At 38.2% G+C, this 72,089-nt stretch overlaps 3 protein-coding genes across 13 annotated transcripts; 2 read left to right on the top strand and 1 right to left on the bottom strand.

Moving 5' to 3' along the window:
• Nucleotides 1–3,513: 3,513 nt before the first annotated feature.
• Nucleotides 3,514–36,601, bottom strand: BIVM (basic, immunoglobulin-like variable motif containing). Of its 6 annotated transcripts, none has more exons than XM_045567572.1 (11): nt 36,237–36,601; nt 31,594–31,677; nt 29,858–30,457; nt 23,889–24,015; nt 21,612–21,707; nt 21,217–21,321; nt 20,904–20,998; nt 10,748–10,880; nt 8,485–8,568; nt 6,051–6,147; nt 3,514–5,188 (listed from the first exon to the last, which is right to left on the bottom strand). In XM_045567572.1, the coding sequence occupies exons 3-11, from the start codon at nt 30,333–30,335 to the stop codon at nt 4,895–4,897; spliced, it is 1,509 nt and encodes a 502-aa protein (XP_045423528.1). In that variant the 5' UTR covers nt 30,336–30,457; nt 31,594–31,677; nt 36,237–36,601; the 3' UTR covers nt 3,514–4,894. The 6 variants fall into 6 exon arrangements, with proteins under 6 accessions (XP_045423528.1, XP_045423525.1, XP_045423522.1 ...); XM_045567569.1 differs by having other exon boundaries at nt 8,485–8,571; nt 36,320–36,600; XM_045567566.1 differs by having other exon boundaries at nt 8,485–8,571; nt 36,237–36,600.
• A 126-nt stretch (nt 36,602–36,727) lies between these two features.
• Nucleotides 36,728–48,850, top strand: POGLUT2 (protein O-glucosyltransferase 2). Of its 2 annotated transcripts, XM_045567573.1 has the most exons (10): nt 36,729–37,238; nt 38,484–38,689; nt 40,081–40,286; nt 40,478–40,555; nt 42,202–42,374; nt 42,496–42,733; nt 44,111–44,320; nt 45,404–45,493; nt 46,656–46,763; nt 48,613–48,850. In XM_045567573.1, the coding sequence occupies exons 1-10, from the start codon at nt 37,057–37,059 to the stop codon at nt 48,628–48,630; spliced, it is 1,509 nt and encodes a 502-aa protein (XP_045423529.1). In that variant the 5' UTR covers nt 36,729–37,056; the 3' UTR covers nt 48,631–48,850. The 2 variants fall into 2 exon arrangements, 1 of the variants encoding a protein (XP_045423529.1); XR_006739008.1 differs by lacking the exon at nt 48,613–48,850 and having other exon boundaries at nt 36,728–37,238; nt 44,111–44,325; nt 46,656–46,742.
• Nucleotides 48,851–57,705: 8,855 nt separating this feature from the next.
• TEX30 (testis expressed 30) lies at nt 57,706–64,817 on the top strand. 5 transcript variants are annotated; one of them, XM_045566910.1, is made up of 6 exons: nt 57,706–57,842; nt 61,350–61,423; nt 61,871–62,101; nt 62,923–62,974; nt 63,470–63,675; nt 64,347–64,817. In XM_045566910.1, the coding sequence occupies exons 2-6, from the start codon at nt 61,409–61,411 to the stop codon at nt 64,518–64,520; spliced, it is 678 nt and encodes a 225-aa protein (XP_045422866.1). In that variant the 5' UTR covers nt 57,706–57,842; nt 61,350–61,408; the 3' UTR covers nt 64,521–64,817. The 5 variants fall into 5 exon arrangements, with proteins under 5 accessions (XP_045422866.1, XP_045422867.1, XP_045422869.1 ...); XM_045566911.1 differs by having other exon boundaries at nt 57,736–57,874; XM_045566912.1 differs by lacking the exon at nt 57,706–57,842 and adding an exon at nt 60,131–60,946.
• The last annotated feature ends 7,272 nt before the right edge of the window (nt 64,818–72,089 follow it).

Genomic DNA, 72,089 nt, shown 5'->3' on the forward strand with positions numbered 1-72,089 from the left:
ACTGTTGGAGATTGGCAGAGTTGGAACCTAAACTACCTGTCTTCTAATCCGTTGCTTTAACTTGGATTCAAACCAGCTTGTGGAGGGAAACAGACAGTGGAGAGACATTTAGACTGTCTGAAAACCTTTGATATCCTGGGAAAACTCTGAAAAGCAGGAACTGGAAGAGAAGACAGTAAGAGGAGAAGTAAAGGAGGAAACTGAAGAAGACCAACACTTAATGGTAAAGGGAGAAAACTGAGAATGGAAACCTGAAAAGAAATGTATAGCAAAAGATATTTATCAAAGTTAAGAAACAAATGTTTGACTAGGAGAAACATGGACTCATAAGCAGATTAAAAGGGGGAAAATTTATTCATCTCAGTTTTCTTTTCTTTTTTTGTAAGACTGTGTCACTCTGTTGCCTCAGCATGAGGGCAGTGTCATCATCATAGCTCACTGCAACCTCAAACTCCTGAGCTCAAGGGATTCTCCCACCTCAGCCTCCCCAAGTGCTAGGATTACAGGTGTGAGCGACCATGCCCAGCCCTCTTCATTTGAATTGATGCAGAACACCCACTCAAAATATTCAAAATCCATTTATATTAAAGGGGGAAAAACATAATACAATAAAAAAAAAGAAGGAAAAATCTACTAGGCGTACTAGCATGCACAGGTAGTCCTACCTATTCTGGAGGCTGAGGCAGGAGGATCACTTCAGCCCAGGAGTTTGAGGTTGCAGTGAGCTATGATCTATGATTGTGCAACTGTACTCCAGCCTGGGCAGCAGGGCAAGGTCCAGTCTCAAAGAAAGAATTTCTGTGTCTGTGTGGCCATCTGTAATCAGGGCATCAAACCAATTTTGCAGACTAGTAAGGATTAGAGGTGTTGCATTTAGCACTAGTATAAATGATAGTGTTAACATATTTGTTCAAATTTAAACTAGATTCAAACTCAGTGAAAAGGCTGATTTAAAGGAGCAAGTAGTTGTTTTTTAAAGGAATCCTTTATAACAAAAGTATACGAGACATCAGTTTTTGGCAAAACCATTTCTGTGCCCAAACACATGGTTCACAGTAGCCATGTTTAGTTGACCTAGTCACAACTAAATTTTTACCATGAATAATCCTGACAAAGTGCTTTTTGCATTTCCTCCCTGTGTGATCCCCAGAAATTACTCCTAGTTGTGTTTTACTGAGGTTAATTGCCTGTTCGATTTTTGTCTTTTCCTCACAGTAAACTGTAAATTTGTTGAAACCAGGAACTATTTTGTTGACTGGTATATCCCCCACTCCCAACACTTACCAGGAGTTCCATAAATATTGCCTAAATGACCTCTTAAGCTTCCAGTCTAAAGCTCTTCAGTCCACCTTACACTCTGCTGAAAGAATTTTGTTGGAGGTAAAGATGTTTGTTCAGATCTCATTTGAGCCATATATTAATAATAGCCTTTTGTTATGAGCTGAATTGTGCCTTCCAAAATTCCTTTCTTGGAGCCCTAACTCCCAGTACTGAATGTGACTGTATTTGAAGACAGGACCTTTCAAAGTGATTAATTAAAATGAGGTCATTAGGATGGGCCCTAATCCAATCTGACTGATGTCCTTATAAGAGGAAATTTGGACATGCTAAAAGACTCCAGAGATGTCTGCACTGCCTGAGCACAGAAGAAAGGCCACATGAGGACACAGAAAAGTCGGCCACCTGCTAGTCAAGGAGAGAAACCTCAGAAAAAACCAAGCCTGACAACACCTTGACATTGGACTTCAGTCTCTAGAACTGTGAGGAAATAAATTTCTGTTGTTTAAGCCACTCAGTCTGTGGTATTTGGTTATGGTAGCACCCTAGCAAACCAAGATACCCTGTAATCATAGGAAGTTTCTTCAGAAATGAGAACCTCAGTTTCTACCAGTGAAATGGGCATGCCACCAATGTCTTAGAGTTGTCTGAGATCATCAATTTAACATGAAACACTTAGGAATGGTGCTCAACTTTGTTGAGTGAATGACTGGGCAGGGAGAATATGGGTAAAATTGAGATGCAGCATGTGATGGATCCCAGTGCAGCTGCCTGAGCCCTCCTGTTTCTGGGAGAAGGCAAGTTGGGAAGTATTATAGCTGCTGCACCAGGTTGGCCTAATGATGGGACATAACTCTTTCACAGTAATACTAGGGAAAGGAAGAGTTATAGGATTTGATCTCAATTAACTTTTTTTCTGCCTGGGAGCTAGCCACTGTAGATACTTGAGTACTGTAAGTATTTTTCAAAACCAGAACAGGCCCAGCGCAGTTGCTCACTCCTGTAATCCCAGCACTTTGGGAGGCTGAGTCAGGAAGATTGCTTGAGGCCAGGAGTGCTAGACCCCAGTTTACAAAATATTTTAAAGAAATTATCCAGGCATGTTGGCGCACACCTGTGGTCCCAGCCACTCAGGAGGCTGAGGTGGGAGGATTGCTTGAGCCCAGGAATTTGAGGTTGCAGTGAGCTATGGTGATGCCACTGCACTCTAGCTTGGGCAATAAAGAGAGACCCTGTCTCAAAAAACAACAACAAAACAGGACAACATTTCTTGAATATGAAATAGTGCTTTAAAGGAACAACTGCTAAGAGATGTATATTTGATTTACAAGGAATTAGCTCCTTTAGATGCTCTTTAAAGGGCTCTCTATAAAGAATTTGAATAGTATAAAATGTACATCTTTTGAAATAATAGCAAGCTCTTAATAGCACTTCCTATCTACAGGGCACTGTTCTAAACACTACATGTATTTGCTATTTATTCTTTAGAACCATTCTTAAGTAGGTATCCCCATTTTACTAATGAGGAAATAAGCACATAAAAATTAACTTTAACTCGCCCAAAGTAATACACCTAGTAAGTGCAGAGCCAGCATTTGAACCTTCATTGCATCTATGGAGACTCCTAAGAAGAGTTGACCAAGAAATCAAATATAACAGGAGTGTCATATTCAAAGAGAAGTATGTAGTAACTCTTGCTTACAGTTTCTGGAAAAACAGGCTCACTAGACCTAAACCTCAGTGTGCTCTTAATAACTGCCACCAAAGTTTTAAGCCAAGTTATTAAGTGATCATATGTATCAAGACTTTTGTAAAAATTGATTATGGTCAATAAAGAGTCTGAATAAACTCATCCTCTTTTCCTAAGTCTCACCCTATTCTTTAATTTGTTATGTTTCATTTTTCTCCTTTCCTCTTGGCTTTTCCTACCTACCACTTCTCCAAAATATTCCGTTGACTATATGAAATTGCTGATATTCAACTATGTATGACCTACAAAAATAACTTCCTTTGGTTCAACTAATATAAGAATTGAATTTTCTATTTCATATTATATTAAAAATCAAAATTATAGTCATCGTCATGTATATTGTTTCAACTATTACCAAAGTAAGATTCAAGACAGTTTCTTATGACACACTAGGTTAGGCAGAAATCACAAATTGTCATGTACTTCAAGCAAAGTTATAAAGGGTACTCCCCACGTAAAACAAAGGTTCAAAAACATTCACATGATTAAAAGTAGAAAACAAAACTTTATTTGATGAAAACTTTAAAAGTTCCAGTATGAAGTAACAAAATCAACAACCTACAAATTTCTTCCAGTCCCTGCATTTCAAGCAAAATATTCTCTTCAGAAAAATGACCATTTCATAATATATATTCCCTTCTGTAGGCTATGCATGTATGAGTGGATAAATGAATATAAAATTCAAGAGAAAAAAATGGAAATATTTTAAAAATAAAAATCTGAACCCCCTCCTTGAGGTGTATTGCGATATGGTTACCAACGTATTCAGCACCTTGTACTCACCAAGTTACTGATTTGAGTCCTGAAACAAGCCCCTGAATAAAAGAACAAGAGATCCTAGTCATATGAGTCACAGGTTGGCAGCAGAAGGAAAACTGACAGCAGCTAGAGAGGGGCTCAAATATATGAAATCCACACTTCCGAATTATTTAACACTCACTTCAAACAGTTAATTATCTCTATGGTTTAAAAAAGGAAACAGCTCGGAGTCTGGAATATGGATAGTTGTCCTCTGAGTAATGTGGACATTCCTAATGCGTCTTCAATGCTGTTGTCAACTCCATATTGAGGAACCAGTGAAATATCAGGAGATCTCATTTCACAGATAACTTTGGGTATAGAAACTTCCAATGCCACTTGTTCTTTTATGTTATCCCTAAAACAAGGTTCATTCTAGACTTACAGAAGTCATACCAAGTCAAGAAAGTCAAAAATATCTGGATCAATGCACTAAGTCACTCATTTGCACCAATAGAAAGGATCAGTTTCTTACGTCTTTTCTCTTTTGCCTCAGTAGTGAGAATCCTGAGAAAATTAACCAGGAAACAAATGAGGTGGGCAAGATACTGCTACAAGTAAAAGAATTATTAGACTCACAAAATAATTTTAAATGAGCTTTGACCATAAGTGAAAACTAGAAATGGACAGCCGCAATTTCTTTTAAGGGCAGATGGGACCTTACATCTTGATCTTAGGAATAAAACTATCTGTAACAAATGTCTAGGAATCAAGTCGTAAGTCGCTTCATGCTTAAGTATTTCAAATATTGATGCTGTTAAGTGAATTTGTGTTTGAGTTATTTAGACAGCAGCTGTAATTTTACTGGATTTCATGAAACTTTTTGTCCAAGTTATTTATATACTCTTAACTTTAAAAGGACAATAATCTGTGCTTATCTGTTTATATATCTGAAATCACCCATCATAATCATATACAATTTATTTACTGGAGAACTACAAGGTTATGTTTTGTACCACAAGATCTGTTCCTATTTAATGTAGACTTACTAAAATCTTCTACTGTCTTAATGCGGTCCTGTATACAACAGTTGTATGTATAATACCAATTTTTCAGTACCCAGCATAGTCAATCATTCCCATCATAATCACTATAACCCTGGTAGCCACTGTTCCTTCGTTCATGGATACTAGACATCTTTCTCCATGCCGAGTCCTGATGGAAACTAGCACTGAAAGACCGGCCCAGACGCCCATGCTGCTTCTTGGAAATATTGTCTTCACTCTCCGATTTGGCAATTCCCTGGGCATGTGTTGGAGGTTGCGATTCTTGTCTAATGTTTCCAAATGGAAAGTTCCAAAGGCCAAATCTTTGCCAATTAAGTCTCTGGAATGCTATGATGCAATGCAAATTTCCCCCAACCTAAAGAAGAAAAAAAAGTTGGATGAAGAAAATGAAGAGAAATTAATCATACTAATTTGTGGGCCTCTATGAACTGTTTTTTTTCCTCCTTCACCTGCCTCAAAACAGTATTTTTCCTTCCAGATATCATCAGAGAACCTTATCCTTCATCTCTCCTGATGGCTGCCTTTACAAAATATAACAATGACCACAGGAGCCCAAACACCTTCCCCACCCCCTGCCTCTCTACCACTCACACTATAACCATCTGCCTAATTCAAATACCAACATCATCCCTCTTCCTCTCCTATTCGTCATACCTTCTTATATGCATACTATTATATCAGTGGGACGTCTACTCAATCTACAGTATCTACCATTCCCTGAGAATCTTTCCCCAAAGCCTTGTTTGTACAAATCGCTCTACTCCATGGCCACAGTTAATCTGGCCCAAGCTGGGTTAAGACTGTGGAACTGGATCCAAGGCACATAAGTCTTGGTCTAGACTGTTCATCTAAAGGGGAGACATAAATTGAAAGATGATGATATTCAAGAAGTAAATAATCAGACAAAAGGAGAGCTAAATACAATAAATACCCCACCCTCCACCAAAAAATGAGAGAGACGCCTAGCTATTAATACTTGGCCCCTGCTATCATTCCAATATCTGGCTATCCCCATCCACTATCCCTTTATGACTTTAGGCTATACTCCTTGTCCTTGGGTTTTAAAGATACTCCTGTGTCCTTAAAATAATTTTCATTTTTCTGTCTAAGATGGTCCAAACTGGGTTTCTGTTATTTATAGCCTAAAGAGCATTGAGTACAATACTGCATTTTGGCCAGCTAGGAAATGTTTTCAAATAAAAGAGTGTTCTTCTTACCTTCTTTGTTTTTCGATACTGCAGCCCCCTCTCTAAGTGCCGGATATCTAGGTATTCTGGATTTTGAGTGTTCAGATCAGTAACAATATCTGCCCACCTATAGTTAAGAAGAAAGGATGAGCACAATTTTCCTTAGGTCCAAAGTATCATTGTAATGGAACATTTCACATGAGCAAGTTGCTGTAAGATTATCACAGCAATAATTGTCAACTCTCTTATCTCAGCATTGTTTAATCTCATAACTTTAATAACATCTTGCTTTTACGGCAGGTCTGTTTATCCAACCATTGCCAAGGTTCTCAGTTTAAAATTGGTAACTTTTCCTATAAAATAAATATATATCAACATGTTAGGTGATATCCTTCAGGCTAAAGCAGTAACATGTCATATTTCCCTTTTAATTACAGTCAAATCAATTTTTAAAAGAATTAGAAGTTATTATGTCTTTATTAAGAAATAACGATTGTACAGAAAATCCAAGGGAATTATTAATAAAAAACAATTACTAGAACTAATAAGTGAATTTAGTAAAGATGTAATATTCAAAGTCTACATAGAAAAATCAATTGTACTTTTTGTATTCAACCAGCAAAAATGTGAAAATGAACATTTTTAAAAAATCAATTTATAACAGCACCAAAAAATATAACACACTTAGGAAAAAAGCATTAAAAAATATAACAGAAATGACATAGAAGACTCCATCTTGAAAAATGTAAAATATAGCTGAGAGAAACTAAAGCTTTATTTAAGTGGAGATACAGTCCATGTTCATAGACTAGAAGACTCCATATTGTTATGATGTCAATTCTCCCCAAAATAAACTATAAATTTGATAGCTTCTATCCTAACCAAAATCTCAATAGGCTTTTTAGCAAAAAATGGCAAATTCTAAAATTTTTATACAAAATCAAAGGTCCTAGAAGAGCCAAAACAATCTTGAAGAAGAAAAATTCAGGATTTAGTATAAACGACTACAGGATTTAATATAAATGACAACAATTAAGAGTGTGGTATTGGTGAAAGGATAGACAAACAGATTAGTGAAACAGAGTCCAGAAAAAGACCACACATATATGGTCAGTTAGTTTTTATTAACAGCAGAGGTACACAAGAAATTAAACAAGGAAAGGAAAATCTTTGTAAACAAATTGTACTGGAATAACTGCATAAACATTGGGGGAAAAATCAAAGTAGACCTCTATTTCATACCACACACAAAAATTAATTGAAATGGATCATAAACCTAAACATAAAATCTATAAACCTTCTAGAAGAAAACAGGAGATTATCTTTGACGTCTTGGGGTAGGTAAAAATTTCTTAAAGAGGCACAAAAAAGCACATAAAAACAAAATTGATAAAATGCATTTAATCAAAATTAAGAACTTGTATTCATCAGAACTTTTGTTCATCAGAAGGGTATAATCACTTTGGAGAACTTTCTCAGTTTCTTAAATACACATATATCCTATGAATCAGTAATTTCACTTCTAGGTATCTACCAGGGAAAAACAAAACATACATCCTCAAAAAGACTTGTACAATAAAATGTGGTATATCCATACAAAGGAAAATGATTTGGCCATATAAAGGAATGAAGTTCTGATCCATGCTACAATATGGATGAACCTTCAAACCATTGTATTAAGTGAAAGAAGCCAGACATTAAATGCTACATATTGTTTAACTCCATTTATATGAAATGTCCAGAATAGGCAAATCCATAGAGCCAGAAAGTAGATTAGTGGTTGCCAGGGGTTGGGGGAATGGTGAGTGACTGTTAATAGGCGTGGAGTTTTTTGCAGGGTGATGAAAACATTCTGGAATTAGATAGTGATATTTGGTGCATAATTCTACATACTAAAATCCACTGAACTGTACGTTTTTAAAGGGTGAACTTTATGATACGTGAATTATATCTTAGTAAAATTGCTATAAAAATTCTTTTAAAAGACTTGTACATGAATGTTCCTAACAGCTTTATTCACAATAGACCAAAACTCAAAACAATCCAAATGCCCATCAACAGGAAAATGGATAACAAACTGTAGCATCCTCATACAACAGAGTACTCAGGAGTAATAAACTACTGATACACATGACATAACAGAGAAATCTCAAAAACGTTACTTAAACGAAGACATAGACACAAAAAAAATATTGTATGATTCCATTTACAAGGAATTCAAGAACCAGCAAAATAAATCTATGATGACAGAAATCGGAACAGAGCTTGTCCATGGACATTGATAAGGAATGGAGAATGAGTGTACTTTCTGTGGTAATGAAAATGTACCATATCTTGTTTGGGGTGGTGATTACGCAGGTGTATACATTTATCAAAACTCATTTAATTATACAGTTAAGATCTGTGCATTTCACTGAATCTAAATCTTATCTCAATTACAAGAAAAAAGGGGAAGTTAACATACTTTTTACAGTGAATGGCAGGGTGTTTTCTGCTTGATTCTCCAATTAAGATCCAATATTCGACTTCCTGTGGTGAGAGAGGGCCCCTGCTAAATATAAAATACATTCAGAGTAAGCTTAATAAAGGTCATTCACTCCTTTGAGTATATTGCTTTAACTATATATTAATAAAAGATATACTAATATTTATTCAAAGATGGCATTCTTCAATTAATAGAATAGACATTAGAGTTTAGGCTTGGGCAAATTTCTGAAGGTCATTAAAGAGAACTCATAAGTTAAATTTAAGCCTTAATCCACTATCCAAAATCTAGGGCTAAAAAATGTTTTATTAATAATATACTATCTCTCAAATCCTAGCAGGAAAAAAAAAAAAATCCTAGCATACTACCAGCATTCTTCAGCTACTCTCCTTTCACTATGTATTCAAGGAGTTTCAAAATGCATCCTAAAAATAAAACCTAAAATAGTGATTCACCTGGGAATTTTTAAACACTGATTCCCTAATCCCATCCCTGGAAATTCAAATTCAAATAGGCCTGGGATAGAGTCCAGGGATTTGCATAGTTTAAAAAATAAAAAATCTCAGGTGATTCTTAGGTACAGGCAGAGGTGAAGAACTCTCTTTTAAAAGGTACAAAGTAGGAATAAAATCATGTTTTACATTTGATAGATGTCTGAAATAAAGTGAAGATGCAGGATGAAATCATAAAAGAAACACACAATAAACCTCGCTTACAAGAAATTCCACCTTCAGAGAGATGAATAAAGCATTGCAGGATTTGGAAAAACCAGGTAGTTTCCCTCTTGCTACTCGTTCACAAGAACACAATGTCCAGCTTCCCGGTTCTCCAAGGCGACTCCTGCCTGTCTCAGGATCCCTCTCTCCCCCTACCCCCAGGGGCCTTTGAGTGGGACTCCAAGATCGGATGGCCTATACCCCAAAAAACCCATCTTATCCCGATGACCAAACCACATCCTCTCAGCACAACCTCCGGCCCCCTCTTTAGAGGCAGTTACTGAGAGCAGCACTGTCTCCCTGTCCTTCTTAGCCACCAACCCCTCAGTCCAGGTGTGAACAGACTAGACCCTCACTGGGTAAGGTGGCCACGCCCACCAATACCTTTACTCAAAGTATTCATGGCTTCTTCTGTTTTCACCAATCCTTAACTAGAACACTGCTCCCCTTGCTTTTTAACTATCCTGACATTATCTCAACCCATCATTAGGAAAACTTGTTAAGGAGAAAAAAAAGTATTTAAAATTCAGTCATCCTCTCTTTTTCAGGGACTGTCTCTTCCAAAAAGATGTAAGTTTACCAGTAAAGATATATAGTGGTGGTTTTTTAATTTAATTTTATTATTATTGTTTTATTTGGTTTTTTGTTTTTTGTTTCTGTTTTTGAAACAGGGTCTCACTCTGTTGCCAGGACTAGAGTACAGTGACGTCATCATAGCTCACCGCAGCCTCCAACTCCTGGGCTCAAATGATCCTCCTACCTCACCCTCCCAAGTAGCTGGGACTACAGGCACACGCCACGACACCTGGCTAATTTTTTTATAAATTTTTTGTAGAGACAAGGGTCTCACTATTGCCCAGGCTAGTCTCAAACTCCTGGGCTCAAGTGATCCTCCCATCTTGGCCTCCCAAAGCCGTAGATTACAGGCATGAGCCACCATGCCCAGCCAAGATATACAGTTAATAAAATATAATAGAAATGTTGGATAAAGAAAGAAACAAATATAACCATGAAGATAATAAAGTTCCTGACATTAGAAATAAAAATTGTCTCTGAGCTTCCTTGCAACCAGGGCAAAGTGGGGACCCAGATAAATTCCATGTTTTTTACTGTACGAAAAAAAGATGCTTTTTAATTTACTTGGTTGTAACAGTCTTCTTGACACTGGATTCTGTACTACATTGTTCATGGGGGACACTAGATGAGGCACTGAGACATAATCTGGAAAGTCTTTTCCAACTGTTTTATAATATAATAAATGTAACAGTGACTCTTCAAGTGGCTTTCTGTTGTAATGACTAAACAACAGTATCTAAGTGGCTATTTGTTAAAGCACAACTAAATAAATGAAATTCTGCAAAAGAATAAATTATAATGTTTACAGAATAGTCTAATGATGTCAGGACAGTAGATCACCAAGCCTTCCAATTTCAAAGAGACTTAGAATATCTCTTAATATTTCCTAAAATTCTGTCTACAGCATATTTTCCTGGTGAAGTATCCACATGCAACATGCAAATGCTTACCTGAATGCTTTGTTAGCTTTAACAGGGGTTGCTTCGAAGCCAATTGGACAAAAATAATGATTTTGACAATGATAGATAAAAGCCAGCGATTCATCTTTCAATCCACGTGTTAACTTTGACAAGGCCCCCGAAGCTACAAAGAACAGAACCACACAAACAAACTGAGGGCCAACAAAGCAATGTCCACGCTTCACACAAAGGACTAGTTAAAGACTGGAAGACAGAAAGACATTACTTGGAACACACTGACACTGCGGGGGGGGATGAGAAGCTATTGATAGGTACCAAAAATATTAATGAATTTATTTTCAGTTTTACCCTTTAAACTGAAAATCAGATAAGCTCATTAGCAAACTAAAAAAATGAAATATGTCCTTGCTCATCAAAACCTAATAATACACACAGTTGTCTATGAAATTTAATTACTGTATAAAGCCTAGTGCCTAGTGTATATAGCAAATGATCTCAACTTTTATGGTTGTGCACATCCGATGCAAGATACAAGTTTACCCAGTCACTAAAAATTTCTGAATAAGCATGCCCAACATAAGCACATTTGTTTATAAACTACATACATATATTACTGTACTAATATATCTTTATAAAAGATATAGGAAAAGTAGTAATTTTAAATTAGATTACAATATAAACATGCTAATATATATGTGCCATGTACATCCCAATTTAAAGACTACTGATGTATACGGATAAATATAAACTCCAGATAATAAACAAGTCCCAAAAATGCAAACTTTGCCACTAACACACACTTTAATCTTTCCACTAAAGTTACAGAGACTAGAGGAGCAGCTTTCACAAGCCAAATGATGAGATAACATCTCAACAGAGACAGGCCGGTGGTACCACCACAACCTCTTATAGCCACTCTTCCTTGTATATTTCCCATAACTATAATATCATTGTCAAGAATTGCAAAAGTATTACCAGAATAAAAAAGTTTTTATCAGCACTCCGTACTCAAAACCATTAACTGAGGTTTCATTAACTTGTATCTCCCAGAAGAAACTAAATTATTCATTAACAAATAGCCCATTAAAACTGAAAATCCTAAAAATAGTTGAAGTAGATAAAAGCCTGCAAGCCACAGTTTCAATGATCCACTTTGTGGCCACAAAGAACAGCAGGCCAATGCCTACAGCAGAGATGAGAGAGGTGGGCCCCTGCCCCGCAACAATTTGTGGTGTCCATGAAGACAGTAACGTTTCTAGCTTAAACTCCAAGGTTTCATCTAGACCTCCTGCACTGATTTGTACTTTACCGCATACCACCAGAGCATTCCTGAACAGCTAAGGATCTTTTCTACTAAAATCTCTATTTCATAATGACAAATGACAAATATGTCTTTCTGCAGTTTTTGGATGCGTTCCCCTGATAATTTAAAAACTGACACTCTAGGGTCAGCTCTACATAAAGACTTTTAAGAACTAAAATTCAGAAGAGAGTCAATTTTCATTTTCATAACTGAAATTGATTGCAGAGAAGTTTTGGGATAGCAAACAAATGTAAATGTGTGGATTTAGACTCCTCAGAAGTTCAATAATTATAAAAGATGTTTATACACACAACTGATTTTTTTAAAAACTCTTGAAAATCTTTTTAAAATTGTGAAAATGCCAAATAAAAAGTTGTCTCAGGCCGGGCACAGTGCCCACACCTATAATCCTAGCACTTTGGAAGGCCAAGGCTGGAGGATGGCTTGAGCTCAGGAGTTTGAGACCAGCCTGAACAAGAGCAAGAACTCATCTCTACTAAAAATAGAAAAAACTAGCCAGGTGTGGTGGCGCACGCCTGTAGTCCCAGCTACTTTGGAGGCTGAGGCAGGAGGATAGCTTGAGCCCAGGAGTTTGAGGTAGCTGTGAGCTAGGCTGATGCCATGGCACTCTAGCCTGGGCAACAGAGTGAGACTCTGTCTCAAAAAAAAAAAGAAAAGAAAGAAAGAAAGAAAGTTGTTCCAAATAATTGGAACTTTTAATAAGAGAACTTTTATTATGAATTTTTAATGGAAATCATTAGATATTGCATGCTTTCCTCCTAAGTCAAATGTAATACAAAACTTCTTTAGTTTGACTATGAATAGTAATTACTTTAACGTCCTGGAATATATTCAGGATTCCAGGGGCAAATGAGATAGGTAAGAAAGTCTGCTCTCATTAATATTCACATCGTTTTGTCTGCTACAAACACTCTTTTACTATGTCCAAGTTTTCTGGAAGACATGAGGTGGTCTGTCTTCTGTGGAGTAATATTTATGGCTTATTATACATTATCATTATATATAATATACATAATATTTATATATAAATATATAATATCTATAAATTATATAGATCATAATATGTATGTTATCATATATATTACTATAATGTTTATGGGCTTATGATACTCAGGGATGTTTTTTCTCCTTACTTCAAGGTACATAACAGCATTCTGCCTGATTTAGATTAGGGATCAGCAAACTTTTCCCTAAAGGGCCAGATAATAAGTATCGCAGGCTCTGGGTCATAGGCACTACTCATACTACTCAGCTCTGCCCCTGCAGCATGAAAGCAGCAGCCATAGGCAGTATGTAAGCAAAGGGATATGGCTATTTTGAATAAAACTTTATTTACAAAACAGGCTCCTGGCTCATGCATGGTAGTTTGCCAACCTCTAATTTAGATTGATAATTTTCAAACCTTTTTTGACATGGAGCTCCTTCTGCAAAGAAAATCTACATGGCAAGCTAGTCCATAAAAAGGGGTCAAAGCAGAGCTGCTGTGGCCAAAAAAGGGATAGGGAATCTAGCTGCCCTCCCCTCCTCCTCCATGAGCCCATGAGGCACCTCTGTACAATCGCTAGAACTCAAATGAGCACAATTTAAAAATCACTGAATTTCCTATCAATGGAAAACCCAGCCCTTGAGAAAGAGGTTGGATACTATTTCTTCAAAAAGACTATAGCAGTAGTTCTCAAACTTGAGAATGAAGAGCAGATTGCCAATACCCACCCTCAGAGTGGGTACATCACCCTGCAAGGCCCTTCCCCTTCTTGACATCTTTTAAATACAACTGGTTCATGGAGGACAGCAAGGGAAGGCCACTCTATATTGGCTTGGGATGATACTAAGGGGTTTACGCTTTACGTGAGCACTAGGGAGCTCCTGCAGAGGGAAGGGGTATATTAGCAACGCACATTAAAGAGAACTATCTGGCATTGTGTCTCATATGAATTGGAGAAAACCAGTGGTGAAGAAAGCAGAAAAGTAATGCACTGTCCCCTTGAGATGTGTGGATGGTGCAGTAAGTGGGTAACAATGGTCGCAGTGAGGGCATATGTGAGTTATGCAGGAATGATGCAGACATAGATATTCTCTGTTAAGCAAAAGTAATGAATTGCAATACCCACTAGAAGAACAAAAATTAAATACATGAACATAAGTATAATCTTCAAGCTAGCTGATAAAAAAAAAAATGAATCTGGACTTCCCTGGCACAAATGTCAGTGGTTAAGTAAACCAATACTTTGAAGTTATATGAAGGGATAGCTAATGTTGCCAACTTTTAGCACAAATTTTCATTGTGACTAATTAGATCTCTGAAAAAAATACTTTAACTCATATTAACAGGTAAGTTTTATCAAAATCCCTGGACTTTTTTTTTATTCTATGAATGGTCTCAGTTTACAGTTGGAAATGAGCACGTCAGCAAACACCAGAGAGTGACTAAATCCAAGAAGTGTGGTCCCCAGGAAAACGTAAAGCCCATTGTGAGCAACAAGCCTAATAGTCCTTAAAAATAATTTAAACAAAAAGAGAAGAGACATTTCAAAGCATTTTTAAACAAACAGCACCACCTGACAATGGTTTTCACTACTGAACATCCCACAGAGAAATAAGGAAGCCTACTCCTGCAACTCTTTCTTCTACGACGAGAGAGAACAGAAAAGACGTTTGCTTTACACCTTTACCACTCCTCCCCCTGAATATAATCAGAATTTACAGGGTAGCACATGTGAGGTCCTGGGCATCATATATAGAATCAAAGGGCAAGTTGGGCCAGTCCCTCTGGTCAAGGAGCTGGACATTCACATTAAATAGATAAAACATAACAAAGGGTAGCATATACCAAATGCCAAACGATAGATGCATATAATCAGTACTACAGAAATTAAGAGGATTCCAGAGCTAAAGGGGCCAGGGAACACTTCAGAGACGGAGCAGAGCTTGAGTGAGACCCCAGATTAGTGAAGTGAAGATAAGAAAATTTCAGGGGAAGTAGGCAGATCCATTATCCTTCAGGAAATACACACAGAAAAGGAAACAGTGAGGAGTCAAGTATTCTGAAAGGACAATGAAAGTAGGAATAAAATTTGAAAAATAAATTATTAAAGTTTACTTGAAGAAATTGCAGAAACCACCCCATCCCGATCAAAAAAAAGAAAAAAATTAAACAAGGAAACTAGGTAGTTTATCCCATTCCTCAGGTGAAAAAGACTGGATGTATATTGGAGGAAGTTTAAACAAAGAGGTGAAAAAGTCACTGGGACCCTGTGCCACACATCCTAGATTATTAAGGGAACTGGTGAACATACACATCAAATCATTACATTTAAGTGCGTCATGAATAACTCAGGAGATGCCAGACTACTGGGAAATAAGACAAAGTACAAATCTTCAAAAGATCTATAAAGGAGAATTTCTAATAAAATTATAGTGCTATATAAAATCTTAAAGTTGGGCAGGACATTTGGTCAAAAATCTTGTAAAATTCCAGAATAGTGGGTTTCTAAATGTACTCTCTTCAGAGTCTTTTCGGTATTTTATCATACTCTATTAATAGATTACGTATTCTTCGGAGAATTTGCTTACATTTATATAGCTGATGTTTCCTCTATACCCAGAGTTTCTTTGATAGCATATTTTCTTTCATAGTCTAATCTCTCTGGTTTTTTCCTTTCATTTCACTGACCTGTCTCTTCTTCCATCCTGCTGCTCCACCTAGATGCTGCTGATATGAAGATGACAAAAAACCGTGCACTGCTCTGATGAAATCCTCTTATGATCAGTAGGCAAAAGACAAGTAAAAGGAATTAGGAGTCTAGTTCTGTCTCCCAGGGCCCTAATCATGGTGCAGGGTTGGGACACAAGCCTAAGAACTGAATTATGTGGCTTTCCATGGTATCCTGCACATACGTGTGTCAGCCTCTCCAGTGGCCACTTACTTCTATGCTCCCAGACATACATTTTGGTCCACACTCCATTAGAAGAGATATAAAGTAGTCACATGACTCAGGTAAGAAATGATTCTGAGACGTTCTTAACCTTATACTAATCATTTATAATGCAGAAGGCAACAAGCAAGGCACTGCTAAGATGTAAAGTTGAAAGAAAACTCATTTCCTGTGCTTAGGAACATATAACATCTAGAAATTTGAAAAACTGTCAACTGAGAGACTGCAGGAGACAGCGGGAGGATGCCATGGGTTCTGATGCGAAGTAGAGCAGGCGTGGTCCACAGGGGCAGATGAGTATGTGTTTGGAGGGGGGCGGGGGCAGAGGAGCCGGGGGAAAAAGATCAGCTAAAGAAAGAAGAAAAGTAAACATTATCCTTGCCATGTCATGAGAGAGAGCACTCCAAAGGAAGAATGCTGGTTTGGGGATGGAAAACAACAAAATTCTCTTCTAGAGGTTTCCTAACTCCAATCTCCTGAATTCCTCATGCCTCATTTCTTCAACCTAAGTAGGATTCATCAAATTAACTCCTACTGAGCACCTAAGTGTCAGGCATTGTGATGCCCAAATGAATAAGTCCTCAAGGAAGGCAGCTGAGGTTTTCGTAGAAGAACCCTCTGGTGTACTAAGATGGCAGTGAATAAAAAGTTCTATCAGACACACACATGGCGCTGTGACAACACAGGAGAGGGAAGGATTTAATCCCGTCTGGCAAGCAGAAGAAAAAATCTTCCTCCAATTTAAGTCCAGGCCAGAGATAAACAGGAATCTACCAAGGTACGAAATCCTCCATTCCACACAGTCCACAGCAGGCCATCCACAGCAGGGCACAGAGGCCTAAAGATGACCTGTACTTCACGAAGAAGAGGCAGCGGCCAAACACAGGAGGACACTGGCTGGAGGGGGACACTCTGAAGCCAGTCCCTCAAGCACGGTGCTGAGGGATTTGTGCTTCATCCTCTAGGTCAGGGGTTGTCAAACTCCCAGCCACGGGCAATTCCAGCCTCCAACCTACAGCTGATGTTGGAATCAATACTGAGCTATAGTGGTTTTTACTTTGTTAAGAATCAAAAGAAATAATATTTTGTGACATGTGAAAATTACATGATATTCAAATTTTAGGTTCTTCAGTAAGGTTTTCCTTGGACATAGCCACACCCAATTGTTTACATATTGTCCATAGCTGCCTTCAAGATCCAAAGACAGCATGGAGTAGTTGTGACTGTCCCAGGACCTTAGGCGAAGCCAGGAATATTTACTATCAGGCAGTTTATAAAAAATGTTTGCCAGCCGGGCGCGGTGGCTCACGCCTATAATCCTAGCACTCTGGGAGGCCGAGGCGGGTGGATCACTCGAGGTCAGGAGTTCGAGACCAGCCTCAGCAAGAGCGAGACCCCGTCTCTACTAAAAATATAAAGAAATTATCTGGCCAACTAAAATATATATATATATAGAAAAAATTAGCCGGGCATGGTGGCGCATGCCTGTAGTCCCAGCTACTCGGGAGTCTGAGGCAGGAGGATCGCTTAAGCCCAGGAGTTTGAGGTTGCTGTGAGCTAGGCTGACACCACGGCACTCACTCTAGCCCGGGCAACAAAGTGACACTCTGTCTCAAAAAAAAAAAAAAAAAATGTTTGCCAACACTGCTCTAGGTTAATGATTTTCAGTATGGACACATCCAAGCGGTTACAGAAGATGAGCCCTTGGGGTACGGAAACAAAATATAAGAAAATTTATTTATATTGTCATATTTAAAAAATAAAGCAAGCTTTACTAATATCTGTTCTATGGACTGAGCGTGGATGCCCTACTTAACCGTACATCGAAAGGTCCTGGGTCACACGTGTATTCCGAGGGAAGGGCAGAACTTCTGCATGGTGGTGCTGGCTGACGCCGCTCATCACTGGGCCATGACTTGCTTTCAGTGAACTGCTATGGTTTCAGTTTACGGGGTACAAAATGTCATCGGGGTAAATTATATAAGACCTGTAATGAATAGAACTGATGGGGCTCTGAACAGGATACCCCAAAATATGACACCTTGGCATACTATTTTAAGTTGAAGGAAACTGAAATAAACCACAGAAGCAGGAAGGTCTCTCTGACTTTCTTTCTTCCATGTCCCCCCGAACCCTGCTCCTGAAGTGAGCCATAGAAACTAGGATTCTTCTCACTCCTTCTTCCCTGAAGCAGGCCATAAAACCTAGGAAGGTCATTCTCTGACCTCCCTCCCCTCTCCCCTGAAAACCTTCATGTGACAGATGTCCTGCCCTTTACCCAGAGATAAGAAATGTCACACAGGGATGCCAAGAAGAATCTGAACAGGCCTTGCTAAGTGCCTCCCAGCCTGTTACCATTAGATTATAACCTTTGTCCTCCAATCATTTTTCAGCATGACTGTTCATAAAAATACGCAGCTTTCTCTGGGTCTTTGGATCTTCATTTCTGAAGGCTCCTATGTCATGTAAAACTTATATAAAATAAATGTGTATGCTTTTCTCTTACTAACCTGTCTTTTGTTACAGATGTCTCAGCCATAAATTCTGCAATAAGTAAAAGATACTACGTTTTCTCCCTCACAGAATCATTATTATAACTTTCTAATAACTGGAAAATGACTGGAAAACTCTTTTGGACTAGAAAAAGGCACGGCATATCTTGTGGAGTAAACATAAATGAATTATTAATATGAAAGACAAAGCTGAATTATGCATTTTCTTTTACAAAAGGTCCCCAAACCTACAGACTTGATGATAACATTCCAGTAACATTGATGCCAGCAACATTCATCTTGGTAGATGCTTTTTAAAAAATAAAAAAAAAAGTAACAGCCTAAAAAAAAAAAGAAACAACCAAAAAGTCTGTGCTAAGAATACCGAGCATTTGGGGAAAAAACAGTTTAGTACTGTTTCTATTGTCATATAACTTTGTTGCTGAAAATGATGTATGTTAACCATAAAAAAGATTAACCATATAATAGCTCTAAAATGCACTAAGACTATTGAGAGAAGCCAACACCAAGACCAAGAGAATAGCAAATGATTAAGTTTGAGATCTGAAATTAGACAGACTTGGGTTTGACCCCTGAATCCACCACAAGGAAACAAGACACCACAAATGAAATCCAGAAGAAACGAGACAGCAGAATCAGATACATGCAAACTTCAGCTATTAGATCAAATACAGAAAAAATAGTTTTAACATATTAAAGGAAAAAGGGGACATGAAAATATGAGTAAGGAATAAGATACTATTTTTAAAAAATAAGCACATTTGAAAAAAAATTAGGTATTTTAAAATGAAAAACATGATTGAAAATTTCTTTTAAAAAACTCAAAACTCAAGAGATAGCATAAAAAGCAAACCAGATAGAGCCAAAGAGAAAATCAGCAATGAAGAAAATATATCCTTTCTTAGTTTTTCATTGCCTAAGGAATTATTAATACTAAGAGAGGTACGTTGACAGTCTCACTAGAAACAGAAAAAAATACCAACACACGATTTAAAGCTGTCTTTTCCAGAGGGGCAGATAGGCCCGTACAAATGTACTGAATTCACTCAGTAAGAATAAAAGCTAGCACTTATTGAGCCCTTATTCTGTGTAACGCAAGGTGTTAAGTGTATTACAGATATATCTCCTTTTATCTTCACAGTGACCCTATGGAGTGGGTACAAATACGGAAAGATGGAAGGTCTACAACAGGGCTCTGCAAGTGCTATGTTCAAGGTCACAAAACTAGTATGTGTAGAAACCAACACGTAATCTCCAAGTTTGCCTGATGTGTAGCTAACTTGATATACCCAATATAGGTCAACAGAAACGTATCCTACTCTATGTTCAGTCCTTGACCTTGGTAAACCATACACTCTCTGCTGACAAAGACTCTCTCCTTGACCAATCCTTGAGCCCTATTCTTGACTGGGCCTCGACCTGGGGCTTCCATGTCCAGTTTTAGCAGGAATCCTACCAAGTCAGTTTAGAGAGAATCCTCCCACCTTCATATCTGATCAAGTCCCTCATCCCTACTCCCCCAACCCTTGATGTCTGAGCCCTTGGTCTGCCTTTAGCAGGAAGCCTGTTAGGCCAATAGCAAGAATCCCCCTACCCTGATGTCTCCTCTTAGTAATTTTCCACCCACTGACCCCCTCACTCTGCTCCTTGCCTATAAATTCCCAGCTGTCTTTGTTGTATTCAGAGTTGAGCCTGATCTCTCATCCCTATTGCAATGTCCCTTTTGCAACAGGTTTAAATAAAATCTTCTGTACTGTTTTAACAAGCATCAGAATAATTTTTTCTTTAACAACATATTATACTTTTCTGATTTGTACAGTCAAAAGATGATTGTAGCAATTTTAAAATGGAAATTGTTAATGCAAATTATCTAATTAGCACATAACTATGATCTTTGAGATCCACTGCATTAATATCTCTGTTATAACCAAGACTTTTTATAATAGAACTTTGTCACTATCACAGTCTATTGTCCTAGTGTTGTATGCTATCATGCAGGTCTAAAATCACATATTCTCAAATCCTTACATTCCCTTTTGGGAATGCAAACTCCACGCTGCAGAGAGTTTTATCAGCACACACACACACACTCACAGAGCCCATAGACCCAAACAATACAAACAATGTGTTAGAGTAATGTTTACAACATGCCTTAAAGTTCTAAAAGTTCTACATGCAAAGGTCAGAAGAAGTAAAAATATAAAAGTGTATATTGAAAATTGCTCTACAGATTACTATATAATTTCTCCCTTGGATAAAGAAATACGAAAGTAACAGACTGTGTTGAAGATTTACATAAAGTCCCATGAATCAAAACAGCCAGTCTTTGAGATGGACCCTAAAGCATGTGTGTGTGCGTGCGTGCGTGCGTGTGTGTGTGTGTGTGTGTGTGTGAATCTTCTATGTTCACCTACCAGTTTCTCCAGCTGTTTTGTTCTTCCCATGAGGCTTATATAGAACATAAGAGCATCCTTTTACGTGGAAGTGATCATTAATTTGTCTAAACCACCTGAAAATAACAAGAAGATTTGCTCATAGCAGCAGATTCCATAACAAAGATGGCATTATTCCAATGCTAAAGAAATTCAGGCATAGCCCAAGTTTGGCATAGCTCTGAGAGGCTGAGGCCCAGCAGCTGGACAAATGGTTTCCTATCAACACACATCTGTAGCATTATTACTTTCTAAAACTAGAAATAAGGTATTACCTCTAAGTGGGTCTTCATACCTCATAAGTGTTGTATTTCCAGTGAAAGGACCAAACCTAATATCTTCAAATGGAGGTTGAAAGCCCAAAATATGTAAAGCTTCCTCTTGAGTAATAGGTGGAAGACTGCAAAAGAAACATTGTCTTTCATATTATTATTTTAATCATATGGAAATATAACCTATCACAAAGTTAATATGTCTAATTTGCAAACAATTTTTATAATGTTTTTCATTTTTATTTTATTGAAAATAATACATACATATATTTTAAGCTAAAAAATTTATACTAAAATACAGCAGTTTTTTCTTAATTTATGAAAAATATATTCTTAAAAATCTTCCATTATAGAAAAAGCAATGCCAAATTATTTTTGAATTTGTAGTTTGGAGATACCAATATATTGACATACTTACTTTCCAGCTCCCATTGTGCTATATAAGAAATTCCAACAAGAAATTAACGAGGAGATACCACAAGAAGTCTTGTATTGTGGTCGGCTTATGCAGTACCTACGAAAACAAAAGACTGTTTTCTTCACTGGAATGGTACAAAATATTCATACTAGAAATATAAAACTCACAGCAAATAAAAGTGTTAATATAATGAAAGTAAAATCTTCACTCAAAATATTTTCATACTTATTAATCATGTCATAAACATATAACAATAAATCATCCATTTTAATAAAAATATCTAAGTATGACTAACTACTAAAGTAGATGTTACCCAAACCAATAAAAAAAGTTTAATGATATATAATTTAGATATCACCTATTAAAATTTGGGTGTAAACTCCTAGTTGAGCTATGTACATGATTATGTGCAACTTCAGAAATAGTAGAGAAACAAAGCATTGCCTTCCATGTATTAACTTCTCAGAGATTCTTCAACTCAAACTAAAAAACATCCATTTATCACCCCCTATGTCCTTCTAAAATCCTTGAGCAAGAAGCCATGAAGTGGTGGTTCTATTGTCACAGAGGATTTTAAAAGTGAAATATACAATCCTTCCATGGCACAATTCAGTTACACTAAGTAATCCACACAATTTTCCAAATGGTCATGATTCAACAGAAAAAACTGAGGCTAATATGAACTGAAGGTAAAAGAAACAGACAATTCAATTTTAAGGAAGAAATCAGTTGGCTTTCAAATTATCTTTAACTGCTTTCTAATGAAGAAGTTAATGAGTGCCAGAAATGAAATGGAAAAACAAGACCTACCACCATTAAGCCAAATTTTAGTCTTGTCTGAAAACTTAATTACAAAAAGAAAAATTATATGTATGTATATGTATATACATGAATTTGTATATGTACATATAATATGCATATTGGTAGCAGAGAGGAAGGAAATACCTTGTCAATGTGAAATACGGCTGTCACCACCTTAATCCAGTAAACACTCTTAGAATTTCTAATTTTGGATAATCTGATACTATGCTCCTTCTGATGTGAAGCAATATGAAGTACGCAGGATCACTTAAGTAGTATTCTTGCCTAAAATGTTTAACTGGAATCTAATCAAGTCTTTATCTCCAACTTCCAGTTTACAGAAAATACTGAGTTTAGATGAATAATTTAGATAACTAAAAGGAAAAAGCAAATCGAGAAGGTAGGACATTCTACAAGATCTCTGGCCAAGTCTCCTCAATAAGTCAATCTCTACAATTTTATTTGTCAATTAAAATAAATAAATATGTCAATCTCCTAGAATTTAAAAAAGAAGGAGGGAGTAGGGTGGAGACTGTTCTAGATTAAGAGAAACCTAGGGGTCACAATAAGCAAATACATATGTGGTTCACGGTTGGGTCCCACTTCGAATAACCAGGTATGAAGATATTTTCAGAACAATCTGGTAAATGTGAATTTAGTTTGAGAATTAGCTAAGGAAATATTGTTAATTATATTAGGTATGACAGTAGTATTATGGTTAAATGGAAGAAAGTCATCTTTTAGAGAAGCGTAACTTAGGTAATTTATGGCAAAATACGATAAATATCAGTAACTTACTTGAAAATGCTTCTTCAAAGAAAAACTACATATATAACTCTATCAAAATTTTAGCATTTATTATATCTAGATAAGAATTATGTGAAATCACATACATGATTTTAATGATCAGTCAAGTCTGGGAAATACTGGCATAGTTCATTATTAATCTACTTCAAACATTCATGGTACACTTTGTTTTTTTGTTGTTGTTTTGTTTTGTTTTTTGAGACAGAGTCTCAGTCTGTTGCCTGGGCTAGAGTGCCGTGGCATCAGCCTAGCTCACAGCAACCTCAAACTCCTGGGCTCAGGTGATCCTTCTGCCTCAGCCTCCCAAGAAGCTGGGACTACAGGCATGCACCACCATGCCCAGCTAATTTTTTTTATATATGATTTTAGTTGTCCAGCTAATTTCTTTCTATTTTTAGTAAAGATGGGGTCTTGCTCTTGCTCAGCCTGGTCTCGAACTCCTGAGCTCAAACAATCCACCAGCCTCGGCCTCCCAGGGTCCTAGGATTACAGGCGTGAGCCACCGCACCTGGCCTCGTGGTACATTTTGAATATTTAGAGATCCTGGAAACAATTTTAGAACTAAAAATATTTATTAAACATATAATTTATTAATTTATAAGCCATAGGATTATTGCCAAAATATATATTTTAAAAATTAAGAAATAAAAACTGATATAACAACATTACCATCGTCTGAGGTCCAAGACTTTCCTCTGCTTGATATCTTCAAGAGGAGAATGCTGAGGACACTCCCTCTGAGATCTTCCTTTTTTATCTGAAGTTTTTTTCTTAGAAATTTGTTTCTTTGCATTGCCTAGAATACGAGAGTATAAAATAAGCAAAATTCTTAACATGAAGTAAACTGCAATGGCAAAAATTAATTATGTACCAAATTAAGAACTGCCACTCGTTCTTAAAATGATATTTGCAAACATATTACAATAATACACGTATTTTTCAAAAAGAGTCTCCTAACTTAAAGAGCAAGAGAGAATAAAAACAAAATTTTTAAACCATGAATGCTATTTCCTCTCAAGTTCTAATATTTCAATTCCAGAGCTAGTCACTAAGCAAGTAAAAGAATCAATCACAAAATCTTTAGCCACATCTAGAAAATCAAATTACCAACAGCAAAATATTTAACTAGACCACTTTCCAGAGAATGAAGCCTTTCTATAAAACAATAAAAGCACATTAATGCAACTCTATTAAAAAAGTAAAAGCTCTGGATCTAATAATGTGATGATGTAATGTTTAAAAATATCTCCAGGCCTACAGAGGCCACAAAGTGAATTAAGAATGATGCACACATGTATATTATTAAAATGCAATGTTAGCAGCAGGAACTAGAATGGAAAACATGGTCTCCTTTCTTTGTGCATGTATGCATGTATGTAGGTATGTACACACGTAAACACACACACATGCATGCACACACACACACATTCTCCAAAAAACACCCAAGACAAACAACAGTGTTTACCTATTGGGGAAGGGGGGAATAGAGAACTAGACAAAAGGGAGACAAAAGTGAGTATGAAAATTTACACTATTTAATTTTTACACTTTTTATTTCTGAATGATGCTAGTGGATTGTCCAGTCAAAAAACTATATAAATTAAAATATTAATAAATAACATCTAAGTTTCATTTCATTAAAATATAATTAACATTTCAGATAGCTATGCTCAAATACTTTAACATCTTTCATACATATTCTATTTTAAATTAAATAATAAAATCTGTTATAAAAATTAACTGAAGGCTAATATTTGTGTGAGTTGTTCATAAATTAGAAAACACAGATTATATAGATATACGCCTAGTAAACAAACATGGGAAAGGATTCATTTTAATTATTCAGGATACTCTACCATAAAACCATTTGGCATCTAAAACCAGCTGGAACTCAGGAACTATCACTAAACAAGGAATTTCTGTAAATGTTACAATACCAAAGATTATAAAGTTGTGAAACAGTGTTTTCCATTCCTTTTAATTATTCTGTCTTTACAGAGAACACGACATTTTTCATTTTTCACAGAGCTGAACAACCACTGGGAAACATGAGTAAAATCTCATTGTGCCAAATTTCCTTCACTGGTAAAAAATGAATCTTAATCAGAAGACAGAAAAATGTTTCTAACATTTTTGAGATGTCTTCCCTGCCTAATGCCTTGATGCCTGAAGTAGTTTTCCCAGCCACTTAAAATTTTAAGACTAATGAAACATCAAAATCCATGACCTCAACAGGCCCAGAGAGTGGCCTGTACTTTCCTCTGAGGGTTACGTAAGCCTGCCCGCTATTCCTTTTATTGAATCCTATGATTCCCTCAGGGATAAATGAGCATGTATGTTCCAAATGAGCATACTTCATAAAACCCCCACACTGCCACAAAGAGATCTGGTCCTACAGGCAAAATTTCATTCAATGTGAGAGAAGGAAGCTACGTCAAAGTGGAAGCTAAGTTTGAGATGGGAACATAAAAAAGCAACACCTGAACACTTTCACCTCCCGATCACATCAACTCCAGTAACCTTTGCTCACTGCCCCTTATCATTACCATGTTTCTTCTTCCATTCCTCACCCTACCCACAACATACCCGCATAGCCCAGCACCAAAAATACATATGTATTCACCATACCAGCTTTTAGAGAATGGTACGAAGACAGCAAATAAAAATAGAAAATCTTTTTTATTTGAAGAACCAAAGGACGGAGTTCTGCATAATCACCATCACTGGAGGTAAGAGGGAACCCAGAAAGAAGAGAGCCACAGAAAAGAGGAAAAAATTCTGTGCACAAATTTGGCCAAATCTTGGGCTGACCCCTGAACCATGCATGCAAAAAACAGACCCCAAAAGCAACAGAGCTAAAGCTACAAGAAATGAGCTGAGACTGGAACTGTCCCCCAGAGACAGACTTTGCAGTTTTAGTTAAACCAAATTAACTGCCTGCCAAAACCAAATAAACAGAAATAATAATTAACACTCTTTGGAGGAATATACCAGAGTTGCCATAACAGTCCCACTATCTAGAATACAATGCAAAATTATAGAACATGTGAGAAAACTGAAAACTGTGACTCATTCTCAAGAAAAAAGATGAGGCCAACTCTAAGATGTGCCAGAGTTTGATATTTGCAAATAAAGATCTAAAGTAGGTATCAAAACTATGCATTATGAGATAGATAAAATGCTCTTGTCATAAATGAAAAGACAGCAAATCTCAGATGAGAAACGGAAGCAATAAAAATGCAAATTCTAGAACTAAAATAAATAGATGGAAAAGATACACCATGCAAACACTCATCAAAAGAAAGCTTGGGCAGCTATATTAGTATCAAAGAAGATAGCTCTCAGAGTAATAAATATTGCCAGGTGTAATGAAGTATATTTCATAATGATAAAAGGGTCAATTCATGAAGAAGGCATAAAACTCCTAAGTGTGTGTGCACCTAATAACAGAGCTTTAAATCACATTGTTTTTAAATCAACAGAATGGAGTATAGGAAGCCTCAGGAATCTATCTCCCCACCTAGACAACAATTGCACTGGCAGAATCTGTCTGATGTAACTATTTTGGAATCTGGAATATATTCAAAGGATTGCAACTTTGGGGAAGACTTGAATAGTAAATTGTGGTTAATTTTGGACAATTTCAGCTCATAGCAAGGTAACAGCTACTCATGCCCCAGCGCAGTGGTGGGCAGCCATGCATGTCTTACTGAAGTAGCTCCAGGTAGCTTATTGGAGGCAGGCTACGCAAAAAGGACCATGACCTACAAAAATTGAAGATCTAGTCTATGGCCATACCACTCTGAATGTGCCTGATTGATCTCCTCTGATCTCGGAAGCTAAGCAGGGTTGAGCCTGGGAGGATTTGGATGGGATGATCTGTGTTCTGATTGCTGATTGCTGCTTCTGATCTTAGAGACACAGACACGTGGTGGGCAGCCATTGTTGCACCCCTCCCCACACTGTTGCAAGCCCCTCTGCCTCCAACTGAAGCAACTTCAAGAGGATTTAAAGGGCAAGCCCCCTTTAGTTTATTTTTTTTTTTCCTATTTTTGCTCTCCTTCATTATTCTGTTTTTTTCCCTTTTGGGAGCCAGACATTTAAAAGTATAGGACATTTAAAAGCAATCACATATACAGGGAAATTCTTTAGAAAGTCAGTGTGCACACCCAGGGAAAAGCACAGGCTTAAAAAAGACCAAAGAAGCCCTTAAGTTTACACCTCAGACTGATCACCAGCACAGACACAACCTACAATGATCAAAAAACAAAAACAAAATCAGCAAACGCTGGGGAAAAGGAAAATCTCATTTCTAGAATTAGTACATTACTATATTACATTTGAAAGCCCAGTTTCCAACAATAAAAATATCACAAGACATACACAAAAACTGGAAAGTATGGTTCACTAAAAGGAAAAAAAAAAATCCAACAGAAATCATATATGAATGAGCTAGGTACTGAGCTAAGTCCACCACAAAAAGACAAACACTATAATACATGATTCCACTTATATGAGATACTCAGTGTAGTCAAATTCACAGAGCCAGAAAGTAGAATGGTGGTTACCAGGCACTGAAGAAAGAGGTAATGAGAAGGTATTGTTTAATGGGTAGAGTTTCAGTTTTGTAAGAGGAAAAGAAACCTGGAAATGGATAATGGTGATGGTTGCATGACAATATGAATGTACTTAATGCCACTAAATTGTACACTTAAAAATAGCTAAGGTGGTAAATTTTATGTTCTGTGCATTTTACTAGAATTTTTAAAAATGTGATGTTTTTTAAAAAAGAAATTAAATGGAGAAAAGATAATTCCACAATCACAGTTGATGATTTTTAACACCCCTATTTCAGCAATTGATAAAATAAGACAAAAATTAAGCAGAGACACAAAAGATGTGAACACTTTCGAACACTTTGACATAATTTTTATAGATACACCCAGTGACTGCAGAATGTACATTCTTCTCAAGTGCACATGGTACATTCACCAAGACAGACCATATGCTGGGTCATAAAACAAGTGTCAGCAAATTTAAAAACACGGAGATCATATGTCCCCTGTTCACAGTGGAATTAAATTCAAAATCAATATTTTTAAAAATCCCAAATATCTAGAATTTAAATAGCATACACCTAAGTAATACATGTATCAAAGAACAAATCACAAAGGTGATAATAAAAATAAACTGGATCAAAATTTGTGGGCTACAGCTAAAGTGGCACTTAGCAATTTACAGTATTATATGCTTATGGTAAAAAAGTATCAAATCAATGATCTAAGCTTCTATCTTAATAAGTCAGCAAATGAAGAACAAAGTAAACCCAAAGTAAGCAGAAGGACATAATAAGGCACAGATATCAATGAAATAACAAACAATTGAGAAAATTAACAAAGCTAAAAGCTGATTATTTGAAAAGATGAACAAAACTGGAAAACCCTTAGCTAAACTGATCAAGAAGAAAAGAGAAAGATAAAATAAATAATCAGGATCAAGAATGGAAAAGGAGTTATCACTAAAGACCTTATAAACATTAGGGGGATAATATCAACATTAGGCCTGCAAATTTGACAACTAGATGAAATGGGCAAACTAAATTTTGTCAGAAATTAATAAGACAATTCCATAATTATAGCTAGAGATTTTAAAATCCCTCTGAAAATCCTCAGAAAACAGAGGGGAAAATATTTCCCAAGTTGTCTTAGAAGACCTGCATAGCCCCAATTCCAAAACCTGACAAAGATATTATGAAAGAAGAAAACTATATATCCATTACTCATAAATATAAAGTGAAATCTTCCTCTCAACCTTGAGAATTATAAATTTACATAACATTCAATGAAACAAATTGATTTTGTAAATGAACAAGTAGAAGCATGGAGGTTTTACAAAATCATCAGCAAAGTCTAGAAGTAAAATACAAATACTAGTTTTACCTCTTACTAGCTGTGCAAATTTGGGCAAGAGACTTATCCCCTCTAAGTGTCAATTTCTTCACCTATAAAATGAGGATAACAGTACCTAGCTCATTAAATTCCTGTATTACTGTGAGTTCAAAAGAAAATAGTGAAAAGCATTAGTGTCTGCCACAGGACCATCCCATTGCAATTGTGAGGGCTGTGCACTGCACCCTAGGTAAGCAGCATCCTCTTAAATTGTACAGTACACAACCTATGCAGTAGTACATGGAGGCCTTGCTGGGTGCTCAGAAAATTTTAACAGCAACAAAAAAAAAAGCTACAATATTATATAGCAGAAAAGAAAAGTAGGTGCTTATTCAGGAAATAAGACTTCATCTCCCTACAAAACTATGAAACAGTAGTATGTTATCCCGGCCACGTTATTAACCTTTTCTAAGCCACTGTATACTTACCTATAATACCTATATTTTACAACATTCTTGGGTTTTTCAAAGCTCTCAAAATACAAAGATTATGCTTGACGTTTCCAGTGGCAATGGATTAATGAACTAAATATCCAAGGTTACATTTTTAACTACAATGACACACAAGATGATAGCAATGATCTTTGTTCAGTGTCATACAAGGAAAATACATTTAATGGCAAGATTAAACAAGATGCAGTGATTGTTTTCTCCCTGTTGTCACTTAGGAACTTCATGGCTCCTTCCTTACCTGATTTGTGTTTCAAATTTGTGGTCACCCCATCGAATTCAGATTTATCAATTTCCCATGCGAGAGGTAGCTTGCCCAGGCTATTGGATAAGCTTTCCAAGCTGTTTTCTTCATTATAGATGATTTCTGATGCACTAGTTGGGATACCAATGTATCTTGATGAATTATTTCCAGCAGACAAAGAGGTACTATCAGGGAGGCAAGAAGAGCGGGCTGGATTTGGAGCTTTATAGATTGAGGTTGCCTGGTTGAGAAAGGCATAGTCTGAACAGATGGCATAAATTTTTTCCCGAGTATGAGTCACTGGACAACTCCATGGATAATGACCATCTCCTTTGGGACCGAAGGGTGCTCCTGAGGCACTTGTGCAGAAAGATTTTACAGCACCTTGTAGGTTCTCTTCAGGAGACTTTCTCTCAGATTTGTGCTCACCATTTCCACAATCATTTGACCTTTCTGTTTCTGCAATGTTAGGCATTGAATGTCCTGTAAAAGTTTCTGTTACTATGAAGAAGTTGTAACTCTTTTTGTTTTTTGAAAAACAACCTTGACAATTATTTACAGCATCTTATAAAAACTTGATTGCTGCAAAATGGGTTCCTAAGAAAAGAGAGGAAAAAAGAATGATCAACAATCCCCCAGGCACTACAAACAACACTAAAAAATATATCAAGTATTATTCTATGTTTTCATTGAATATTTATTTTACAACTACTATATGCCTCAAGTCATGATCACTAACCATATATTTTATTTTAAAAATTAGTTTAAATAAAGTATTAGAATAACAAGAAAGGCAAATAACCCAGTTAAAAAATGGGCAAAGTATCTGAACAGTCACTTTTCCAAAGACAACGTGGAAATGGCCAATAAGCTCATGAAAAGATGTTCAGCATCATTAGCTGTTAGGGAAATGCAAATCAAAAACACAAGGAGAAACCACCTCACACCCAACAGAATGGCTATAATCAAAAACACGGATAATAACAACTATTGGTGAGGATGTGGAGAAACTGGAACCCTCATACATTGGTAGTGGAAATGTAAAGTGGTCCAGTTGCTTTGGAACACAATTCTTCAAACATTTAAACAGTTGCCATTTGGCCCAGAAATTTCACTCCTACTCGAGAGAAATGAAAACATATGTCAACACAAGGGTTAATAGCAACATTATTCATAATAGCCACAAAGTGGAAATTATTCAAATGTCTATCAACTGATGAATGTATAAATAAAATGTGGTATATCCATATAATGGAGTATTATTTGGCAATAAAAAGAAATGAAGTACTGACACATGCTACAATATGGATGAACCCTGAAAACATTATACTAAGTAAAAGAAGCCAGTCACAAAGAACCAGATAATGCATTACTCCATTTATAGAAAATGTCCCGAATAGGCAAATCTATAGAGACAGAAAGTAGATTAGTGGTTGCCTAGGGCTGGGGACTTGGGCGTGATGGGGTTTCTTTTTGGAGTAATGAGAATATTCTATAGCTCACTGTAGCAAAGAATACATGGCCTTGTGAATACACTAAAAGCCAATGAATTGTATATTTTAATGGGTGAATTATATGGTGTGTGAATTATATCTCAATAAAGCTGTTTAAGAAATAATGCATTAGCAGTATTATTTAAAAAGCATATAGGCATAAAAGATACATGATAAATAACAGTAAAAGATTTAAGTCAATAAAAGATAGAGAATTTAAATTTTTTAAAGATTCATTACCTGACCAAAAAATAGATCCAATCAAGGTGTCACTAACTTCTGATCAGTCTCAGGAAAAACTGAATTTCAAATCTAAAATAATTCCTTGGGGAAAGAAAAAACATAAAAGTTTAAATAACAACTAAGGTGCATTCAAAGAAGCTGAAGATTTATACAAAAGGAAGTCCTTGGTGAATCAAACCATCACAGGTGATGCAGGTGCCTGGGCAGAATGTGCGGGTTTCTCCTGGCTCCAACGAGAGCAGCAGTTGAGAGATTCAACCCACTCGGGGTGATCCCTTTGACTTTTATCAGTTAAAAACTTAGAAATGAAAATAACTTCTATAGGTTGCAGAAAAATGAGTACATCAAAACCATCATACAAATACTGAAGTACAAAAACCCATGACTAATGCTGCAAGAAATAACAGAAGAGGATTTACTCAAGAGCCCCTAGGTTATCCTGATCTGTGAAGAGAAACTAATAAGGACACTGGGCGTATCTTCATATAATTTAAGGAAACAGAGTTCCATATAAGGAGACTCCACGTGAGCTAGATAAGATTCCATTTTCTTTACTTTTAAGGTATGCTTTCTCTCTATTCAAATGCTTGGGTAGTGGTTTTTTGAAAATAATTTGGGCAGAGTTTATAGCTGTTCACAGGAGCATCAGTTTGGTAGGAGCATCCCCACCAGAGGTGGAGCCTCCAGTGGTTTCATTTTGAGAACTCTCACTTGCTTTTTGGTAAAGAAATATTAAGAGCAGGTCTAGTGGATCCCTAGACAGGAAGCGCTGATGCTTTCTCCTTCTAATTCATTTCATGGTGTGGTGGTGACAGTGGAGAAAGATGCAAAGGGAAGCTCAATACCAACGTTGTGGAGACCAAACCCTGGCCTTTTTGAAGAACTGAGTTTCTCCGATTCTTAGATGTCCAAAAGTAGCATTTTCTACTTCTAATCTGTGAACTTCACCCTTTTTTTTTTCTTTTTTGAAAGCCAGGGTGGTAGATCGAGAGGTATGTTTTTGTGGTGTTGGGGTTGTGTGGTTGGGCTGTGGTAGGTCAGGAATGAAAGAGAGGATATGGTTATGGTGAGGGGCAACCCGCAAACGTTGCTGAAGTTAGTTTGGTGAGAGGAGATGAGAACATTCTAGGCACTGCACTTTTCATATCCTCATCTCAAACTTAGCTTCCACTTTGCCATGGCTTTCTTTCTCAAACCGAATGGAATTTCATTTGTGGGGCCAGCTCTCTGTATGACAATGTAGGGATTTTATGAAGTAGTCTCATTTAGAACATATATAGGACAATATTGTTATCAAAAACACAGGCAAAAAGAAATGACTGCATTTGAGCACAGAAGTTGGGGCTGAGCTTCCTGGAACTAAAGACAAGAAGGAACGTAGCACTTAATTTATAAAAAGTATAACAATCTGGTTTTGTTTGTTTGTGTTTTTCATTTATTTGCTTTTAAATAATGGTCACTGAATAAGAATGATCTCTTTGGTGGTAGTTTCACCATAAGAAAGTGAAAATCATCAACGTAAGGATGTATTTAATATTGATTGTCACTAAAAAATCAAAGTATCAAAACTTTCTCATTTGAAACAATGCTTATAAAAATTTCTCTCTGAAAATTTGTATAATATTCATAGATTTTACTATAAAAGTAAAACACATTACAGAAAAAAATTGCCAAGTACCAAAAGATATTACACAGAAAATTAAAATTATCCAAATCCCACAACCCAAATATTGCTAGTGCTTTCTTTCCATATTGTCTGTCTGTTTCACGTTTCCCCACTATAGTGAGCTCCATGAGGCCAAGGGGGCTTCTATTATTGTGTCCTCAGTACTTTGCTCAGATCTCAGCTTTCTTAAAGTGCACTAATCACAATTTATTACTGATAACAGAATCACTATGGACATCAGTTATTGTATTGTATTGTAATTATAGCCTCACGAAATTCTGAGGTATAGAGAGGCCATTTGTCCCTCCACTTAATAGCCTGCAGCTGTCACGGTTTTGTCACATCTTACATCTCCTTTTGTCTCTATACTCATTTATTTAATTTTTTTTTTTCTTTAGAGACAGGGTTGTCACTCTCTCACCCAGGCTAGAGTGCAGTGGCGTGACCATAGCTTGCTGCAACCTCGAACTCCTTGGCTCAAGATATCCTCCTTCCTCAGCCTCCTGAGTAGCTGGGACTACAGGTGCACACCACCATGCCAAGCTAATTTTTTATCTTTTGTAGATACAGTAATGCTATGTTGCTCAGGCTGGTCTCCAACTTCTGGCCTCAAGTTATCCTCCCACCTCAGCCTCCCAAAGTGCTGGGATTACAGGCATGAGCCACTTTGCCCAGCCTTTTCTCTATATTTATAAACCATTACCAATTCCATGCCCACTCCTAGCTCCCTCGTCCCCACCATGAGTTGACATTTCTAATCTGACCTGTGCATAGACATTAGAAAATATTTAGAAAATAAAGTTTTGCTAAATACATGTGATCGTAGAACTCCCCTGCCTGAAACCCTCTGCTCTTAGAACAAAGGCCAATTCCTCATCTGCCTCCCCCTCATCTATCTGGTTAGCTCCACCTCACCCTCCCCCACTTCCTCTCTGCTTGCTCCACATTACCTACCCACCCTCCTTTACTTACTTAATTCCCATTCATCTTTCAAATGTCACTTTCTGGGGGAAGCTTTCTTTGCTCCCCCAACTAGGCCAGGGCACCGGTATATTCTCCTGTACCTTTCTTGCACACATCTGTCTTACCAGGGGGGCAATTTTACACTTATATTTGTGCATGTGTGTTTACATGACGAAGGCCTGCTTCCTGGCAAGTCTGGTTTTCCTACTGTATACCCAGGGCCTAGCATTTGTAGAAGTCTCATTCAACAAGTATTTTTTAAGCGCCTACATCAGGCCAGGCATCATTGTAAGCCCTCCTTTTGATGGCCAGGTTCCCTCACCCAGGTAAGTGAGGTATTGCTATATTAAGATTTACTACTCAAAATGATTGCAGGACTTAAGGCTCCACTTATGGCTTATTCGTAAAATCATGTATTGTTTAATTGTGCGCAAAGCAAAATTTTATAAAATGGCTAGCTTTAAATGCTCCGCTAGATTAACGATTGTTAAAATCATTGAACAAATTGTTCTGCAAGATACACATTTTGTTTGTAAAGCCAATATTTCTCGCCTGGGTTGTATTCCTTTCAGGTTATATTTTAAGCTTTTTTTCTTCTGTATCAAGCTTATGAGAGAACTAAACATCTTTAAAAATTTCTTCAGGAAAACCTTCCACATGTGACAAATACTATGATCTATGTTCTGCATAGAAGGCAACTGAGACGCAGGGGCAGTTGGGTGACTTAGGAAGGGTCAATAGGTGCCCGACGGCGAGGCCATAAGCGCTAAGACCCCAGCGGGTCTAGTGTCCACCCTTCCCACCCAGTGTCCTCCCCAGTCCCTTCAGTGTCCTCCCCAGTCCCTCCAGGCTCCCTCCTCCTCCTCCTCCGACCTGTCCCCTCCGCAGGGCAGACGCCGCGGGCCTGCGTAAGGATACCGGGATTCCTCGGCGCACGGCGCCCGCAGCAAGCGCAGGAGCCCGGGGAGGCCAGGGGGGTCCCCGCCGCCCTCCTCTGCGACGCTCGCGGCGCGGCCGGGATCGGAGGCCGCCGGGACGGGGCTACAGCAGCGCAGGCCGGTCCCGGCCGGCAGAGCCAGCGTGTGCGGAGGCGGCGCCGGCCGAGAGGAAGCAGCGCTACTGCGCCCCCTGCTTGCCGCCCTCCCGCTGTGGCCCCCCGGGGACCCGCGCGCCCTCGCGCCCCTCCCGAGGCCTGGCGTCCCAGTCCCCGCACTGACCAAAGACCGCGAGGCCTCCTGGCATCTCCCCCCGCCCTCCCCAGTCCCTCGCCAGCCGGAAGGCCGGGTTGGCCACGAGGGGGACCGATTGGAATCTGCCCGGGGGACCCGGGGACGGGGACGCTAGCTCCCGAGTTAAAGGCGCCCGAGAGAGGGGGACGCGGGCACTTACTGAACCCGGGGGAAGAGGGCAGCCCCGCGATCCGTGTTTTTTAATAAACGAGTTGATATCATTAATAATGACAGTTGCAAAAAAGAAAATAGGAAAGAAAGCCCCTGCCTTGGCGCCCGACCAGGCCCTCTTTGGCACACAGAGCCACCCGGTCCGTCCGGGTTTTCGGGGCAGCTGGCGACAGGGAGGCAGGCTGAGGCGGCGCCGGGTCCGACTGCCGAGCCGGCCGGGAGGTGCCCTCCGGGCGGCGCACGGGCGACTCCCCCAGGTGACTGCCCTGGCCCGGGTGCGGCGTGCAGGGGGAGGGGACGGCCACCGCTCGCCGGGTTCCCGGACCCGGCCGAGCGTGGCGTGGAGGTCGATGCTCGAAAAGGGGCCACCGGTATCCACGGGGCAGCCTCCAAATCAAGCTTTGTGCACGAGAGGACTAGCCCCTTCTCTCCCTGGCGCTTCTCCTCCCCCTGCGACCCTGTTTTTTACCCTACTCCTTCCCGGAGGACGAGCACCGCTGCAGTGGCCTCCATTCGGACGCCACGGGGCTCCGGACAGGCGACGCTGGCTGCGCCTAGAGCAGGCGGGCGGCCGGCCGCCACCTCGGCCCCTGCGCACCGCCCTGGGGTACCTCTGGCCTGTCTGGCGAGGTCGGGTCGCTGCGGCCGCGGCGGAACCCGGCACCGGACCCGGATCACACGCCCCTCCGGTTACCCTGGGGCTGGCGTCTCTCGTCCCATCGGAGGGCGCGGGGACAGTGCCCTGGACTGCGGTTCCCCGCGACTGGTCGTCGGATGTCATTGACAGCACCTTCTTTGCAACGTGTTTTATGCCTGCCCTCTGCACGTGCGGAGGATATGGTAATCCCCCAAAAAATCTTAGTTGTGCCTCCACCCCCGCGTGCACCTCTATTGGGCATCTGCAGTATTTATCTGTTCCTTGAAAGCGGTGACCGAAAAGTAAATAAATGGGTGAAAGAGGGTAAAACCTAGCAGGATTTCCGCTTGTCCTGTCCCGAACTACATATCCCAGGGAGCCCAGGGCGCCGGGACTCGTGTCCACTCCGCCATCCACTTGGAGAAGGCCTTACTGAGCCTGGCGCGACACCCGGGCCAATCCCCTCACTCTGCACCTTGGCTGGAACCTGAGACGGATTCGCCCCCAAATGATGCTCCAGTGGCAGGAGCAGCACAAGTTTATCCTTGTCCCGAGAAAGGGGAGCAGCGCGGTTCTTGCCCCTTTCAGCAGAACGAGTGGCATCCTTCATCTGGACGTGCCAAGGCTCGGGTTGTGATTTTCCTGGGGACGGTGGAGACCCGCGCGCCTGCCCTGCACGTCAGGCGACACGCCGTGGAGCCCTGTTTGCTGCTGTGACCGGCCAACGTGCGTTTCCGTCCACCTCTTACACGTCTTCATTTATCCGTGGATCATTTCCAGAGTGCGTCTTGTAAATGTTTAGCACGTTGCTGCTTTACTGCTTCTTTCTGGGGACTGTTCCAGCACTTGCCGAGACCGGCGAAGAGAGGCGCCTGAGCCCGGAGAAGAGCGAAATATGGGGACCCGGTCTAAAAGCGGATGTCGTCCTCCCCGCCCGCTATTTCTATATTCAGGCGGTGGATACATTCGGGAATAGGTAAGTCTAGAAACGGCACCTTAACTATTTTGGATTGCAGTTGAAACTGTAATCTCCCTTAAACTTTTCTCTTTAGAAGACTTTGTTTCTCCATAGCAGTTAAATTCCAGTGCATTTGGGTGCTATCCGCATCTGGTTTAACAGTGTCCCCCCGATCGCAATGAATTTTTCTCTGTAGCTGTAGAAATAATTCTGAATTATAATATATAGAATATTATACATAGAATATATAATACAATAATAACTTTATCTACTAGCCATTTTGATAGGGATTTCCACATTACCAGGGCAAGACAAAGCCCCCCCCCTGCCTTGCTGGGAATACTATTAATATTTTGTAACTACTTTTCGCATAAGCTGTGGTATTTACCCCAGTTGCTAGACACTCAGTAGACACGCAGGTAAGCATGTTTTGAAACTCAAAAAGAAAAATGAAGTACTATTTGAAACTTTAGCGTTTGGAGGGAAAGTATCAATGTATGAATCTCCTATATGATTGTAACAAACAGTTATTTCATCCTAATAAATTAAATACATTAACATTGTACTTAAAACTTATTTTTATTATTAGAATACTTCTGAAGTGATTGTCTTCATTATTGTTGGATGCTGACCGTGTATGTTTTGTAGGGAAAAAAAACAGTGTCAGAATAAAAGGTTTTCAAAGCAAAGAACAGGAAGATTGTAAATTTTGTCATTTGGCTATGAATACTACAACTGGGGAAACTCAATAACATCTTAGCAAGAACACCCACTCCAAAAAAAACTTTTATACAGTGACAGTAAGATGATACACTACCTACTTACTGTGTTTTTGCCCATAACTGTGAGCATGATTTATAATACTGATATTTTAAAGAATCATTGACAGAGATTTTGCAAAATAAGATCATTCTGATCGGAGGCACAATTTGAACACAAATTTCTAGATGTGATGGGTGTGAAAGAAATAGTAGGTTGATAAGAATATTTCTATATATGAAATGCATAAGTATATTCTAGGCTTATATACATTAGTAGTCTTGACATATCCCCTTGTGATTGTCTAATGAAACTATTTTCCTCTTTTAAAAAAAAAAATTCTTATTCATCATATTCATGGTACTAAGAGCATTAGAGAGGTGTAATCATATACTAAAAGAAGAACATGGAAGAGAATAGTAAAGTTTCCAGACTGAAGAGCATACTTATTGTGCATTTGTTCCTTTAAATAATTTTTATATCTTATTGCTCTTCCCATCACAGATTCACATCTTCTCCGGGTGAAAAGGTGTTCCTAGTGAAAATCTCAGCACCAGAGGAACAATTCACCAGAGTTGGAGTCCAGGTTTTAGACCGAAAGGATGGGTCCTTCATAGTACGATACAGAATGTATGCAAGCTACAGAAATCTGAAGGTAGAAGTTAAATTCCAAGGTCAACATGTGGCCCAATCCCCCTATATTTTAAAAGGTAATTTGGAAAATAATTTTGCAACAGCAGTATTTGAATACAATAGTACACATCATTCTATCAATAAAAATAACTTATCATACTTTACTACTCGAAAGCTAAATTTCCTACTCCAAAAATAACTTTCCTACTCGAAAGCTAAATTAGGAGTCCTGGTAAAAGAGAGAAATTCAAGATTTAAATGGAAATTATAATTCACTAAAGAGCAAGGAACGTATTAATAGAGAATTTGCTCCCTGAAGGCACAACCTTAGCAAGAATTATCAAGCTCTGTATGTGGTCATATATGATACTTTCTTAATTGGACATACATGACTTAAGAAACTGATGCATGTTATTGAAATTTGGTAGATCATTTCAGGAAAGGAGATGGCTTGAAGGAGGCGTTGGTGACTGTTGTTTTTGATCTTTGTTCCGATGCCATTTTTCCAGAGAAATTCTCTGATGTTTTCTTATACAGGATGAGAGTACAGCTTTGTTGCCTAGAGCCATCTCCTTCCCTCTCATGGGAGACAGTACCCTAAAACAGTGGGGAAGGAATATACACAAAGTGTGTATACAAAGGCAGGAATTTTCCATCCCTCCTCCCACCCCCAAGAAAGGTAAACATTTTTTAGAAGTGTCTAGGTTCCTTTCCTGCATTCTACCAGAACCACATGGTACAGTACAACTTTCTAACCTTGAAAAGATACTCCATTGTCAACTACTGCATGGGTCAGGTGGGGATCTGAGAATTACCGTAAGGAATGACAGTAAAAAAATCTCAATTCAGATTCTGCTACATTGTTAGTACTATTTCTACAAATATATAATTAACCCATTATAAAATTAGTGAAATGGATTGTTTTGAGGGTTACTTTTACTTCTTTATAATTCTTTTTTTAAAAAAGGATAGGATTTCCTTGTTTACTTTTGTTGTTAATGATGAGTAAAGTCCCTTAGACACTTAGAACCTATTTATATAATAGACCAGTGAAATATTAATTCATATTACTTTTGTCTTTCATTAAAATAGGTATACTCTTCTGATATCCTTTTACCAGTATTTGGTTATTATTAAGTACACAAAACATAAAGAATAATGAACTGTATTGTCTACTGTAGAGCATAAATCAGTGCCTGTTGGCTTTCTTTTGGACTTATGTAAAGAGGACCTCATTATGAAAATATCATAAGACTTCACTGTGAAGAGCTGTCAGAATAGAAGGCTGACGCACTGCAATGCCCCCATGTAATAAAAATGTGTTTCTTTTAAAATGTGTTTTCAATCAAAATGCCCCTCCTAGCCAACTAGGCAAAAATCCACAAAATCATATTTTGGATATGTGTTATATGTTTCAAATGCTGAGTGAAATTATTACTGCCATACTTTGTTATTTGTGTGTAAATAGGGCCAGTTTACCATGAAAACTGTGACTGTCCTGTGGAAGACAGTGCAGCCTGGCTACGAGAGATGAACTGCCCAGAAACCATTACTCAGATTCAGAAAGATCTGGCACATTTCCCTGCTGTCGACCCAGAAAAGATTGCAGCAGAAATCCCAAAAAGATTTGGACAGAGGCAGAGCTTGTGCCACTATACCTTGAAGGATAACAAGGTACAACATATGACTGAGGTTTGCTTGTTTGTTTTTGGTGATTTTTGTTTGTTTGTTTTGACCATTTAGCTACAATTAACTAAATATTTTATTAAACATCATCCTAGTGAGGATCATTATGACAAGCTTTTCCTCAGTGAAGTCTGCCAGTATTTTTAGACTAACATAATATATGGTAAATTCTCTTTTAGGTTTATATCAAGACTCACGGTGAACATGTAGGTTTTAGAATTTTCATGGATGCCATACTACTTTCTTTGACTAGGAAGGTAAGTATATGTTTTCTCTTAGATTCAACAGATAATTTAAGCCCAGGTTTTAGAATATAATTTTTCAAAATAAAAATAATAACAATGCCAGAGGTATTCTATTCTGGAGCCATTTTAAAATACTATTCTGAAGTTTTATGTCATGTAGGATGCCTGTGTTTGTTTCCAAGGGCTGCTGTAACAAAGTACTACAAACTGGGTGACTTTAAATAGCAGAGATTTATGCTGTCACAGTTCTGGTGGCTAGAAGTCCAAAATCAAAGTGTCAGCAGAGCCAGACTCCCTCTGAGATTCTGGGTAGCATCCTTCTCTACCACTTCCTAGCTTCTAGCAGTGGTTTCAATCTTAGTGTCCCCTGGCTTGCAGCTGCATAGCCTCTGGCCTCTGCCTCTGTCATCACATAGCCTTTTCCCCTCATGTGTCTTTGTCAGTGTCACTTCTCCACTTTTCATGAGGGCACCAGTCATACTGGATTAACAGCTGAACATACTCCAGTATGACCTCATCTTAACTAATTACATCTGCAATGACCCTATTTCCAAGTAAGATCATTCTGAGATACTAGGGTTTAAGGCTTCAGCATATCTTTTTTCAGAGACAAAATTCAACCATAACAATACTCTGTAGAGGAAAGAAAATGGCTTATAATAAAACTATTTTGGTACTAAACCTACTTTGAGTCCAAAAAAGACTTGCTTTATACTGAATACTACTCCTTGGTATAATGTGCCTTAGTGGGGTTCTAGTGGAATACTTTGTCAGTAATATTAAAATAGCTGTATGAAAAACTATAGCAACATTTTTGTCAATTGTATATTTATTTATAATCTATTATAATATTGAGTAATTTGCACATGTATTGTGATTGAATTACTCATGGAAAATTATAGTGCCTTCTTTTTTGAGATTGCAAAGCACTTATAGTCAGTTAATTCTGAATGTAGGTGGTTATGTAGCATCAGTATTATGCCTCCTTTAAGCTAAGATATCAGAGTACTGACGAATTTTTCTTGTGCATCTGTGTCAATCCATAGAAAAATAAGAATATTCTTTAAGATTCCAATTTCTCAAGATGCTTCTCAGCCCGGTCAACATAATTATTGCCTTACAAGAATATATCTCTTATTTTGCAAATACTCTAAACATTTTCTATGGCTAGATAAAACAGATTCTTTCAACATCTTCATGCCATTTGTTAGTAGCAGCAGCATACATAGTTTCAAAGTTACTATGCTGGCCTTGGGATGGGTTCCTGAGTTCAAATCCTGGTCCTGCTACCTACCTGGAGTATGTTTCTACAATGGAAGCATCTGGCTCATTAACAAGAAACTAGGGTTAGAGTCCCAGGTGCTGTTTTTAAAATTATTTTCCAGTAATTTTCTTTCTGTTTGACCATCATAGAGTTTCTTGGCAGTCTTAGAACAGAGATTACCTTTACCATTTCATCCCTTTTGTAGGAAACCTAGAATACTTATATATATGACCAAATCCTAAAAAAATTATCTAAGATTCAAACCGGGATAATTATCATTACCTGAAGTTTCTAAGGTTGGCCTTTCATTTGGCAATTTCTAATTTAAATTGATAAATACAAGATATTATCCAAAGCAAGAAATATGAATAGGATCTTTGTTTCCTTTTTTTAGGTGAAGATGCCAGATGTGGAGTTTTTTGTTAATTTAGGAGACTGGCCTTTAGAAAAAAAGAAATCCAATTCTAACATCCATCCAATCTTTTCCTGGTGTGGCTCTACAGATTCCAAGGATATCGTGATGCCTACCTATGACTTGACTGAGTCTGTTCTAGAAACCATGGGCCGGTGAGAGATGGGTCAGGGTTGACCCAGAGCCTTGGTTTTTTTTCTTTGGTGAGTTCTTTCCCAACAACTTTTGTGACATGACGGTTTGGGAGGAAAATCTGTCGCACTTTCTGTCTTCTAGAGTAAGTCTGGATATGCTGTCTGTGCAAGCTAACACGGGTCCTCCCTGGGAAAGCAAAAACTCCACAGCTGTCTGGAGAGGGCGAGACAGCCGCAAAGAGAGACTCGAGCTGGTCAAACTCAGTAGAAAACACCCAGAACTCATAGATGCTGCTTTTACCAACTTTTTCTTCTTTAAACATGATGAAAGCCTGTATGGTCCCATTGTGAAACACATTTCATTTTTCGATTTCTTCAAGGTATGATATCATTGGTGGCCAGTCCTTTTCGTTTTTCTAACTTGTGTGTAAATAGTACTTTGAGGAAGGGAAGTTGAAGCCTGTAAATTCCAGGGGATGGGAGCAGTAAGCACAAAACTTAGTGAATATCAAGGCACAGGGGGCCTGGGACTAGCTTGGCAACCTGAGCTGTACTCACTACCCAGCCCTGACATTAAATATGCGCTGAGGGAGCTTGAAGCCTGGGTAGAGCTAGGATTTTTTTTTCCCAGTTAATCCTCAAGATAAGCACATGTCAGCTCCAAATCCTTTTTTATTAATAAGTACATTTAAGTCATTTTATAAATATTTTTGCCCAGAGCCACATTATCACAATAGACTGTAGAAGATATAAACCAGTGGTTTCTTATCAGGCCTTCTGGTGGGGAATGACTTGAAACCCATCCAAATGTTCTGCCTGGGAATTCTGGGGGTTAGGGATCACTTTCTGTGTCTAGAATGTGCATTGCTCATGTTTCCCAGGGAGTAATCCTTCTTCTGACATCTCCCTTTTTAAAGGCAGTGGGCAGTGCCTTGCTCTTTAGACCACTGGGTGCTTCCTGAAGTCCCATGTGGTATAGAGACAGGTGGGCAAAAGGTCTTCTGTATGTGGAAGACAAATGATGAGTGAGCTCTATCTGCCCTGTGGATGGCCAGGTTTTCCTTTGGTGGGTTATGTGGAGGTAGGTAGACCTAAAGAATGCTATGACTTGTCAGTGGTTTTTCCATATGCTTATCTCAAAGTTTTTTGAAAGAAATTATTATAACCAAAGAGAGCAGATACTAGCCATCCTTGCTCAGAGGGAAGGATGTTACATCTTGCCTCGGCTTTATTTCCTGCCTGATGAATTTTCTACAACTAAAGGCTATTGATTACCACAGTCCTATTGAATATTTTTATTCATAAGATGTTCTTGTCCCAGAGCTTGCTAATTTCCTTAAGACATATGTGTGGCCCTCTGGTGTTTAAAAAATACTACTAACATGCCTCAGAATGTGCTGTCAGGTGCACATGTGCCATCAAAAAAGCACTAGAGGAATTACAAAGTCACAAATAAATTTATCTTTCCTTATGTTGTAGCATTAGAACAACAGCTTTGTTATTTTATTGTCTGCTTCCACATTAGATTTATTGCCTCCTTTGCAAAATTTATTCTAAGAGCCCATCAATGTGAGCGTATTGCTCTAGGTCAACCCGTTATATAATAGCACTAACTAAATGGCAAAGGCAGAGGGCAAAATCTGGCCAACTGGTATCTGAGGATGGCAAGAGTCTATGTGTGGAATGGAGAGGAGCATAAAGAGAGTGAAAACAAGGAAACAGAATGGAAGTTCTTAAACTTTACCACTGTTTTGCAGCATAAGTATCAAATAAATATCGATGGCACTGTGGCAGCTTATCGCCTGCCGTATCTACTGGTTGGTGACAGTGTTGTGCTGAAGCAGGACTCCATCTACTATGAACACTTTTACAATGAGCTGCAGCCGTGGAAACACTACATTCCTGTTAAAAGCAACCTGAGCGATCTGCTAGAAAAACTTAAATGGGCAAAAGATCACGATGAAGAGGTAAGGTCAGTCTCCTCCAAGGCTTCCTTCCACTTATACCCCGATGTCACAGGTCCATTTGAAATGTTTTGTGCCAGGGCTGTCCAGGATGCTCAGATGCAGACTTTTACCTGTAAATGGGAAGCTGCCTGCCCATGGATAGCAAAGCAGTTTCCCTTGGATGAACACAGCAGGCATTATGTCTTTTTTTTGTTTTGTTTTAAAGACAGTGTCTCACTCTTGCTCAGGCTGGTCTCAAACTCCTGACCTCAAGTGATCCTCCTGCCTCGGCCTCCCAGAGTGCTAGGATTACAGGCATCAGCCACCATGCCTGGCCAGCATTGTGTCTTGAAATAACTGTCCACCCTGCATGTGAAACAAAAAGCCAAACCTTGGCCTTGATAATACCTTTTCTGTCAGTTCCGTTGGTTTGAGCTGCAACCACTGCCTCTACTAGCAGTATGAAAATTAAGGTGGCCAGTCTGGCAGAAGGAGTCACTAGCTATGCTGTCGATTAAAGTGAGGGATTGCATGAAATAAGCTTGAACTTAATTGTCTGCTGAAAATTGTGAAGGCAATACAGTAAGCTTCGTCTTGCATTTACTTTATAAAGTCATTGTTACCTCTCCAAGAGAGGCTTAATTCTAGTAGGCTCAGTATGACTTCTCAAACTTTCAAACTTAAAAAACCAACCTTTTTTGAAAATTCTTTTTCAATTTCAATAGATTTTGGGTTACAAGTGTTTTCTGTTACATGGATGAATTGTATAGTGAAATCAGGGCTTTTAGTGTACCCATTGTTCAAATAGTGTACATTGTACCCCATAGATCATTTTTGATCCCTCACCTCCCTCCTACTCTTCCCCCTTCTTAATTTCCAATGTCCATTATTCCACTTTGTGTGACCATATATGCCCATAATGAAAAATCTCTCTTTGATTTGAGCAAATATACTCTGTTAAATGTTTCTTTTACCACATAAAACTACCCCCAAAGATGTTTCCTACTATTGTCCCACTGTATAGGTACTCTCAAGATCAGTTTACATATGTCTTCTTGGGGAAAAAAATAAGTTTCATTAAAGGCTCTTTTGTTGTTCCCATAGGCAAAAAAGATAGCAAAAGCGGGACAAGAATTTGCAAGAAATAATCTCATGGGTGATGACATATTCTGTTATTATTTCAAACTTTTCCAGGTCAGTATTTTCCAAGAAAATAGTCATATAACTTATAACTAGACATGTTAAGAACAAGTAATATTTCACTTAATTCCCAAAATATATTAATATAAGGAGATATATGTTCTTCTGTGGGTGAAAATCAGGGACAAATATTAAGTAATAATAAAAAATAGTTGAAAACCAAAGATTAGCTAATAGAGAGTATTACACTCAAGTGAAAAGTATTAATATTGGACTATGTGGTATGTGATTAGAAAACTGGCCTCTGATCCTGCAAAGTTATTGTATATGGATTTGTATTTAATATTTTCTCTTTTTTCTGTTGTTACTGCCTTACCGTTTCCTTGTCTGAACAGTGCAAGGTGTCTTTGGGCCTCTTGTCCTGACCCCATGTGAGCCATGACTTCTGTTGGAAATTATTTCCATGGGCCCAAGCATTTAGGGATAGTAATCAAAGCATCTCTAACCATGTGAAAGGCTTTTTTAAAAAATGCAGTAAGTTATTTGCTAATAATAGTACTAGATTTAGATTAAGATTTTTTAACTCACAATTACAGATAGCCCATCTCTGAGGCTCTGTTCTAGAACAAATGTGGTCTGTTACTGATCTGTACTGGCCCTCCCCCTTTTGTAACCTCCCCTTGATGAAGGGATACAGAGAGGGAATCATGTGGAATGAGTGAATTGGGGGGATTTACTCTCTGGATTTCTAAGGATCCACGGAGTAGTGTTCATTCATTCAGCTAACATTTAGCTTAAGTAGTTAGCACAGTGTCCCACCCAGAGTAAGCACATAATTAGTGGAGATGATGACTGTGGTCATGAAAGCCATGATGAGGAAAGCAAAAAGAGTCCCCATCCTCAAATTCTCAGTCTAGGGAAGATTGCATGCAAAATTGTTTTTATCATAAGGCAGAAGGTGGTTAAAAAAAAAAAGAAGTCATATAAATTTAGGATAGAATAATGAGAGGTCTGTCAGGAATAGGCAGTCAATATTCAAAGGACATCCACCTCTCAAGAGCTCTGCTGTGTGTTTAAGGTGGGTGTGTATGGAGGACTTTGCAGATCACCTGTGAATTAAATGGATCATAGTCTTTGTAAATTCCAGCATGTCTCATTTGTTGAATGTACTTAAAATTGTTGTGTAAGGAATGCTTTTGTATTGTTGCTTGAACAGGAATATGCCAATTTACAAGTGAGTGAGCCCCAAATCCGAGAGGGTATGAAAAGGGTAGAACCACAGACGGAGGATGACCTCTTTCCTTGCACGTGCCATAGGAAAAAGGTAACCAGAACTGACCTTCTGGCTAGTGTCGGAGTAAGAACTAACATTGATCTAAATTTGCATTCATTCCTTTAGTCATCCTGTCAGGCAACGAATATTTGAGTTCCTCCTGAGGCATCCAAGCAATTCAGTCTACTAGAGAGACAGATATATTAGATGATAAAAATCCACAGGAAAGGATGCTAAAATGCAGTTAAGTGAGAAGACTTAGTAGCTCCCTGGCAAAGTTGAGGGAAGCCTTTTTTTTTTTTTCTGAGACAGAGTCTCACTCTGTCTCCCCAGCTAGAATGCAGTAACATCATCATAACTCACTGCAACCTCAAACTCCTGGGCTCAAGTGATCCTCCTGCCTCAGCCTCCCAAGTACCTGGGCCTGTAGGTGTGCACACCATACCCAGCCTTGAGGGAAGTGTTTTTTAATGTGAGAATTCAGATCACATGGTATTTAAATAGATAATTACAGTTCAAAAAGTACTTTCACATGTATCATCTGATGCCCTCATCTTGTGATATAGGTTTGGCAAAGTTCATCATCCCAATTTAAAGAAGAAAAAATATATAACCATGATTATTTGTGTTATCAAATTATTCATTTAAAAATAGTCTCTGTTGATACCACTACATAAGGATTTCATTTATCAAAGTCAGATTCACGTCTGGACTTGTAAGATAAAAGGACCTTAGAGTTCATCTACTAAATGCTTTCATTTTTATGGTTAACAAAACTGAGCCCAAAGAATTTAGCTCAGAATCTTCTAACTGGATTATGGCAAAGCAAAAACCAGTATCTCATCCTCAGATTATGTGTATATTTTTGTATAAAGACGTTGTGTGATGGAGAACTGTCTTTTTGATTATGGTTATTTTTTTTGTTTGAAGGAATATGAATAGTATAAACTACAGCATATACGTATGTGTGTGTATGTGTACATAAAATACATTATTTTAAGCAGCATCATTATGTTTCTGAATGGACAAACTCAAGATTATGGTATTGTAATCAAAGATGAGAAGGCAGATTAGGCAATTTTTATATCTACCTCTCAAGGAGGTTTCAAAGGGATAGGTGACACTGGCCCCAGTGGTATGACAGAACCAGTTCATAGGAGCTCACCCATTGTAAGTATTCAGGAATTTTGCACACTAGATAAATTTCTGGTAGCTTGGCATCAGTCTAGTGGAAGTATTTACACCATAGCAAATAGCATATGCTACAAATCAAAATTTTGGTTGTGTTGTTTTTTTTGAGAACTGATTTACCACTATCTGGCTCTCAGAGGTGGTACATCATCAGTGCTAACCCCCGTTAGTGCTACGGCCATAAATCAGTTAAAGAAGAATTGTCAAATCAAAAGGTACCCCCTCGCCACGTTTGTGATTTGGTATCAAAACACTTCTTACTTTGGCTCCAAATGAGACTGGGCAGCTTCCTTTCTGCATTTCTGTTTAATTTTTTATCTTTATCTAAGTGTTTTAGAGGAGATACCAAATCACTGTCTTCTACTGATTAGTAGAAGTTAGGGGCTAGAGTGATAGCTTTGTTTATTTCTTGCTTGTTGTCCATTCTAAACTTTCACTGATACTGTTCATAACACAAGGTCTTTAACATAATAAAGACCCATGGATGTTTGGGTTCCCAATCAGTAGCCTGTGAATCACAACGTGATTTTACCCATGTGGATGAGTCCGATCCTCTAGAAATAGTCCTAGGCCCTAAAAGCCTCTGGCAGTAACTTGGCTTTTTCCCCCCTCTCATCATTAGGGAAAAATAATTAATAGACTAATGTTAGTCTTCTTTACTCATATAAGATTTCTTGGTGGCTCTAAATATTTTGCTTCTTCATTGCAGACCAAAGATGAACTTTGATATGCAAAATACCTTCCATTCAAATAATGGTGCTCTGAAGACTCTTCTTAACTGAAAAGAAGACTGTTTTTTAAGTATTCATTCCATGGACAATATAAAACCTGCCATGTGATTGTTTGGATTATGAAGATATGTTTCTACCTATTATGCAGTATTCTCATGACTGTCCTTTAAAGCAAATTTTTAAAATTTTATAATAAAACCACCTTTATTTTAAAGGCCTGTGTTATGCCACTTCGTAGCTGTGTTTGGACCATGGAGCACTAAAAAGAGAGGGAATCTGAGTCCTTGACTCACAGTAGCCCAGACCCCTGCCCAGACTTGTTTTATATGACAGAACAATAGACCCCTATCTCCTTTAAGCCACTATTATTGCTGATACTCAGCCACTCGCAGCTGAACTTACTAATACATCATACTAAGCCTATCATTATCTGGCCTCTGCCTGCATCTTCAGTCAAACCTCTCAGCACTTTCTAATGTGAATCCTGTAGTCTAGCAACACCAGTCCCCTCCCAATTCTGTCAGTACCTGTTTCCTTACCTTCCTAATACCTGCCTTTCCCTTGGTCTGGAATGCCAGGATTCTCTCTTCTTCATCCAGCTCAGACATCCTTTGATGCTCATTTCAGGAATCTAGATTCACCTCTGAATCTTCTCCTCTGCACACTTACATCGTTGTATTCACCACACTATGTGCTAATTATCCATCTGGTTCTCTCTCTTGCTCTTACCAGATTTTAAGCACCTTGACTGCAGACACTATGCTTTTCTTCTGGGTAGTTGTAGAGTCTAATAGGGTACCTGCAACTACAAAGGCTGAATAAATATTGAATGGATAAATGAATGAATGAAAATCACTTTAAAATACAGCTAAAAGAATTAAAAAGGAATGAGAAATCCTAATACTGAATCATATCATTTTCTACAAATTCCCTCACCTAATATTCTCCCATCTATCTTCTAGTTAAATAATCTTATAAATTTTTTAAATTATGAAATATACACACAGAAGAACATAAATATATATCTGCAGTTTAAAAATAATCATTAAAAAATCCATGTAACTACTGACAAAAATTCTTTATTTGACCAAACTTTGCTCAGGCTCCTGAATCTTCTCCTAGACCTACTTGTGCATTGCCTTATAAAATCCAGTTTTAGCAAGAACCCTGATAAGTCAGTTTATCAAAATCCCCCAACCTCCTTATCTGATCACTCTCCATATCTAATCAGGTTCTTCTTCGTCCACCATTGCCCAGATGATGTCTGATTATGCTGGCCTATTTTCAGCAAGACTCCTTTAGGTCCATAGAACCAGAATCTCCATTACTCCTGATATTTCCTCTTAGTAATTTTCCATCCACTGACCCTTACCATAGTTGTTGGCTGTAAATGCCCACTTTTCCATGCTGTGTCTGGAACTGAGCCTGATTCTATACCGAGTTTTTTTTCCCCTATTGCAATAGTCATGAATAGCATCTGTTTTTATTGCTTTAACTATTGTCCAGCTCTGGTTTTTATTTGACATTACCACTTGGGTTCAGGCATAGAACATTGCTGGCACCTTAAAAAGTGCCTCACCCTATCATATTCCCCCCTCCCCATAACCACTATTGTGATGCCTGTAACAATCTTTTCTTTGCCTTTTTAATAGTTTTACCACTTACATATACTTTCCCAAGCAACACAGTTTAATCATGCCTATTTTTAAGTTGTTACAAATGAAATCATACCAAACATTTTTGTTGTCACTTGCCTATTAATGCACATAGTAGCAGTTCATTTTTAATATGTAGAGAATATTTCATCATATGAATATGATCACTTTATTTCATCATTCCTTTGTAGATGGGCATTTGGGATGTTCCTGTTTTGGGGGAATGTCAGTGAATGCTACTGTGAGCATTCTTATTCATGTTTCTTGGCCACAATTGCTTAGACATAGTATTATTAGGTTATAAAGAATGTATATCTGTAATTTTACCAGATAATGTCAAGTGAGTCTAAATTGCCCCAATTTATGCCCTCTCCAGGGCTGTATGGGATTTTCAGTTGCTTTATTTCCTTGCTGTTGATAACATTTGATACTACCAGTCTCTCAAATTTTTTGACAATCCAATTTCTATGAAATGGTAACTCATTATGTTTTCTTATTTGTTTTTTTTTCAAGACCAATCAGACAAGGTAACTCATTATGTTTTAATTTTCATTTCTCTGATTACTAATGAGGCTGACCATCTTTTTATGTGGTTGTGAGCCATTTATGTTGCATCTTATAGAATTTTTAAATTTTTATTCCTTTTTTTGTTTGTTTTTGGCTCATTTTCCTACTAAGTTGTTTGACTTCTTGGTTGATTCATAGAAGTGTATTTTGGAGCTATTACTTTGTTGGTTGTATATGCTACTTTATGACATGTCTTAGACTGTCATTTCAATGTCTTTTAATGCTCAAAAGATCATAATTTTAATGTAGAGGATATATCAATCTTTTTTTATGGCTAGTGCTTTTTGAGTCTTGTTCAAGCTATCCTTCCTTATCCCAGGGTCATTAAGCCAGGCCTATGTTATCTTCTATATGAGTTTCCCAGGACTGTCTCAGCAAATCACTACAATTTAATTTCTGTTGGTGACTTAAATTTATTCTCTGACAGTTCTGGAGGCCAGAAATGTGAAATCAAGGTATCAGCAGTGTTGGTTCCTTCTGGAGGCTCTGGGGGAGTATCTGTTCCACGCTTCTTTTACTGCTTCTGGTGGGTTCTGGCAGTTCTTAGAGTTCCTTGGCTTCTAGATGCATGACTCCAGTCTCTGCCTCTGCATCACCTGGTCTTCCCCTCTGTGTATCTCTGTGTTTTCTCCTTTTCTGTCTCTTATAAAGATACTCATAATTGGATTTAGGGCCCATCCTAAATCCAGGATGATCTCATCGTAAGAATTTTAATTATATTTGCAAAGACTCTATTTCTAAATAAGGTCACATTTCACAGGTAGCCCAGTTAGGACTTGGACATTTCCTTTTTGGGGCCACTCTTCAACCCAGTACATGTTCTAAAAAATTCCCTTTGAAATTAGGAACAACATAAGGATTCCCACCATTGCATACTACTATTCAACATAGTGCTGGAGGTCTAAGCTAGCACAATAAGTCTAGAAAAAGAGATAAAGGCTATAAGGATGGAAAAATAATGAATAAAATTGTCATTCAAAGCAGATGCTATGCTTCAGTACACAGAAAATCCAAATATACTTACAAATAAATTGTTAGAATTAATAAGAAAATTTGGCATTTGCTAGATGCAAAACCAGCATATAAAATTCAATTGCATTTCAATATACCAGCTGATAACAGAAAATGAAGTAAAAATGCATGAGATAGCACTTACAATAGCTTTGAAAATTATGAAGTACTTATTTGAGGAACTAAATCTAACAGAAATGGACGTGACCTTTACACAGAAAATTGTGAAAACTTTAAAAAAAATTAAATTGAAAGATATCGTATGTCCATAGATTGGCAAAATCAACATTAAAGTTGTCAATTCTCTCTCACACGTTATATAGAGTCAATGTAATCCTAACCAAAATATGGCCTGCCACTTTTTTGTTGTGGAACTTCACAAACTTTTTCTAAGAAAAATTGTGGACCTGAAAGTCTAAGAAAAATCACTCTTGAGAAAGGATGAATTATGAGGACTTTCCCCACTGTGTAGCAAGACTTTTTATAAACTTAATATTTAAGGCTGTGTGATATTGGTGTAGAGATAGAAAAATAGAACAATACCAGAATAGTGATGCATAACCAGACCCATGTATAGGTGGAAACTCAATCTGTGATAGAGAACAGCAAATGTTGGAGAAAGATTGCACATTTCAGTGAATGGAGCTGGGACAATTTGGTAACCATATGTAGAAAAAAGCAGTTGGAACTCTAGCGTGCACTATATCCAAAGATCAGTTCCACAAGATTAGTGACAAAAGGAAAGACATAATTCATATTTTTCATCAGCAAAAAGGCTATCTCTGCATTGTTCTAATAGTATAAACTTCAACAGCTGAAGTGGCCAAAAAATTATTATTTCTTTTGCTTTGTGATTGATAAAGCCTTAGAAATTGTTTCCAAATTATAGCAAATCTAGAAGTTTCTGGAACATATGTTTCTCATTATACAACTCTTTTTTTCCTTCATTCCGAGAAGGAGACCATTTTAATCCACCACAATGGCACTGCCACAAATGGCCCATGTGTTCCTGGACCTCAAGTGATACATTAGCATAGAAGGAATTCCTCTAAGGAACATCCCCTCTTGTGGTAAAAATAAGTGAAAAGTAGGTGCTAAGAGGATGGAATTCGTCATATATCTTTGCTTGTCTTATAAATAAATCTTTTGTTTAAGTCTGAATGGAGAGAGTTGAGATTTCAGTGAGGAAGTCAGGACTGACTTTGGCTGTTAAGCATGGAATGTGTGATCTGTTGATGGATGATAAACTTGGCATCTCTTCTGTGAGTAGCTTTCAAAATCTGGTTTAAAGAACCAGACTTTCAGCTTGAACATTTGAATTAGAGTATGAGAAAATGAATCAAAAACTTCATATGCTCATATAAATGTATATAAATTTTTTTCTCTCCAAAAAATTTTTTCTGCAAACGAATTTTTCACTCAACAATACATCATTGTTACATTACATTACATTTTCTTTAAAAAAAATTTTTGGGCTGGACGCAGCAGCTCATGCCTGTGATCCTAGCACTTTGGGAGGCTGAGGAGAGAGGATTGCTTGAACCCAGGAGTTCCAGGCTGCAGTGAGCTCTGACCACACCACTGCACTGCAGCTTGGGTGACAGAGACCTTGTGTCTAAAATAAATAAATAAATAAATAAATAAATAAATAAATAAATAAATAAATAAATAAAATTTAAAAAATTTAAAAGTATTTTGGGGAGGGGAGGGGTAGTCATGGCCATAAAGGAGTAGCTTGAGGGATACTTGTGGTGATGGCTTGCTCCTATATCTTTTTTTTTTTTTTTTTTTGAGACAGTCTCTCTGTTGCCCTGGCTAGAGTGCAGAGGCATCATCATAGCTCACTACAACCTCAAACTCCTGGGCTCAAGAGATCCTCCGCCCTCAGCCTCCCAAGTAGCTGGGACTACGGGTGTGCACCACCCCTTCTGGCTAATTTTTTCTATTTTCCTTTTTAGTAGAAATGGGGTCTCATTCTTGCTCCGGCTGGTCTTGAACTCCTGACCTGAAGCAATACTTCCACCTGGGCCACCCAGAGTGCTAGGAACTCCTGTATCTTTATTGTGGTAGTGGTTATACAAATGCACACATGTGATAAAACTGCATAGAGCTATGTGCATGTGCACACACACACTCACACACACACAAATGAGTGCATGTATAACTGATGAAATCTGAATAAGCTGTGTGAGCTGAATTGCACTAATGCCAAGCTTTTGGTTTTGATATTATGCTACAGTTAAGCAAGATTGCTACCATTGGGGGAAGCTGAGTGAAGGGTGTACATACTGTTGCTGTACATACTTTTGTAATTATTGCAAACAAAATGATAAAAATAATAGTTTGTTTTAAATAAATGACACAAGTAACACATGCTCACATTAAAAAAAAAAAAATCAACTTTTTCCAATCCCTACCCTTTTCTCAATAGAATCACTGTTAACAGGTAGACTTCCAGACATTTTCTTGGATACATAAACTTGGAGGAGAGGTCCATCAATGACCCAAATCATAATACTGTACCCTCTCCATCCTTTCTACTATGTGGGAAGAATTATTTCTAATTTTCAGCTTTTTCAAAAAGAAGGTTGCCTACTGGTAATACTACGAGGCAGCTTTCTCAAAGTGAAATTACTGAACAAAAGGTTGTAAGTAACTTAAATTTCTATAGATCAAGCAAAATGGGAAGAGGCTATACAAGTTATGCTCCTAGTAATAGAGTATTAAAATACAATTTTCCTATATATTCAACAATACTGGGCATTAGTCATCTTTACCACTTTTATCAATTTGAGTTAAAAATTATTTTTTAAACATGTTTCTGATTACTTAAGGAATTAGATATTTTTAGTATTTTCTTTTTCTGTAATTTTATCAAATTTTTAATTAAAAAAAATTTCCTACTGATCTGTTTCAACTTTTTATGTATTACGAACATCAGTCTTTTGCTATTATGTTTGTTGTGAATGTTGGCTTCCTATCTTTTTGGTCCTTTGACTTTGCTTAGAGTGTTCTATTCAGTTTTTCAACTGATTGGGTAAGGCCCACTCACATTATGGAAGGTAATCTGCTTCATTCAGAGTTCACCAATTTCAACGTTAATCTCATCATCTAAAAACACCCTCACAGAAACATGCAGAATAATATTTGACCACATATCTAGGCACCATAGACAAGCCAACTTGACATGTCACAAATAGTAATTCATTCAACAAATATTTACTGAGTACCTGATATGCCAGACATTGCATTAAGCTCTGAAGATACAGCAGTGAACAGTTGCTATCTATTCTGGAAAAAGAATGAAAATAAACAAGTAAAATATAAAGAAATAAGATAAGTATGGATTGTGATAAATAAAAACAGGGTATTATAGAAAGAAATTGGGTTGGATAGTAGTGGCTACTTTAGACTGGGTAATCAAGGATGCTCCAGATTTTTCACTGTTAAGTAAAATGTTTGCAATAGTTTATGATAAACAACCACTATTAAAACATTAAATTTTCAATTTAATACTAACTTATTAAAGCTTTTTAGTATTAAGGGCATTATATTTCATTAAATGTTTTTTAGGTATTTATTGAAATGTTCATGTTTTATTTTGTTTTGGTTTTGCTGCATTAATCCATAATGGATTACATTAATAGCATTCTAATTGTGAAACATTATAAAAACTCTAATTGTGAAACATTATAAAAACTGCATGGTCATTATATATTATTACTTTAATACATAGCTGAATTCACTGTGCTATTATTTAATTTAGAATATTTCCAAATACAGCCCACAGGCCACATCTGGGCCACCACTAGTATTTGTACAGCCTGCAAACCAAGAAGTGGTTGGAAAAAATCAAAAGAATAACAGTGTTTAATTACATGTGAAACAAATGAAATTCAAATTGTGATCCATAAGTAAAGCTTTTGTATTAGTTTCCTATTGTAGCTGTGACAAACTACCACAAACGGAGTGGTCAAAAACAATATGAATGTATTCTTTTACAGTTCTAGAGTTCAGAGCTTGAAATCAGTTTCACTGGGCAAATGTCAAGGTTTTGGCAAGGCTGGTTCCTTCTGGAATCTCTTAGGGGAGAAAACTTTCCCTAGCCTTTTCTAGCTTCTAGAGCTACATTCTTCACATTTCTTGTGTTGGGCCTGGTCCCTGCATCCTTCGAGCCAGTGGCTTGGCATCTTCAAATCTCTCTGCTTCTGTTGTCACATTGCTTTCTGTCTCTCTGAATGGTGTAGCATTATTATTCATAATAGCCAAAAAGTTGAAACAATCTAAATGTCCACCAGCTGGCGAACAGATACACAAAACTGTTGAATACTCTTCAGAAATAACAAGACATGAATTACGAGAAGGAACAAAGTACTGATGCATGCCATAACATGGATGAACCTTGAAAACATTATTCTAGGTGCAAGAAGCCAGACACAAAAGACCCTGTATTGCATTACTCCATTTATACGAAAATTCCAGAAAAGGCAAATCTACACAGACAGAAAGTATGTTAGTGGTTGCCCAGGGCTAAGGGTAAGAATAGGGAGTGACTACAAAATGGGCACAGGTTTCTTTTTGGGAAAAATATGGAAATGTTATTAAATTAGATTATGGTATGGTTACAAATGGTTGTAAAATTACTGGAAATCTCTGAATTGTACACATCAAATGAATGGATTTTATGGCATATAAATAAAGTTTTAAGAAGCACAGCTATAAAATGATACCATTAAAGAAATGTTAATTAAACTTTGTAATTTGAGGAAACACTTGTGATAAACGACAGGGCGTAAGTGGTTTTCTGGAATTTTATTTCTTTATATATCCTGTTGACAGAAAAGTGGGCAGGTACCAACTGCACTGGGCTTGGGGAAGGTTCATTCATTCAAGAAATATTTGGCAGGCGTTATTCATACACAGGAGATTTACGGTTAAAACCAACAAACATAAACACCAGAAACAACCCTGTCTTCATGGGGGAGTTAACAGTCCCGTGAGGAGCCACAGCCACGTCTACAGTGTGTCAGGTGACCTGGGAGGAAGGCTAGGAAATGTGGGGAGGTGAATAGGGAAAGCCCCACCGAGGAAAGGACATGTGCCTGACGACCCCAAGGAGATGCTGCGGACCGCCGGGATCTCTCCGAAAGAAAACGGCCAGGACAGAAGCCCCGCAGCGGGGGACCGCCGGGTGGGCTGTGGGTGGGGACAGCAAGGAGGCCAGGTCCGAGCTGAAGGAGCGGGGAAAGAGCCCCTAGAGGGGGAGCTGGGGGACCGATCAGATGCGGCTGTGTAGCCACCGAGCGGCCTTTGGCTTCGAGGACGAGCGGGAGCGGCCGCGGGAGGCAGGTTCCGCGTGGAGGGGTGGACGGGCGGAGGGCTTTACATCTGCACAGGACCCACTCGGCTACCGTGTCGCGGTGTAAGGGTGTAAGAAGGGGCCACTTAGGTGACTTTCATAATCCCAGCACAGACGATGGGGGGCTTGGCCCAGTCTGGCAGAAATGTGAGAAGTGGCTGGATTCTGCATCTATTTAAAAGGAGACCCAACAGGACTGACGGATCGATTGTAGGGGATGAGAGGAAGACTAGTCAGCGTTGGTCGCGCGCCTTTTGACCCGAGCGGCCGTTAGAATAGAGTGGCTGCGGTGGGGAAGGGTTTCCCAGGGAAGCGAGCTTGGGGCGAGACGGAGACTGGAGTTGGCTTTTCAGTGCTCCACAAACTGGGGAGCAGGGGCGGCCCACCCCCTCGGCCCCCCGCGGGATCTGCCGCTCTTGCTCAACAGCAGCTTCCCGGCGCCGGCGGGCGGGAAAACTCCGGCTCCCAGCTCGCCCCGCGGCTGGGCCAGCGCGCGCGTGCGCCGTAGCAGACCGCGCCGGCGGGGGCGGGTGAGGCGGTCGCTTCGAGCGCGCCGGTTTGCTCCCCGAAGGGAGTGAGAGCGGTTGGGAGTCCGCGGCCGCTTTCGCCTTCCCTGGTGAGTGCGGCTGCGGCGGTTGACGCCGCCAGGTGAGGGTTGGCTGCCCGGGGGAGTGGGAGCGCGTCCGGCCGGCCCGCCTGGGGCGTTTGGGGCTCGCGGCGTCGCTGCTCAGGGGCTGTTGGCCGGAGCCGAGGGGCGTTGGGTGTAAGTTCGCGGCCCGCGGGAGCCGCCGGCGGGGGCTTCGGCCGCTTTGCGGAGCGGGAGGCCGGGCGTGGGGCCGGCGGGGGCGGGGAGAGCCGACCCGGGCCGACACCCACCGCGCCGGCCGCTGCCCGGAGCGAGGCAGCCCTGGAGATTTGAGGGGTCGACCCCGGGGTGGCCCACGGCCCAGGCCCGGCACACACGCGTTGGTTGAGTGAATAAATACAATTCCCAAGTGCCGTTGAACCGCAGACTCCTGGGAGACAGCGGTTTGAATTTTTACCCTCGTAGTGTTTGGTGTGTGTTGTCGGCCTGACCCCCGGAAGACTCGAACTCTGAACGGTTTTGCTTGCCCCGTGACAGCCAAGGGAATGCAGTAGATGTAACAGACAGTGCACAAACGTTTTTAAACTGGAAGTTGAAGTGGTTGTGGCATTTTGATCCGTTAGCGTGAGATACGGTCACTTATTACATGCTGAGTGTAACTGGTAGTCATAAAAGTCATTTTTGAATGCTCACGATGTATGGACATGATGTTAAATACAGCACGTACCTTATTTAATAGCCACAACATCTCCAGAAGGTTGTTGTTTTTTCCATTTGCAGTTTGAAGGCGTTGTGGCCGAGCCAGGCTTGAAACCCTGCCCCATCTGAATCCAGAGCAGAGATTAAAACCCAGACAATCTTAGAGCACGTTGTTTTGGGATTATATTAGGGGACAATTTCCGTGTTTCTGAAGTAGTCCAGAACACGTGCACCAGTTGTGAAGAACAAACTGTTCGTTGTGAAGTGTGGAGGGGAGTAGAGTTTTCCTTAAAAAAACACCAAAAACCATGTTTGTTGTTAGAGAGTGGCAGAGCATTCTATCATGAGGGTGCTTGAGTACATACATCTTAATTTGATTCCCTCTTGAAGTCTCACTAAAATTACAGATTGTTCTTTTGTAAGCACCAAAGGAGGCAAGAAAGGTTCATTTTTCTCTGCTGCACCCCTTTTAATAAAGGTATTTGTTCTGTGAAGTTCGGATTCACTTGAGGGGCCACACTTGGGGATCTGAGGCTGCAGGTTCCCCACCCCTGAATAATGGAGAGGATGAGAGAAGAACACTAGCAATCAAATAGTGGGCTCTGGAAAGCATATCTTAAACCTTAACTTCCAAACCAGAAGTAGGGAATGCTGTGGAACAATTCTGTATAAACCACAGAATCTTCAAAGTGTACGGAAACCAGCAGCCCTGGACACCTTTGGGCCTGGGAATGAAGATGGTGGTGGTGCTGGGGGTGGGTGTGTGGAGCTTAATTAAAAATGACAGGTGAAATCTGTTGAAGAAGCAGTTAGGTATCTAGATCCCCTATCCCATTTCCCACTGTTGGGTAACTGCCTTTCCCCTTTAGAAGACAGAATAGAGGCTTATTCTCTTGAAAAAATAAAACAGAAGCTTTGAACTGGGGGGCCCAAATCATAGTTAATTATAGGGCTACATTTATGAAACAAGGGACACTGAAGCCTGAAATCCTTTATCCTCCTTCTCCCACTCAACTCCCAGAACTTTTGCCCCAGGACTGATACTCTCCAGGTTCAAATAAGAGAATTGTACAAACATACACAGATATGGAAAGATACGCAATAAGTTGGTCACAGTGGTTGCTTTTGGGAAGGGATAGGAACTTGGTGGTAGTGGAGGGGGAGAGTGTGAGGAAACTTCACTATTTATCTTTTTGTTCTTTTAAAATTTTCTACCATGTGCATATATTACCTATTCAAAAATGAAATGTATATTCCTCACCCCAGGAAGGTCTATGGAAAAAAAAAAAAGAAATGTATTCTTTAAAAAACTATCGGCCGGGCACGGTGGCTCACACCTGTAATCCTAGCACTCTGGGAGGCTGAGGCAGGTGGATCGCTCGAGGTCAGGAGTTCGAGACCAGCCTCAGCAAGAGCGAGACCCCGTCTCTACTAAAAAATAGAAAGAAATCTGGCCAACTAAAATATATATACAGAAAAAAATTAGCCGGGCATGGTGGCGCATGCCTGTAGTCCCAGCTTCTCGGGAGGCTGAGGCAGTAGGATGGCTTGAGCCCAGGAGTTTGAGGTTGCTGTGAGCTAGGCTGACGCCACGGCACTCACTCTAGCCCGGGCAACAGAGTGAGACTCTGTCTCAAAAAAAAAAAAAAAACAAACAAAAAACTATGAACAGACCCTTGACAGCGATTCCTATCCCAGGAATTTATCTTATAGCTATACCTACACACGTGAAAATAATGTAAGTACGATATTATCTGGAAAGATACAAAAGAAGCAGGTAGTACTGGTTACCTTTGTAGAAAGGATCTAATGATGGCAAGGCAAAAGTGGAATGAATGAGATTTCTTCACTGAATATTCTTGGTACCTTTTGAACTCTGAACCATGTTATTGTTACCTATTGAATGAATGAACAAACGAATAAATGTTAATATGGAAAAATGGGTCAGTAATGGAGATCCTAATTATTGATTATATCCTGAACAATATAAGATCTCTTACAGTCAGAAGAAATGCTATGTAACAACCCCAAAATTTCAGTGGCTTACAGAATTTTGTGCTTATGGATCTTTGGGTAACCTGTTGTTTAGATCTTGGCTAACCTAGCCTAGACTCCAGACTTTAGTTTTGGGTTCAGATCTGCTCCATGTGTCTTCATTTTGGGACTCAGACTGAAAATGTAAAACTACCTGAATCATGTTTTTCTCATGACTGAGGGTGACAGTTCAAGAGAGCTTCTGGAAATTTGCCTAGTGCCTCAGCTCAGAAGTCACACATTGGAATGTCTGCGTGTATTCCATCGGTTAAAACAAGTCACACAGCCAAGCCAAAAGTCAACAGGGTCAAGATGTATACTCTGCCTACTGGAAGCACTGCAAAGTCACATGACAAAGGGTGTGGATGAATACTTCCATTACATAGGAGGAGGAAGACTTGGTAACTATGATGAAGGAAATGGTTTAATAGAAAGATGCTGAGAAATTAAGTTGAGGATAGTTGGTTGAGAAAGATTCTTACAAAAATGTGTGTTTATATATATGTAAATTATTATTTATATCAAGATACAGCATCCTACTTTGATATGAATTATCTGAAGGCTTCCATATTAAGGTATCACATTTGGTTTATCTTATATAACATCTACCAGCCCCACACCTCGCCCTATAACTAATTCTGAGTGCTCATAGAAACCTTGAAGATAGTATTTGATGTAACTAATATACATGTAAAGACACCAGTTTAAATATGTTTATTTCAGCTACTGAATGTGTTCATTCATAGTTCTTATGTCATATCCATGTCTGCCAACTCACCTTTCACAACAGAATCTTCTTTTCAGGGAGATGTCCTTTGCTTCTCAGATGTAATGCACTTTAAGTTTGTTATTCAACAGTGAAAATGAGTCATACAGAGGTAATACATATTTTCATATGTTCTGCATCTTCAGGGTTCTTTTTTTTTTTTTGTAATTATATAGCTTCAGAGTAATCTTATTTTCCACTTTCACTGTGAGAGGCAGTGTAGCATTAGTGGTTAAAAGTGAGGTCTCTGGAGCAGACTACCCAAGTTTGAATCCTAGCTAGTGGCTGTGCTATGCCTTATCTATAAAATGGGGATAATGATAGTACTTGCCTCAGAATTGTTAGGAAGGTTAAAGGACTTATTACAATATAAAGCACTTATAATACTACCTGACATACAGTAAGCACTTCTTAATATATTAAATATTAACTAATATTAATATGATTACTTTTTGTCTGGAGGCCATGACTTGAATCATGAACCTCATAGAGCAAACGTATATAGTTATTCAGTTGTCTGAATAGGCAAGGAAGTAATTTTTGATCTCTTGAATTCCAGGTTAAATTAAAAATACCTTTTGGAAATAAATTACTAGATGCTGTTTGTTTGATACCTAACAAGAGCTTGACGTATGGAATAATCCTTACACATGGAGCATCAGGAGATATGAATCTTCCTCATTTGATGTCACTGGCATCCCATCTTGCATCTCATGGGTTTTTTTGCCTGAGATTTACCTGTAAAGGCCTTAATATTGTACATAGAATTAAGGCGTATAAGTCAGTTTTGGTAAGAAAATTTCTTTGTATTTACTTACAACAGAATTCTGTTTAAAATTCTTAATAAATTTAAGACATTTTGTTAGGAGTCATTTGGTTTAATTAAAAAATTTTACGTTTATTCTTAAAAACTCAGTAGTACATGAAAGCTATTTAGTGGTCAGATTTCTCTTTTTTGCCATCAGTTAGTTTCCAGGGAGATGAATGCTTACATCATAAATATTCTTCCATGACATTGCCAAGGAAACTACTTAAGATATGATTTTCTCACTGGAATTATATAACTTTAGAATATAGTTCTGGCATTATAGAGTATTTCTAGAATATTTCCAGAATATACTATGTCTATACAAATATGGGACTGTTTTCTGTATGTATTATTTAGAAATATTGCTTAAAATCCTTGGATAAAACTCAACTTTGAAATCCTTTAACCTAAATTATCTCAAGCGTGCTAATAAATTTTTTGGAACTTTAAATTAGATGTTAGCATTATTATCAGATTTGGTATTAGTTGGAAGCCTTTACTGGCCTTTTTTTAAAAAAAATAACTTGTTCTTTAAAAATAGTGCTTGAATATTTTTATAAAAGTAAATTGATTTTTTTCTCACATATTTGCCTGTATTACCCAACATGTGATTTAATAGTGAAAGCATGACCAGACAAGGAAAGAACTGCTTACCTGTTTCAAGAAGAATCCCTTAAGATTTTGTGATTATCTTTGCATAGATTTTCACACATTTCAGTAGTGATGAGAAATAATATATCCGGGCTTTCCAGTAGAGTATTTTATAGGAGAAGAATTGATCATTTTTTGGTTGATTTTTCTAGAATTACCTAAAGACCTCAGGAGAATATAAACTTGCAGGTGTTTTCCTTGGAGGTAAGTTGCAATGCTTATTAACTACCCATTTTAGTACAGGAATAGATAATTGATAATTAAAATTGATAACAGAAAGCTAATTTAAGGGTTATTTTTTTGTTTTGGTAAGTCACCTCCTTGATGTTAAAGTATTTTATATATATTTAAAGCAAATTTGAACTTCATATATACATTGTAATCTGAGAAGCTCTCCTTTTATTTATATCCCCACATCACCCTTTTGCAAATGATCATTCCCTGACAAGGATTATCCTTACTCTTTTAAGTATTCTTCAGAAAAATAATTGCTATTTTTTTAAAAATTTGACTTAAGATCAGTCAATTTTTAGCTCTTCACAAAGCAATAAGTGTCTATCATGGGTACTGCAACTTGTTAATTGCCACCTTTTGGAGTTTATGGGTGAACAGTAAATGAAATCTAATTTGCCACACCATCACTGCTACTTTATGCCAAGGTTTATGTTTCAAACTGAATTTAATTTTAATTGATTTTAGGTCGTTCAATGGGCTCAAGAGCAGCTGCTTCTGTTATGTGTCATATTGAGCCAGATGATGCTGATGATTTTGTTCGAGGTCTCATTTGTATTTCTTATCCACTGCACCATCCAAAGCAGCAGCATAAACTCAGAGATGAAGATCTCTTTCGTATAAAAGATCCTGTACTGTTTGTGTCAGGCTCAGCAGATGAAATGTGTGAAAAGGTGAATTACAACTCAATGTTTGTGTGAATGAGAGAAAGAGTATGAAAAACAAGTATCTTGGGAATGAGATAATAACGCAACATTCAGTCTGTTTTACAAAAGATCTGAGTTTGACTGATGCTAGTTTTATGCATTGGTTACCCTGTTGCTTTGGAGAACCTAAAAAATACAAGCGTACTGACAAAATTCATCTTCCTGGAAAGAGTTGTAAATGTAAACTTTATTTGGGAAATGAAGGATTAATATCTGAATCTTCTGATTTTGGGGATTACTAGACTGTTTTACTATGTCAACAGTCAGATTATTTGTTATAAAATTAACTCTTGAGAAAGGGTTGGCAGCGTCTACACATTACTAAATACTAGCCCAATATTATGAAACAACTTTGTATTTCCTATATAATTTCCTTGGGAAAAAGATTTTTTTTGGAAAACTTTTTATTGTCACTAATGAATGCTTGATCTGTTATGTGGTATTGCTATATCTGAGAGAAGTGGTCTGCCACTTCTGTATATGTTTCCTTGCACATTTTGTTGCCTAGAATGTTGTCTGTAGAGAAAGTATTTAATGAATACTTGGTGAGTGGCTGCCAAAATAAGTGGGAGAGAGAGAATCTTTTATTAAACACCAATAGAATGTTAGTCTAGTATCTTCTTCTTTTTTTCCTTTAGAATTTGTTGGAGAAAGTGGCACAGAAAATGCAAGCTCCCAATAAAATCCACTGGATTGAAAAGGCAAATCATTCCATGGCAGTGAAAGGACGGTCAACAAATGATGTTTTCAGAGAAATAAATACACAGATTTTGTTTTGGATCCAAGAAATCACTGAAATGGACAAGAAATAATTGTCATTAGTTAAAAGCCATGTTATTTTGAATACAAATACAGTTAATTTGATAAAGAACAGTATACCTCTCAGCAGTATGAGATATATTTCAGACTAATTTAATGTTCTTTAATGTTCCCCTATTTTTAAACACATTTTGATTGTGAAATTGATGTCTTTCACAAAATGTCTTTTGAGAGCACTGTTATAGTTGTATAAAGATGATGTAAAAATATTGAAGGTGGTCTAAATATAATTTATTTTCATTAGCATAGTTAAGTTTTGAAAAAAATTAAACATTTGAATTTTGTTACAACAGTGCTTTGTCTTACTGATATGCAACTGAGAAACTATTCTTAATTTTGCAGAGCAGTGTCACTAAAAAAGGAAAACAAATCCTACTTTACTATAGTAAATCTAGTCAGATTTATAGAGCATATAGATTTTGTCCTCTAATCTTTTAATAAATCTCATTTAAGTGATAGGAACTGAGACACATTTCAAGTATGGAGACCCTGAACACTTTTTAGAATGAAGTAACCACTTTCATTTAAGAAGTGTTCACTGAAGGCCTGTTGTTATAGGCAAATCTCATTAGGTTTGCAAAGATGAGTAAACACCTGGAGTTACACAACACAGTGTGTGAGGCTGGGTGTGGTGGTTCATATCTGTAATCCTTGCACTTTGGGATTCTGAGGCAGGAGGATCACTCCAGCCCAGGGGTTTGAGATCACCCTGAGCAACACAGTGAGATCCCCATATCTACAAGAAAAAGTTAGATGGGCATGGTGGCACATGCCTATAGTCCAAGTTACTGAGGCTGAGGTAGGAGGATGACTTGAGCTTAGGAGTTGGAGGTTACAGTGAGCTGTGATGACGCCACTGCACTCTAGTCTGGGCAACAGAGACCCTGCCTCAAAAACAAAAAATGTGTGAAATGAATGGGTAGAACACTTTCTGATTAAGGTGAGAAATAATGGCTAAATAGTGGGACATCTGTATCTAGACAGAGTTAGGGGCATTTAATTTTGCCTTGGGAAGTTCAGGTATCTCATGAACTGGATCTTGAATAATAATGAGTTATATATTAAAAACAGTTTCTATATTTCCTATAAAGTACACAAAATTTGATGAGGCTGGTGTTAAATTTATATAGAAGTTTGTGTAAGGAATGGTTTTCTGTAGTAAGAAGTTAACCTTTTCCCTAGCCTCCCTCCTGCTCTTAATGTTAGGCCTTTCAGACAGCCTTAGGTGGCCTGAGCAGCTTGCAGACTTTTGAGGTTCTTCATTCCTCCTGCCTTGGTGGAGCCAATGGATTTTAATTACTGTTGTTTTTCTAAATATGGCATAAAGAATGAAAACTAGTTAACAATGTCCAAATCATTACTAGTATAGTATATATAAAATCATATACCACTATAAATTCAAATTCCTTTATCAGTGTACTTTTTGGCTAAGTCCTTTTTTGAGCAAGACCTCAATTTCAAAAAGTGTATAATTAAACAATAGTTAACATTGGAAATTTTAAAACAATTCTGGTATCAAAAGTTAAACAAAAAATGCCCAGAGCTGTCAAAAAATATCGTCACTTGTCTATTAACTATAAATTAGTTGGAGAATATTAATATTGTGAGCCAGAGATAAAACTAATGGGAAAAAGGGAAATAAAAAGGACAACTTATTACAAAGTAGACCACAATATAAAAGTTTGATGAAATAGATTTAAAAGTTTACTAACCAGGCTTTGAAGTTATAATATTTGAGTTTGTAAAATTAAACTATAGGCATAATATGGATGACCAAAGATTTTACTTTAAATAGAGGGATAATGCAGGTGATCGTTTAAAGTTGCTTTTCTCCTAAGTTGTCTATGAGAAACTAATACTCCTTCTTGATGCAATGGGTTGCCATTTGAGAACTGTAAATCTAGCAATAGTTGGAGAACATATAACTCCTAGAGAAAGATAGGAGTGATATGTCTAAGGCTGAAATGAACATTTAGGAAAAGGTCCCATCTACGCTTCTGCATAGATTCTTGCCAGAAAATGTTCAGCCCTTTCATGTTTAAGATTATGGTCAAAGAGCCATCCTGATGCCTCTTCTGGTAGGCCCTAATTAATGGCATAAATACTCACTTAGACCAGTGCCTCCCAAGTTGGGGAGCTGGGTGGGAGATGGGATTTTACCCCCAAGGGGACTTTTGGCAATGTCTGGAAACTTGTGGTTGTCACAACTAGGGTAGGGGTGCTACTGGTATCCCATAGGTAGAAGGAAAAGGGATGTTGCTAAACATCATACAATGCTTAGGACAGTAGCCACAATAAAGAAGTTAAACCTAAAAAATAAAGATTATAAATACCTGTAGGCTATGGTCCAGTAGACTGGAAGGCTAAATTCCATCATTTAGAAGGTGTTATTGATCTCATGATCTCCAATACTTGGGGAAAGTAAGAGCTCAGTAAATCTTTATTGTTACACTCAGTTGAACTGATGTGACAGAGACCTGAATGGTTTTCTTGCGTATAATGAATAACACTTCTTTCCTCAACCCACCTTGGATAAATAAAGACGAAGGAAGTATTAATTACATCTTCAAAGAAGAGTACTCTATTTTTTTTCTTTTCTTTTTTTTCATGTCGGTGATTTTCAGTGAGGAAGAGTACTCTAAATCAGAGGTAGTGTTTTTACATTTTTCTAGTCCAGACTATCCTGTCTACTTGTGACAAAAATTGTATTTGTTTGGTTGGCTTCCAGGCCTACCCTCTAGACTTTGAGGGAAAATGAGCAGTCCTATACTTAGATCTGCCTCTGCCCCACCCTTAATTCTGACATCTGAAAGAACATCACAAATAACTCCTTGGAATCACCATAGACAAGGTGAAGAGGTAATTCTCCAGGAGGCCATTCCGAAGACTAACTTTAGTTTTCTGCTTTTCCATAGATCATTGAAGAGGAGCATTGCCAAGTGATCCCTCTGGCAAAAAAAAATATAAAATCGGGTGTTATATTTTAAGAAAAAAAATCAGGCCAATAAGAGATGAGTTATTTGTCCTAGATGGTAACAATGGGACATACTTAACCAAAAATTATTTTACTCCAAGTTTAAAAAATAAAATAAAATATTTGGCATTTATCTGAAATTCAAATTAGGCATCTAATATTTGTATTTGCTAAATCTGTCAACCCAATATTCATTCTAAGAAAGAACTATAGTTTTCCTGACTACGAAGAAGCGTAAAATACACTAGTCCAGGTAGTAAGAGAAATGGTTATGTCAAATGCTTTCTACCAATTCAAATTTATTCTATATTTTTTGAATTACAGAGCTGTGATAATCCAACTATGCTAAGGGATTATAGAATTATATTGCTTTTTATGAAGTTAGTGGATAACTTTTTGAATTTTAATAAAAAACTACTTGAGGCCGGGCACGGTGGCTCACACCTGGAATCCTAGCACTCTGGGAGGCCGAGGCGGGTGGATTGCTCGAGGTCAGAAGTTCGAGACCAGCCTGAGCAAGAGCAAGACCCCGTCTCTACTAAAAATAGAAAGAAATTATCTGGCCGACTAAAATATATATAGAAAAAATTAGCCGGGCATGGTGGCACATGCCTGAAGTCCCAGCTACTCGGGAGGCTGAGGCAGTAGGATGGCTTGAGCCCAAGAGTTTGAGGTTGCTGTGAGCTAGGCTGATGCCATGGCACTCACTCTAGCCTGGGCAATAAAGCGAGACTCTGTCTCAAAAAAAAAAAAATTAAAAACAAAAGCTACTTATAGCACTGTACATGTCTCACCTATGAACTTTCATTATTGCTAAAGTAAGTTGATATGAGCTCAGTTAAATACCCACTATGACACGTACCTCACTTTACTTAGGCCCTCAACAGTCACTACTGCACTTGATAAGACACTAGGCAGCACTGGAAATTTTTTTCTGCAGAGTGTTGCGCATGGCTACAAGATGGGCATACCAACTTTTTATGTTTTGGGGCATCTGATATCTAGGACTTCTAAATGAGATACCAATCTCTTTCAAATATTGCATTAAAATGTCAAAGCAATATTATTTCTTTAAAAAAGGGATGAGGGGTAGATTGGAAGATAATACATTTTTGACATTATGGGAACTTCTGGAGTCCTGGATTATTCAAAATCATTGGATAACAATCCTCTTTATAATTTTCCTAGGAATTATTTTTGAGATAGTACTAGTAAAAATTTGTGCATCCTTTCAGAAGAAGACTGTACATCCAGAAAAGGGTAGTTCAGATGCCCAAGAGGTAAGAACAAACTGATTTCCCCTTCCCCTATTTTTAAAAATCACACATAAGAATAATTTGTAATATTTTTGAACTTTGATATTTGTATTACTCCTCTAACAATTAACTTTTTCTCTTAAAATAGAATGAAGACAGTTACCTGAAAAGCATGAAATTTGGTAAATATTATACAATTTTATACTTTAGTATAAAACTTGTTCAGCCTGAACTTCTCCCATTGATACTGTGACTTTGTAATTCCCATTTAGCTCCAGAGAATCGGTCAGTTATTCATTCATCTTCAGAAGAAAAGTAAGTGATATATTTTGATGTTAAATAAAATAGGTTGGTTATGTTCTATTCAGAAGTGTATTTACTGCTGAATTTTAGAGAAGGAGTTTTCCTATATATACAGAGGACCACAGCTATTCAACATCATGATTGAATCTAACATTTATTTTAAATGGTTTCTATGTTCCAAGCTGTGTAAAGGGATTTCCATATATTATTGAAATTATCCTTCAAGGTAAGTAGTAATGTTTTTACCGATGAGGAAAATAAAACTAGGAGAGGTTAAGTGACTTGTTTTCCCATTCTCTTTCTTCAACACACACAAAGAAGTAGTGGCACTAGTTTTTATAATTCAGTTGAAAAGATACTTATTTGGCACCTACTATGGACCAAGCAAGCACTGAGCTAGATGCTGCAAGAGTGACATGAAAGGAGTCTATAAAATCAGAATTTATTTATCAGCATGCTAACAATACCTCAGTGCTAACGATTAAATACTGACATCATCTCTACTCTTGTAGCTATCAGTATTTTAATTGTTTTAATTGAAATTCATTCAACAATTATTAGATATCCACTATATATTAGTGGACACTGTTTGATTCTGGGATACAAACAATACAATAGTTTCTGTTCTCAAGAAGCTTATATTCTTCTGGTGGAGACTTATACACAAAGAATGATTACCCTGTGGTATAGTGACACAGATAGATAGAAATTTGAGAACATTTAGGAGGTAATTAAGCCAACCCAGGGGTGTTAAGGATGGCTTCAGGAAGAAGGTTATGCTGGAGCTGAATTGTAAGAATGAATGAAAACTGGCCTAAAAAAGACACAGGGTTAGGAGGGTAAGAGACATTCTAGGACTTGAGTAGAGGCAAGGAAATCAGAAGCAGCAGGGTGCTAAGAAACAATTGCTTCAGAGTTGCTGGAATGTTAAAGTTGAGTCAGGGAGTAGTGGGAAATGACTGTGAAGAGGTAGGCAGGAGTCAAATCAGAGAAGGCTTTCTATACCATGTTAAGAAGCTTAGATTCAATTCTGTAGATAGTAACCGGTAAAGGTGGTTAAGCATAGGAGTGGCACAGTTTTGTATTTCAGTTATATCACTAATCACTGTGTGGAGGATGAATCTGAGGATTGCTTGATGTTAGTCTAATTTCTTTCATTTGTCAGGTGTAAAGGGCTTTAATTCATTTCATTTGGTTGCTATATTGTCATATTGGGTATTAGCAACTCTAGTTCTAAGGTGGGTGTCTTGGGAAGATGTAACAATATCTGGAGATACAGGTAGGTAGAACCTTGTCAAGGCTGGTTGGGAATAGGAATGTCAGTGCAAGCTAGAGCACTTCAGTAGTGCAATCAGAATAAGTCCAGTTGGACAGTCCAAGAGTCAGCGTTGAAGATACTGCAGAGGTTAGGTGTGCATGGTGATCCAAAGTTCACATGTAATTCAAAACCAGAGGATTGACAGGCAAAGGAAGTCACAAGAAGAAATGGGGAGAAAAGGATTTTCAGCTTCAAAATCAAGGAGACCTCAAAGTTTTCTTATCCCTGTGTCCCATCATTCTTTTTCTGCCTAGGCAGGAGTTAATCCTTAGATGGCACCTTTCTAGGGGACAGTAGGGGAAAGTAATTGAGAAGAAGAGATTGGGAACTGGTGTTGAGGGAAAAGGAGTAGGGAAGAGATATGGCTCCTATGGCAGCTGCATATTGTGGTGAAAAAACACAAATTTTGAACTAAAAAAGGTCTAGATTGATACCATAGTTCTGTCTCTTAATGGCATGGCCTTGGGCTAATGACTTAAACTCACTATACTTCTATTTCCTAATTTTCAAACTAGGGGTTAGAAGAATTACCTCTTAGAGATATCATGAAGATTAGTTAAAATGGTATGTGTTAACGAAGCAGAGATAGTTTATCTTGGCACCAGAATTTCTTTTGGGGGACAGAACTATATTTGAGACAGCAACTTAACAAATTATTTTGAAATAGAAGGCCTTGAATATTGGTGGAAGCCCAGCATTAAAATGGTTCAAGTCTCTAATGTATTAGAAACAGAGTAGATTTTATCTTGCTTATGACCTAAGAGAAAAGAGAAAGGCAGAATTGGGTGTGCAGAGGGCCACAGAAGGGAGAGAGGTACAAGTGAAGTGGTGTGAGGCTCAGACTGAATGGCATGAAGGATGGGACTACAGGTCAGTATCTGAAATCATGCAGCAGAGCCAAGCTGGCCAGGCATCATCTCAGTGAGCCAAGCAAACTGCCAACCCTACATTGGATTTTGGGGAATGGTTTGTTTTAGGGTTAACCTCACCCACAGATGCATGTTCATGGCAGAGTCTACCATCAATTACCAGACTTTCAAACCTTGAACCTGTCACTGACTGTTTGATTTCAGAAATGCATTTCCTGAAGGGAGTTATTGTTGATAGAAAAAACAGTTTAAAAGCAGATTTGGCATTTATGTGTTACTATGATTATAGAACTACCCTTGATTGACTTAATTGATATACAGCCAGTTCTGGTACTTATTACCATGGCTCTAGAGCTTAGTCTTTGCCTTGCAGCCTAAGAGCATGGGAAGTTCTTTTGAAAATCTCAAAGGCCATTCAAGATTCCCTGGTAGGAAGAGGCCAAAGGACATTTCACAAATGGGGAGACATACCTAATGCTGTTTGCATTGTAATCAACTTTCTCCTACTTCTGCCTCTAAGTCTTCACTAAAGTCAGCAATGTTTATGAATAGCTTGTGTAAAAGGGATTTTTTTCTCCTCACTGAAATCTAGGAAAGGGTTGAGTCAGCTTGTTGTAGACAGAGGTTAGCAATCTGAAACCTAGAGGTGGAGATGACCATTCAGCAGCTACTTACTGAGGGCCTACTCTGTGCCAGGCATTGCTCTAGGCCCTTGAGATACATCGGTGAACAAAACAAAGATTGCTGCTTTATGTTTGGGGGTACAGGAGGGTCAGATAATAAACAATAACATAATAAATAAATTATATAATATGTCAGGAGGTGACATATAAAATCAGGGA

Source organism: Lemur catta, chromosome 13, assembly GCF_020740605.2.
Source record: "Lemur catta isolate mLemCat1 chromosome 13, mLemCat1.pri, whole genome shotgun sequence".
Taxonomy (NCBI): Eukaryota; Metazoa; Chordata; class Mammalia; order Primates; family Lemuridae; genus Lemur; species Lemur catta.

Coding starts and splice junctions, on each gene's coding strand:
- BIVM (XM_045567569.1), bottom strand. CDS start 30,335: ATGCCTAACATTGCAGAAACAGAAAGGTCAAATGATTGTGGAAATGGT. Junction 21,708..23,888: donor GTCTTGGACCTCAGACGATG/GTAATGTTGTTA, acceptor TTGTTTTCGTAG/GTACTGCATAAGCCGACCAC. Junction 10,881..20,903: donor CAAAACAGCTGGAGAAACTG/GTAGGTGAACAT, acceptor TGTTCTTTGTAG/CTTCGGGGGCCTTGTCAAAG.
- POGLUT2 (XM_045567573.1), top strand. CDS start 37,057: ATGTTTAGCACGTTGCTGCTTTACTGCTTCTTTCTGGGGACTGTTCCA. Junction 37,239..38,483: donor GTGGATACATTCGGGAATAG/GTAAGTCTAGAA, acceptor TTCCCATCACAG/ATTCACATCTTCTCCGGGTG. Junction 38,690..40,080: donor ATCCCCCTATATTTTAAAAG/GTAATTTGGAAA, acceptor GTGTGTAAATAG/GGCCAGTTTACCATGAAAAC.
- TEX30 (XM_045566910.1), top strand. Junction 62,975..63,469: donor TGCAGGTGTTTTCCTTGGAG/GTAAGTTGCAAT, acceptor AATTGATTTTAG/GTCGTTCAATGGGCTCAAGA. Junction 63,676..64,346: donor CAGATGAAATGTGTGAAAAG/GTGAATTACAAC, acceptor TTTTTCCTTTAG/AATTTGTTGGAGAAAGTGGC.